Consider the following 72089-nt stretch of genomic DNA (forward strand, 5'->3'; position numbering starts at 1 on the left):
CACAACCCTTTTTTGACAGTGCCCTGAGCGAAAGCCATTTTTTTGCGGCCTCTAGGCTACACCTTGCTGACAAGTGTTGAGGGGTGGCCCTCATGCCTGAACCTGGCTGCAAATGCCATGTCCGCCCTCTGCTGGCCTGTCGCCTGCTCCCTGTGCCCCACCCGTAAGACATCCCAAGGACACGGGTTTGAGCAGCTCCTCTTTGGCTATTCAGCTCTGACTGCTTTCCCTCTGTGCAACTCCGCCCTGCCTGAGCCCTACATCTGCCTATGGCTGCGACGCCCGTATTTCAGGTGTGGGTGGGTGGGTCAACGGCAAATGCACATGTTCTTGGTGGGGGCCCCCGCCGCCCTTAAGACCTGGTGCATCCCCAGAGGGCTCCCTAAACCTCTCACTGCCCCTCCCTAAACTCCTCCCTAATCCTTCCTCTTTATTAATTTATATATTTTATGCATTTTTATATAGCGCTGACTTTACCCGAAGGTGTCAGACCGCTTCTTTAGTAGTAAGTATGCTGTTTTCTCCATCCACTTCCCTGTCCCTTCCAAATTTACAACTAAAAGGTATACTTACTTGTGCGGAGACTTCACTCTCATGATGGAGATCTATGCTCAGAAAAGTTAAGAGCAGTAGAGGTGGAAACTATGCACAGAGGCTTGTGAATACCATTGTCAGTATGCTAGTAGTGCTACTGTAGTACTACGAAATGCAGTTAATGACTAGCCCTCAGGGCAGTGGCTTAACACAGGCTCCCACAGCCCCGTGGGGTCCCCCCCCCCAGCACAGTGCTCAGGCCTGAGAGCTCTGGGTTAAATTCTGAGAGTGGGCCCATCCATGTACCTTGCAGGGGGCCCCCCTCAAATCTTGTTACGCCTCTGCCTCCGGGTGTCTAACATAGCTGAATCTAGATAATTATTTGCAAACCCTCTGAGAGAGCATCACCTCACATACCTATCCTGTTAGATATAATTTTGAAATTAGGATTTTGAGGTTTTTTTTAAGGCATTAAAAGAATGTAATAATTCCCATAGAGGGGTGATTAAGTTTCATACTCTAGCACCACTTTCTGAGAAAGCCTGGGTGAGACTTCTGGTTTCTTGAAGGCTAGAGTTTATTGTAGGAGAGAGTCTGCACTCTGTAGTATACTTGATCGCCAGAGATTACCAAATTGTCAGCTAGATAGCTGGGGGGAGGTGTTGAGTATAGATTTATGGATAATGAGGGCTATTTTGTAAATACTTCTGTTCTCTACGTAAATCTTTTTTAGTGATGTGGTATGATCAGACATCAACCAATCTTCAGTGTTGATGGCTGCTTTTAATAGCGAAAGGTGAATTATCAAAATTCAGAAAGCAAGGAAAGATTATAAGAAACTCTCGAGAGGACAAAGGTTTGCGTCACAGATCTGATGGTATTTTGTTGAATGATGGATTTAATGCCTCCTACGAGTCTGTTTTGGTGGTTAGCGTTTTGAGCTTGGGCATCGATGTGATCCTGTAAGTGCCTTTATTTCAAGGGTCAAGCAATCATTATAATTGTTTGCAGTCCTGCATGTTTAGTTTCATCTAACCATATTTTCACTGGATTGGTGCATGTCAATGTAGAGAAGAAGAAGAGCTAAATCTTTGTAGGGGTTTACCTTTTGCTGTTGGTGACAAAATACCTTAAGTAATTTTAGGGTCTCACCCACTTCAAATAATATCTTCTAGTGAGGAGACTCTCAGACAGAGCTGCAGTTGTTCACATACAAGCAACAGGAGATGTTTGAATGATTCAGAAGTGAGAAGATGTGTTCTGTGTATGCACTAAAGAGTGTCAAGAAAAAAATTGACTATTAGAGTACTCCTTGGTAGTGAGGCCTAGGGGTCGATTATGAGTTTGGCGGTCCAACCGCCGTTAGACGGTGTCTGTGAATGCCAGTACACTGCTGTGCTGGAGCTCTCCCGGCTGCCGTATTACGAGTTACCAGGGTGGCCAGTGGAGTGGCTGCAGTGGAGGGTAGGATATCCCCATACATATCAATGAGTATGTGTAGATTTCGACTGCATATGTGTTAAATGCTTACATATGCACAATATATACATGGTAAGATACCATCTATATATTAAGATACTATATCCCCATACATATCGATGCATATGTGTTCATTTCGACTGCATATGTGTTCAATGCATACATATGCAAGATATATATATGGTAAGATACCATTACCCATTACCGGGCTCCGAGCCATATGTGTGCAGTCCCGGCAATGGGTATATGTTATGATATGCACTTACGTGTATTTTGGTATACTTTTCCTCAGGGTGAAGATCCACCTCGAAATCTCTAAGAAAAAACAGGACAGGTGTAAGTATGCACCCCAAACTCTTCCTCTCTGACTTCCAAACTGCGAAGGTTAACTGGCAGAAGAGCAAACTTATAATACGGTCAGCGGTCTTGCACCGCTTGACTCCCCAATGGGTGCTGCCTTTCCGTGACCATCATGCCGGAAGTTTACCTTGTGCTGGCAGTGCCGACGGTTCAACTAAGGTCCCAGCACAGGCAACACTGTCAACTCGTAATACGGCGGATGGACTGCCGCCCTCAGACTGCCACCACCAGCCCAGCAGTCTATGGACCGCCAAACTCGTAATCAGGCCCTATGTTTTTTGACAGGAAGTTTGCTAGTTTTATTTTCAGGGATCAGTTTTTCTTAGGGTTGGGGCACAGATTCCCAACCACTGTTCAAATGTTTTCAAAAGGATGGCATGATTTACTATATTAAGTAACTCTGACTGTGATAAACTGGGAAGAATGAGTAAACATCATTAGAGTAGGATTTTGACAGCATCATCTACTATTTGTACCATACCAGTTGTTGAGTTACAGCCTGCAAGGAATGTTGATTGAAGATCATAGAGGAGCTTGTTTGTGTTTCATTGCTAAAAAGCATTGATTATTTCATTATGTGGCTTTCCAAAACTTATATAGGAAAGGTAATTTGAAAAATGGTCAGAAATTACCTTGATTTTCGTAATCGGATCACTGTTTTCTGAGCACAAGAATGACTTAGCGGATTTTCAAATTGTCCTGGCACCATGCGCTGCCTTCGGGAGTAATTGGCAAAGATCGTTATGTCTTGAATGGATTATATGCTTTATTCGCCTCGCTGGCATGTAGTGGCAGAAGTGACAGGAGGGTCTTAGATTAGCAACAGTCTTTGTTAATACTGCCTGGTTTATCTTATAAAACAAAGATCAAATCTGTGCGGACTCACAGACTAGTAGGAATGGGAGTTTCTCAGGAGTATCAACTATGAGAGTTCTACTTCTCTTATTTTGTACTGGAAGAATGTAGATACTTTTTCACACTGTCTCTTGTATTGTAGTGGAGGCGGAACTAGAGATATACACATTGCTATGATAGCATAAGCGTCTTAGACATTAAAACGCCATCTTGCCACTTTTGCTGCTCTTGCACACGACACTGTAGATAGATGTTATTATATGAAAACTGCTTGCTTGCTTTTTCTTCACATGAGAAAGGTCTGTTGTTCACATTGCTAGACGTGCACCGCGACCTTGGTCTGAACATTGTGTGCAGAAACAGTCGGGGCTAACAAACAATGTATGCTTTTGAATTCAGGTTGATCGGCCCATGCTCTAGCCATAACACACACACAGCTGCAAATATCTGAAACTCGAGTGCCTTTAATATTGCAGTTTGCATGCATGAGACTCACATTCTGGAGAAGACTTTTTCCAGACACAGAGCAAAGCTGATCCTGTGATGTGATTCACCTAAGCTGTTATTTACGGTATGGGGTTCCCCATTCAAACCTAGAGACCTTCTATTAGTCTAATAATACTAGCTTACTAATGAAGGGAGGGTGGTTGTATTCCACTATCATTTGTAATATGATTTCTCCCTTTATTTTCTATGGTATTGTAACAATGCTGATGGTTTTTATTTTTAATAATTTGTCTGCTTATGTTAGCCAAAGTACTGCATCTTGGGACACGTAGTTTATAAAATAAACATTTTACACTTTACTGTGTCTCAGAATACTCTTGTTGTGGACTGATATGAGAATAATAACGAACAGGTATTTCTAATTCCCACCATTCCTAAGAGTATTCTAAGTCGCATGTTCTGGGTTGTCTAATCATTGGTAGCTTCGAAATGATACGAAGAGCGAATGAGACACTGACCGGATAGGGTTCTGGGTACTCAGGTGAGTTTTTGGTACACCGCAATTCACTGAGGTCCTGGTTTCCTGCGCATAGTTCTGTGCATGAGCAGAATCCCTGCAACAGGATTTTTTGATGGCATGTAACAACAGTTGGGGTTTTCTATTGTTTTTAACAATTTCAAAAAGCTTCTTGCTTTAATTTTTTACAATATAGATCCCTTATTAATAAAGAAGGTGTTGGTCTCCAATATGTGATTATACTATACCTTCCATTTTTATCTTACCTTTTCCCGTTTAAAGTGGAAGTGTATCGCCTTCATATTCTGTCTGTTGTGCTAAGAATTTTCCTTTATTCATATAATTATTAGCAAATTAGTACAAAGAAGAGGGATTATTTTGCCTTTTTTTAAAGTGAAACAATTTCATCTGCCATGTCAATCATGGTTTCATTATAATGTGCTGTTAAACAAGTAATGTTGGGTTCATTTATGTTGTTGGCTAATTTTGTAATGTTCTTCTATTCAAGATAGAGCAGTTTGTGTCCCTGCAATTTTTCGTTCAGATCGTCTGTTTGTTTAATTGACCCATGACATACGTTTTGGTACATAAAAAGGTGAAAGATAGTGGGAGGTGGAGAAAGCGGTCAACCAACTTTTGGTTTTTGCTCTTGATGCAGACGTTTTTGACTATTGGGAAGCTGATTGTCAAATTTTCAAATGAGTTGGTGCTGAGCAAAAAGGAATGAGTTGTATGTTATGTTGCCAAGTATTTCTAATGTGCACGTACACCAAAAAGGTTTCATGGCGTTGGGGCAAAAGAGGCAAGGAACTCGGAACTTATCCATAAGCTTGTCTAAAGAGCCATATTTTTAGCGAGGTCGTAAAGCTTCCATGGGAAGTTGTGACTCTAATGAGTCAGGGAAGAGAATTCCACATGTGTGGAGCAGTCACAGCAAACCTTAGGCACTCAGTCTATTTTTCCTGTACTTGGGAACCACAAGCAGATTTTGATGAGCTGATCTAAGGTTACGTTTGGGGGTATAGTCCTGGATTCTGGAGTTCACAAAAGTAGGATATTCACCATTATGCGATTTAAAAATAATGCACCCAGTTTTAATTAAGGACCTTTGGCCAGTGTAATTTTGACATCAGAGGTTTAGTGTGGAGCCATACGAGCCTGGTTTGGAACCAGCGGCAGCTTCTGTCTCTGTCCCTTAGGAAGTCCCAGATAGAGTGAGTTTGCATAGTTGATGGGGACATAACCAAGGCGATTATAATCTGAGTAATAGCCTTGAGTGATAAGATAAAGTTACTGCACTTACCTGAGGCTTCATAGATAGATTCCCATCTATCATGACCCCAAGGCTCTTGCCTGTTTTTTTCTTCACTGGTCAAATGGAAGGATTTCAGCTATGCATTTTGTTTTCAGGCGTCACAATTTCAGTCTTATCTGAATTCAACTTTAACTCATTACAACTCATTCAGTCACAACTGTATAACATGGTGCTTCAGAAACATTATGCAGATTCTGTTGTGTCATCGATGTTGAAAAGCAACTGCATATCATTAGTGTACTTGTATATGTTCACCATCTGTTCCTGTAGGGTGCGGACTAGGGGGCGGATACCGAGGTTGAAAAGATGGGGGGGACAAAGAGGACCCCTGTAATACTCCTCAGTTAAGTTCTACCTTGGATTAGGAAAAAGGAGTGAGATGTGCTGATTTTGAACATCCAGAATGGAAGGACTTTATCCAGTTTAATGCCGACTCCTTCACATGTGCGACCCTGACATATTTGATTAAGATGTCGTGCGCTCTACTGTGTCAAAGGCTGCAGATATGTCTAACAGTACCAGTGCCTGGGTCACACCTGTGTCTGTTTCTTCTTGCATATCACTAATTACGGAGAGAATAGAGTCTCAGGCATGGGCAGGGCATGTGCATGGGCAGGCCAAAACCCGGACTGGTGGTGATTGAGAAAAGAGAAGTCCTCTAAGAATGTGCTTAAAGGTTTGGTAATGTGTGCCTTTAGTAACTTGGCTAAGTAAGGGAGGAGTGAAATGGGCTGTAGTTTTTCAATATGGAGGGATCGTCCTCAGCTTTTTTTTGAAGTGGGATGACTACCGCCTCCTTCAAGGTATGGGTGACAATGCCTTGACTTAGGGATAAGTTAAGCAGAAAGACCACAGGATCTGGAAAATGTGAGAAGATTTCTTTTAGGATCCGTAGGGGACAGGTGTCTTTTGGAGAGCCAGATTTGACCTTAGTCATCAATTTCCACTTATCAGCTTTAGAGATGGCCGGTAAAACTTGTGTTATATGGAGTGTTATAAAATTCACATCTTCCGAGCCAGTAGTGCTACTTAGGAGGCTGGGAGGAATATTGTCTATAATCAACCGTATTTGGTCAATGAAAAAGAAGACTAAGTAGTCATACTTGAGCGATCAGGGTTAGAAAGTTTGCTGACAGTATCAAGTATTTCTTCAGTTTTGTTGCCAGAATGTAGGATTTTATTTAATAAATAGGCATATTTAGCCCCCCAAATTGATTTCTTGTAGGCTTTTAGTCGCACCATGAAAATGTCCTTATTCTCCGGAGTAGATGTTTTCTGAAATTTTCGCTATAACTGGCATTGCTCAAGTTCAGCTTTTGTTAGTTCCTCTGTGTACCATTTTGAGGGTTCATGGTGGTGAATTGGTTTTGTTTTCTGTTTCAGGGGGGATACGTTCCTGGCTTCCTTGAGCCAGGAGGATATGGGTGAATCTAGTTTAATGGTAATGTTCTCTACCGTTACAATTGGTAGGGGAGTAAGTTTGGTAAAATAAAGTGAGTCATTTAAAATGTTTTATTTGTATCTCTCTACTTGTGACTGAAGCTACCTATAAAGATGTATTTTGTTGTTGAATGGATTCATTCCCCTCTTTTCCGTAAACTTCTTTTTCAACTCTGAGCCTTCCCTGTCTTCAAAATAATTTCTTCCTATTGGAGAAGTTAATTAAATTAAAGGAGAAGGTTTGATTTGATTTCACCTTTACTCATGTAATGTTAATAATCAGCAATCAGTGTTTCCAGTAATTCTTTATGGGCACTAAAACACATAATCATTGATTTTGGTATGGGGATAGTGGCCACAAGAGGAGATCCAACCCTTAGATATGCACCTAAATCCGTTCAATTCATAATGAAGGTCATAGTGTTGTTTTTTTGATTTACACTAATGTATGAAATATTTATTCACCATTTTAAAGTTTGTTTATTTTTTTATTTATCAGGCATATTGACAGTAATCACAAGCTGATACGGTGGAGGTTTGTCTTCCATGGCTGCATCGATGGCTTCAGTAGAGCAATTATATATGTGAAATGTTGCACCAACAATCGAGCAGGCACAGTTCTTAACCTTTTCAGAGATGGAATATCCAGATTTGGACTGCCATTGAGGGTTAGAGGCGACATGGGTGTTGAAAATGTTGATGTTGCACGTTACATGATATGTAGAAGAGGATTAAACAGAGGCAGTTTTATTTGTGGTCGAAGTGTTCACAATCAACGTATTGAGCGATTGTGGGGAGAGTTAAACAGAGTTGTTGTTCGTTACTTCAAGGATTTGTTCTTTTGGATGGAACAAAATGGAATATTAGATATTCAAAATGAAATCCATCTTTTTGCACTGCACTTTATTTACCTAAAAAGACTAAATAAAGCAGTTGCTGAGTTTGTGAACCAATGGAATAATCACCATTTGCGTACAGAAGGGCACTTAACTCCTTTACAGTTATGGACTCGTGGTATGCTCTGTGCCACCTCCATGTTAGACACCTTTTGTGTAGGAGATGATTATGGTGTTGATAACTATGGGTACACTTTTACTGCTGAAGTAAACAATTCTGTACAGGTCCCGGAAAATGTTATAATTTTAGGAGAAGAAGACAGGGTGGCACTAGAGAATTCAATGGACCCAGACACCAATCATTCTAATCATGCAGTAGACATTTTTATAAGCACATGTAATTTTATTGCAAATCTAATTAACAATGTCGACAATGCTTAAATTCTAAGTAGTTCGTTTTGCTCTCCGATATGCTCCAATGTTTTGTTTTCTCCTTGTTTTTATGCATCATTGAGCAAGGTATATAGCAATTTCTTTACTAATGTAAAAATGACATTTTTTGTACAACACTAAGTATTTGTGATGTCAGTGGTTGCATTCCACACTGTGGACTTACAATTAGTGGAGCAAAAAATATATTGTTATTAAACATGGCCTTTGTTGGTCTCATTATTTAAAATAATAAACTGTGGTAACCCTGAGCTGGACAGCAAGTGGAAACTGTTTTAAGCTTGAAAGTGTTGGTGCTAGTTGTAATTGTGTGTTTCAATGACCACTAAACATGCAGTAATTTTAAATATGTTCTGAATGCAAAATCATTTCAGAATATTGTCAGCAGAGGATGTAACTTAAACATATGACTTTTATGATAAAATGAGCGATGACACATTCTACCCCTGCAGAGGTAAAGTTAAATAGATTAAAATTAGTGTCACATAAATCATCAAAACTACTAGGATAATGTTCAGGCACTGTAAATTAAAATAAAATACACAAACATACAAATATCATAGTGAACATTAATAGCTTAATGTATTGGATTAAAAGGACATCACTTGAAATTATTATACCATGGAACATATGGAAAAAAAGCAAATTCTTGGTGAAAAATTAGAGGCACATACAGGATATATGAGCCCATAGACAGTTGGAATTATTTCGCTTTCCCTCATGGTTGATTTTAGAAACTGGTGTTTGGAGGCTCAGTTGCAGAGATTATGTTGTTCGGATACAGATTCATACTTCCAAATTGTCAGCACTGTAGCATAGATTCAGAGCTTTACTTTCGTAATGTTATGTTCGTATTACACTATACTTGAAATGATTTTTTGCTGATTGTTTCCTTGTTAATTGTTGTCAGAAATGCCCCTCTTAAGTGTAGGTGATACCTTGTTTTGGCCTCTCCAAAATGAGAAGACTCTTTGCGCACAATACCCATCAGCCAAGAAGACACTATTTACCGTTACCTATGAAAAAACACATTCCCTTTGCCCATTGTTACACATTTGTAATTTACATGACTGCCTATCTTCATTGGTATCATTTAGGTGATTGCTTATATTTGCTGCCTGATACAGTGAAAGAATGCATTGTTAATACTTTCTACTGGTACTGAACTAGAAAAACCATTAGAAGCTGTAGTCGAGTGATCAACAAATAAGGTGACACTTTCAGAAATGTCCTCATAAAGTGTTTACAATTGCATTAGTGTACCTACAGTGTTCAAATTCTCATTTTGCTGCAAGAAAAAGTCTGATTTAAACTGATGAGTTGGACATGAGGAATTGCTCCTCTTTACATGCTCGACTTCTTTTTTGGCTGAATATATTGCTTTTTTAGACTCTGCACAACATGGTTCTGCTATCAACGCCCAGTGTATGTGTTCTCAACCCTAAAACTTTTAGACATTGACCAATCTTTTATTGGCATACTAAGGCCATAGTGTATGATGTAGAAAATGCACCCAAGGCACGGACTGCCGCACCTATTGTACACTCCACTCAGTAGGACAAAGGAATAAAACATGACGTTGGGGCTACCATTGTTGCCTGACTGCTGCAGTGTAATACTTGCAGAGCAAACTGTTATAATAACCTTTTTTAATAGGTAAAACCCCCCCTTTGAAATATTAGGAAGTCACCACTTTGTGAGTGTTGTAGCCAACACGCGTGGTTGGGTGGTATTGAAAAGTGCCTAAAGGCTATTATCAGTTTACTGCTCTATGTATAAAACCAGAGTGATTTCAAATTTTTAATAAATAGAAATAATAAATAGAAAGTTAGCATTTATCTGCCTGAGCTTTCAGAAAGCTAAATAGCATTAGCCTTTGTCAACTCCCAGCCTCTACTCAAGCCTGGCTATAGGTTTAAAAAAAATGTGAACTGCATCCCAGGAGCAAACAATAGGCTGACCTGAATGGGTAGATGAACCCTCAGAATTCCACAGAATATTTACAGAGGAGGCTGTGGGCATCCTGTTAACACCGTAATGTCAATCCGGCTTAACAGGTCTGTGAGCCACATCTAACACTTGCAAGGGAGAGGACAGGATGCCAAGGCAATTTTGTGAACTTAATGCCTTTCACTGAAAGACCCTGCTTGTGACCTACCAGGCATCTGTCTCTGTGTTTCTTGTGGGTACAGTGAGTGCATCAAACTGAATTTTATTATTAGATGTGGAACGTCACTAGGATTACCAGGGTACACTCCCCATTTACACCCCCAGCCACAGAGCCAGAGTTTATTGTGGCCAGAGACCTTTGCCGTACTGAACTTGCTCTAATACACTTTGCATTTTTGGCCAGTTTACAGTAAGGTAAACATGAACTACTGCAAACGTAAGTTTTTTTACTGCTTGGGAAACTTTACTCCATTGGTCATAGAGGAACTGGGAGTGTCATAGTGTGTACCCATTCCCCTACAAGCTGGTGAACCAAAGAAGTCTGGACCCTCATCCAGCCTTTCTCTGAAAAATGGCAGACTTGCTAAAAGTCTGAAGCTGCTGCACTTGGCTTCTGTGACCTGTTAGAAGGACCTGAAGAGTTTGGACCCCCTCCTTCTTGAAATCCAAGGACTGAAAGGTCTCCAAAGATCAAGAGGCTGATCTCCTGTGCGGGTCCAGGAACCAAAAAAACCAAAAAAACCTGAAAAAAATGTTCCTGTGAAGAATGGCAGTTGACCAGTGGCAACTGGACCTGGACTGAACTTTGCTGTTTCCCTCTGACAGACACCCTGAGGGGCAGATTTATCATTATTTTCTGCAGTGCGGTGCAGCAAGCCACCTTGCTGCACTATGCTACGTGAAAGAGAAAGGTCACGATTGTACCGTATTTAACACGAAACCACGCATTCCTGACCTTTACTTGCACTGGCGCACCATGTGCTGCCTTGCAGACAGGAGTGTTTTTTACAGGACACCTTCCTGCATTAAAAAAATCCCCTGAAGCATTTTTCTCTTTCTATTTGTGCTATGTGTGCTGCAGCACACATAGAAAGTGGAACAAAAGAGGAGAAATAGAGACATTTCTCCTCCTTATGCTTCACCTGGGAGGCTTAGCATTTTTACCCATTCCCAGATCTGACAGTAATGTTATATCTGGAAATGTGCCAAAATGCATGGTAGAATGCGTGGTAACACCTAGGCTACACCCATGAAATACCTCCTTTGGACAGAGTAATGCAACACAGCAATTTGCACTGTGTTTCGTTACTCTAGATTTATCAAGCCACGCTGGGCTACGCAAGGTGGCCTTGCGTTGCTTCATAAATCTGACTTAGTAGTTGTGTCGCAAAGGCAATGCAACTCGTTGGTAAATCTGCCTCTTAGAGTCTAAAACTACTACACCTTATAAGTGTCCTCCTGTGGTGGTTCAGGCACCACAAGACGTTCGGGAACTTTGCTCCAAAGTTTAAAGGGACCAATGGCAAAAAGTATTTGATTGGCAGTTCCCAGAGTCAGATTGAAAATCCTCAGCAATTCAAAAACGTTTGAACTTGGAAATTATTTCAAACTTCTCGTCCCTAGCGGGGCTAATCTACTTGGTATATCCAACGTGCTGGAGCGGCACTGATGTAAAAATGTACAACGTGGCTAAATCCCGCCTCCACTCCTATCTTAGACCTCCTAGTACCTCCTACTCATGACATAATTAGGCTAAACTGAGCTCGGAAGCTGGGTAGTGGCCTAGCTTGTATTCATAGGAACACACTCTCGATTTCTCACATGGAGTCCTCTTCGCCTTCCTCCTGTGAATACCTCTGTCTCAGCTCTCAAGTACTAACCTGCCGGATTGCAAACTTCACCATTTTTATCACCCCCCGGGAGACAATCTCCCCTTCATCGAGCAACTAATGGAAAACATCTCTGGCAATGTCGACTCAGCCGTGTCCCAAATCTTCCTTGGTGATTTCAACCTTCTCCGGTCTAACCCCAATGCACATGCGGTAATGTGCCTTAAATCATTCTTAACTGATCAAGAACTGATTCAGCACTGTGATCAACCTACTCATAACAAAGGAGACACTCTAGACCTCATTATCTTGAAAGGAGAGACCATCACTTTGGAGACCATTACCCCTTGCGACTGGTCCAACTACCACTGCATCCTCTTTTATATTAACAGATAGGCGTCGGAGAGGAAGTGTCAACCAATGAAATCAAAGATTTGGAAAAGGGACCTCAGATCAATAAACTCAGATGAACTAGCAGCCTACTGTAAAGCTGCCCTCTCCTCTCAAGCTGACTTGGTTGAGGTTCAGTGACTCACCGACTCCTACAACTCGACCATCTCCAACCTCATGGCTGACATTGCACCACCCAAACAAAAAAATGCCTCAACAAAAATATCCATCCGGTGTAAAATGATAATCTAAACACGGTACGCCGCAACCTCAGGACTGTTGAACGGTCCTGTAAATCCAAATCCTCCCTACCAACTAAAACTCCTTAGAGATGTTAGGAGCTTCTACAACAAACAAATCAATAGCGCTAAAGCTGACTACTTCAGACACCAACTTGATCAAGCTGCTACCGCCCCAAGAAACTTTTAGTATTGGTCAAACAGCAATCAGTGGAAGGTCCAAACCATTGACTCTGGAAGCAGTACACCATCATGCGACAAACCTGCTGCTTTCTTCACTGAGAAAACAAGACCCATCACCACTGAACTCACCTCCAAGAAGGCTCTCCTGTCATCCTCTGGGTCCACACCATGCCTTGACCTCTTAGAAAACGCCAAACCTGCAAACCTATCAGCCTGAACACTAAGAACAATTCGTAATGGGGCACCGTTACCCCATTCAGTGAAAAAGACATCAACAAGATTCTTCAGAATATCAACCCATCTAACCACTTCAGTGACCCGTTACCCCCGGCCATCTTCAAAGAAATCAAGAATGCACTCATCCTCAGCTGGACAGGGATTGTAAACGCTTTTTTATAACAAGGCACCATCCCAGACTGCATAAAAGCAGCTCAGGTATCACCTACACTAAAAAAAACAAACGCAGATAAAGCTGACCTCAAAAACCTCCGCCCTATCTCCAACATCCCAACCCTAGCCAACATCCTAATAAAATGCGTACAATCCCAACTTTGTGCTCACATAGATAACTTCCAACTCCTAGACCATTATCAATCCGGTTTTCGAAAGAGGCAGGATACGGAATCGGCTCTCACTCATGTTATGGATGACATTTTAAAAATGCTTGACTAAAATGATTCTTGACTCCTAATCCTCCGTTACCTTTCCTCCGCATTCGAAACAGTTAATCATGACAACCTCCTATCCATTCTGAAGAACAGGATGGGTTTCACGGGTCGGGTGCTACAATGGTTCTCGTCCTTCCTCCACCACAGATCACAAAGAATCAAGGCAAACCACTCACTCTCCCAGCCTTCTCTAGTACTCATGGGTGACCTCCAAGGATCAGCCCTTTCTCCTATCCTCTTCAACCTTTTCTTGGAACCACAAGCTAATTCACTAAATTCCACAAACATTCTCTTCCATATGTCTGCGGACGATACGCAACTTTATCTGAAACTCTCATCCCCGGACAACATCATCTCACTCAACACTACCCTAACGTCTAACTGAGAATCATCGCCTGCTCAACACCTCCAAAATTGAATACCTTCTCATCTCTCCTCCGAACCACATCTCCAAGCCAGACCTTTGGCTGATTCACCTCACTGCTTTTAACTGCATCCCTCTCATCATAGACTCAGCCAAATCTCTTGGAATCACCCTGGACAAGCACTTGTATATGACAAATCACATCAGCAATGTGTGTAAGGGAGCTAATCACTTGATGAGGACACTTAAAAATATCAAACCATTCCTTCCACAGTCTGATTTCAAGCAGGTAGTCCAAGCGCTTGTCTTGCCGGGGCTAGACTACAGCAGCGCTACGCTCTGGGATCTTCCCAAATACACCCTGGCTCCACTAAGGGCATCACTGAATGCTGCGGCTAGACTGGTTACAGGTAGCAAACAAAATGAGCACATATCCCCAGTCCTAAAATCCCTTAAATGGTTGCCCTACACAGCTTGAATTCAGTTAAAGATTGCCGTTCAGACGCACAAAGCCTTGCATTTCAAAACTCCCAGGTACCTAGCGCAAAAACTTTAATTATCCTGTGGTGGTAGAGCCTCAAGAAGCGCTAACACTTTCCTCTTGAAACCACTCATCCATAGCAAAAAAAAAACTTGTCACCAAGCCTTCTCCAGAGCTGCCCCAAAGATACGGAACTCTCTTCCCCTGGAAGTATGCAGAATATCCTTAATGACAGCTTTCAAAGTGGAAGTTCAAAGATTCCTAATGAATTAACTCTTACCTAAATTGGGCAATGTTCACCTGCTCTAAGTCATTGATCCTACAACCGTTGTACCATCATTTGATGCTGCTCTTCTTTACCGCAGTGTGCCCCCCTTTGTAGCCCACTACTCATTGTCTTGTAATTATGTGAATATTCCTGTTTTTTTTATTCTTACTTGATGTCGTTATTGCATTTATGTCCTTCCTTCCATCTTTTTGTAAAGCGCTCTGATATCCTTCAGGATCTTGTCTGCGCTATATAAAGCTTTATAAAATAAAAATAAAACTCATTAATCTGATGACATCCCACTCACTTTTCAGGCAATGCCCTCCTGTGAAGGCCTCTGTTTTTCAATAGTTGGTAAATCTTTCCTGCTCTATGTTGGGTTAATGTTTGGTGCATCAGGTCGGATAGGGACAGAAAATACTACTTTATTATTCATACTTCTGAATATTTTACTTTTGTATTTAGACATCAGCACAGTCACAATTAATCATAAGTACTTTCAAACCGAACATATTTCTCGCAAAGCCTATATTACATATGCAGTGAGCCTGTAGCTAGCATGGTTGGGTTCATCAGTCTTCAGATGGTAGTCCCCATCACCACATAGGCTGACTCTGACAGCGATTTCAAAACTGTTGTCCTGAATATGGGGCACTGAAAATCTTGTATGGTCATAAGAGCATGGTTTTTACTGATGCTGGCATCTTAAACAGGGCTAGACTTTTCTTCCACAGGTGATTAGGCCAAAAGAGGACAAAGGAAGATGTCTTTGTCTCGTGCTTCAATGACAATAGAAACAGAACCGAGACCAAATTCTTCCCACATTTTCACATATACAAAAAGAAAAATGCCTCTTTGATGTGTTTTTCTGTAGGATCCTGCACATAACAGTACTGGCTGTAATCCAGGTACTCTTTTAGCATGAAGCAAGGGTGCCTGCATTGTTGCTAAGCAGCAACAAGTGTGCTAGCACCAGAAGAGAGTGCCATATATTTTAAATATGGCTGTTGTGAGCTCTATCCCATTCACGTAATGCACCACAGAAACTTGCCTTGCTGCACTGCGTTCATGTACTTACTAAATTTCTCCCTAGATTTTGGGGTGTGATGCTGTTTCCAAGGTGCACCCTACTACCTACGTCCGTGTTGGGTCCCATGACATTTCTGTTTGCAATCTACTTGCAAGGGCACACAGCCTGCAGCTTAGCCTACGGCAATTTATTTAATAGGGTTTGCAGACAGTTTCGAGGGGTGCCTATGGGAGTATCCTGTTCCTTTAGCCTCCAGCATTCAATTTAAAATGTAGTATCTGTATGATTGGTCTCCATCATCCATTCAGTCCTTTTCCCTACAGAGCCTTGACCCCTTCTATTTGTCTATTTCCCCACCTTCCTGCACACTTCCATGTACCATTTCTCCTTAGATCCCATTCCAACCTGGATCCATTTCCTGAATTTAGGCCTTTAGCTTCCAGAGTGTACTCCATCCTGGTGTTCCCACCTCATCCCACCTCAACAGGGTATGAACTATAGTAGACTTCTCTTCCTAGCCTTCTCTTAATATTTTGTAACTTCTTTCTTCCACTCCCCTGTACATACTCGGAGTATCCCATGCAGTCTTTTTTTCCTTTCCTTTCTTTATTCTTTGCGCCATTTTCTGCCCTATTTCCCTTCATGCTTTGTTCTTACTTTGCTGTGTTTTTGTGACTAGAGTCCTAGACACATTCATGCTTCCTACCTTCCTTGTGCACAATAATGCGATTTTCATCACTTGGTCCCAGTCAGATCTTACCTCCCTATCTATCTCTCCCCTGCCACACCCTTTTACTTGTGCCATTGCCTACCTGGTCCCTCTAACCATTTCAGTCTGTTTCTCACAAGAAGTTTCTTACATTCGGTAATGCTTTATCTAGTAGAGACTCTATCTAGCTGCAGATTCCTAACCATAGAATATTCCCCAGGAGTCAGACTAGATCCAGAAGTTTTCAAGCAGTTCGCTTGAGATGGCCTCGTCCGGCTCTGTGTTGTGGTGTCTACGCTGGCAATGCAATGCAATGCGTGGTGCCTAAATAAATGCCACCCTGAAGCGCTGATGTTAGTTCCTTTTGTGACTTTCCATGTCAAGCACGCAGCCATGATGAGGACTGACAACTGAACTGAAATTCTAAGGCCCTTAGAATGGTGAGCCTTACACTGTGATCAGTTCTGCGAGCATGGACGATGGAATGACCAGAAAGGTCATCTGATAAGAGACTTCTAGCTGCATATTCCTTATCTTAGAATACAAAACCCAAGCAAAGCTTCCCAGGAGGTGGGTATGCGAAGCTGGTTTAAACCAGGAAGTCCTACAAGACTGAGTGGACCAAGTGCCCATCATAACGGACCGAACTGTTCAGGCAATAGTGTTTGGTAGACATCTGCAGAGATGCCCATGTTGCTGCCTAACAGATAACCAGGACAGGGACTCCTTACGCTAGCTAACGCAATGGTCGTAGCCCTGGCTGTGGTGGATGAGCAAGCAAGCCCTCAGGAGGTTGCTTCTTGCCCAATACGTATCAGGTATTTATGCTGAGCAGTATCCGTCTTGAGATGGTCCATTTCTGCACAGCATTCCCTTTCTTGGCCCCTTTGTACACCACAAAGACTTGATCGTACACCTGGAACTCTTTTGTGTGGTCAAGTTAGAAACAACAACTCTTTTTGGGTCCAGACAATGGAGTCTCTCCTCCTCATTTGAAGTGTGAGGTAGAGAAAAAGAGTTAGGCAATGTGATGCACTGGCCTACAAGGAAAGTAGTCACAACCTTCCGGAGTAAGGAGGCATGTGTCCTGAGTACGAGATTGTCCGGATAGAAGATGGTGTAGGGAGGGTTTACATAGAGTGGCTGCAATTTGCTGACCATTCTGGCTGATGTAACGTGCACTAAAAAAGCAGTCTTGATGGTTAATCAGTGGCCGGATCAATTATGCAAAGGCTCAAAGTGTGCACACAATAAAGCATGCTGAATGGCCTGGGAGGAATTGTATGTTGCAAACCGTTGAGGATCCTAGCCACAAAAGGTGCCTTGAACAAAGAAAAATGTCCAAACAGGAGAAACTGAGAATGGGGAGCAGTTAGAGCACTAATGTTCCTAGATAAACACCATGCAACAAATTTATCCTCGCGTGCTGGCGTATACCCACTTGGTGGAGGTACTCCTGGCTGTCAGAATAACATCACATACTTTGTGAGGAAGTTTGAAAACTGTCAGCTGTTAAAGGTTGGTCTTCAAACATAAAGGTGAAGGGTGTGCAGGTTCGAGTGTAGGACCCTCCCGTTGCTGCAAAAGAAGGTTCTCTCAATGAGACAGCCTGATCGGGGGATCGATCATTCAAGTCCAGAAGCGGGTTCATAGAAAGCCGAAGGCCTGTGTCTTCACTGGAGTCCGTACTCCTCCAAGTACAGCGGCGGAGGCCTCGGCTGCTACCTGCTGTGTCCTCAGCCAAAATGTTGGAACCCCTGTCAGCATGTCAGCTCTCGGAAGAGGGAGCAACATGTCATGGGCACTGACGTGTGCGGCAGGGCTTTCTTTTAAGATGACGAATGCATGTTACTCGGTAGAGTGTGTACCTGCTAGGCTTAGGGTCTAGAAAACGAATGCTTTGAATGATGATAATACTTAACAGAGTGTGCAAGATGGTTATAGTATTTTTAAAGCAGTTAGGTTTTACTTACACCAACAAAAATAACAGCAACACAGCATATGAAACTTCCATTCAGCTGTTCAAAGAGCAATGTGTTAGAAGCAGCATTACAAGGTCATTCAAACCATGAAAGAGCAACTTTAGAGGCATTTTTCCACACATTTGCTTACTGTTCATACATGCTTCTAACGGAGGCATGGTTTGTTCTATGATACATATACGTCAGACTTAACAACTTCCACAAACATTTCCAAAGAGAATTATTGATGAGAAAGTTGTAAACAGATCGACAAATTTGGGAGAGGAAGACAAGAGGACTGATTGCTTGTGGGAAATGCTAGTGTCCAACTGCAAGCTTCAAATGTATTCAGTGGCATGATATGAATTGGCGAAAAATAATTAGGGACAACACTACTCGCACACCAATATAATAACTGTAAAGCTGCTAATATTTTCAATATAGGCTGTAGGTATGGTTTAAGCTAATTCATTACCAATATTATGGAAGTGCAATAAAAAATATGTTTTTGGTTTTTCTAATGTTCTTTTTATTTGATAGTATGAGTGCTAGAATTATTATTATATATTTGCCATATTCTGATACACAAGGTTTTTATGTGCAGATTGTCCATATTGCCTATTCTATTATTTAAAAACACCAATAGTTGTGATGTTGACTGCTTTCAGGTTGAGGCTTCACACATCTACAAAGACTCCTTTCAGATAAGACCTTCTCTGGAAGGACTCTCTGACTCATAAAAGTCAGGATCAAGATGAGCATGATTCATTGCAGGGAAGTGTGAGAAAAGCCTGTCTTTTTTCCTATTCTCTGAAGGTAGTGTAGGAACCAAGTTTCCCTTAGAGTTATGTGAATCTTTGTGGATGTGCCCTGCAATTTGGGAGTTCACAACACAGTGCAGTAGGTCCCTGCTGACCACTCGTGGTGCAAAAGACACACAATTGATGGACGGAATGCAGAACAAATCAAAACATTCATCCCCAGTCAGGAGATCTGGGTTAAATCCATCATTCTTTTGCTCACCATGCCACCCCAGTTTAGACCTGGCCATATGCAAATCAGTCATGACCTTGTGCCTCATGGGAACAGTCCAGCCCGAACTGCCAAGCCAGGTCCTCCCTGGACCGGAAATAAGCATCCGAGGACAGGTTTCGGGGTTACATGGGTCCCGAGCTCTCCATGCCACTGGAGTGAAGCTATCCTGGATGATGAGGGTTGAAAGCCTGAAACCGGTCCTAGGATGCTTGTTTCCAGTCCGTGGAGGACCTGACCTGGCAGTTCGAGCTGGATTGTTCCCATTGGGCGCAGGGTCAAGACTGATTTGCATATGGCTGGGTCCAAACTGGAATGGCATGGTGAGCAAAAAAATGATGGGAGTTAGGCCCAGAGCTCTGTACTGGGGTGAATGTATTACATTGTTCAGCATTCTGTCCATCAACTGTTCTTTTTGCATCTGACCACTCGTTGTGGGATGAACCAATTTCACTCTGGTGGGAACTGTCACACGGGTCTGCTTGAGACCATTCAAAATGATAATCAGCCCCTGACCCTTGTTACTGGCACTAGAGAGCTTGAACCCAAAAGGATGGGAACCCCTTGGAGCGGAGGACTAGGACACAAGGCACAGTAGCTCAGTAAAGTAATTGTAGCTATAGCCTGTTCTGTGAATCATTCAGTTAAGCATTTTTCATAAGCAAAGTAAAGGTATGGGTTAGACAATCAGTTGCTGCTTTGCAGGCCAATAGATGACTTCTGAGTTTACATACCCTCACACTACCTCACTGAGAAGCCTGCAACTGCTTGCCATTGCTACAATTGAGAGTGAAGTGTTATAGGGATTGTACATAGCCCAGTTTGCACAGCCAAAGGTTCACTGTACCCCTTTACATCAGAGGTACATTACCACAGGCCTCAGGCCCAATTGCCACTGCTTGCCCAGTGGCCACCAAAACAGGGTCTGACACAAGACACACTAAAAACATGAAACCAAGAACTCCGTCAATCTGAAGAACTTCTATTTATTGACAACCAATGTATATTTATTGGTATAGATCGTTTAGAAAAAAACTTTATTCATCATTGTAACAGCAAACATTGACAAAAGAAATGTGCTATTCTCAAGGCACAGAGACCTGCCCTGTGGCTATCAAGTGATTTTACAGAAGCCTAAAGCCCTTGCATTTCGTAAGCTGCCACAAGACTCACACCTTCCGCGACAACAGCATGATCAATCCTTGTATCCATAACTACTTTGTCATATATATACATTATACCCCTCATTTCAATATGATCATTAGGCTCGTCCAAATCCTGGAGAATTCAGTATCCCAAAGTCCATGTTTGTTTTAAATTCCTCATAGGATATTGAAAGGGGGAGGCGCAACACATTTCCACAGGTGTTTGCCTCTGGAAACATAGACATTTCAACTTGGCCATCGCATGCATGTAGAAACTCTATTGATGGTTGAGGATTAAAGCCCAGTGGTGGAACTGTGTTAGCGCCAGTCACAAAACACAGAATGTCCTTTAATTTGGCTTCACATGCAAGCTCTAAAAGAAAAAATATATATATGAGTCAAACTAGTTAAATTGTGATTACAGCAAAGATTGTGATTGTTTTTTATTTCATCTGCTAAATGAATACTTCAGTAATGGTTGACATGCGAATAATAAAACCAATGATGATTTGTTGTGCTTCATTTCACCAAAAAATCATCAATTCGAGATTATCTGTTGTTAACAACACATAACATTTCAAGATCTGGTGTCAGACTATTTTAGCATTTCCACAATCCTGCTCGCCTTACTCTCCCTTTAATAGAAGTCTTCCCATTGTTCAACATGGAGTAAGCATAGGTATTCCATGTTGGTAGACCTGCATCTGACACTCTCTCTGAGTCTTCACACACACACACCACTGTTTATACAAACAATGCCGATAAGCCAATAACCTTATCTTAAAGGCTTGGGGCTGGAGGTAGCTGCAATCTCCACTGTGCAAAGGCTTTACTCTTTTAGAGACCCACACAGCAGACCCAATCATGCTCTATATCGATTTGTATTACTTTTCCTTGATGCAGTACATGAAGCATCATTCTAATGGGGTAGCTACCATTTTACTCCCAGGACACTACAATTAAGCTTTAACAACATTAATAATATACATATCGTGCAAAATAAAGATTGAAATAAAGCAGGCATAGACTTCACAATTTTGGATGCATTGTCCTTTTGTTCTTATTATAGATTTTACTCTGTGCAAATAAAACGGGTTAGTATGTCCCTCATTAACTCTCTTTCTCTACAGTATAATTCGGAAGTCTTTGACACCATGTTTGTCATAATAGGCTGGTTTAAATTATGTTTTCAACAGATGTGTCTCATCAATAGTTGAGCTATAACATAATGAAACAATTTCACTTGCCTTCACAATCTTGGAGGTAATCTCTCCAGTAAGCAATGATGTGTTCTTCCTGTAACCGATGGTTACTGCCTAATGAACTGAATTTAATGGTAAACATGCCATTAATGATATCAGTGGTGATTTCGTGCTCCATCCAAATGAATGCCTCTTCAAAAAGTTGTTTATGAATTTCCATGGCCTGAAGTACACCCAGAGTTTTTAACCCCTCCTTTAATCTGCAATAAAGAAAAAAGAATACCTAACCATAAATAATCAGACTATTGGTCAAACTATAATGTAAAAGTTATTATAAAATTAATATATGTCTATGATGCATCTAAAGGTCCATCAGTGCCCTATGTTCAAGCTGTTCATAAAAAGTTCTGTCCAAAAACAAAAATCTGAAGCTAGCTGTCGGAAAACACTGACAAAGGCAAATTCTCTTTCTCCTGTGGTCTTGTGATGAATTCCTAGCAGCAAGGTAGCACACGACTTGCAGCTTTTCTTAAAAAAACGTAACCAAACCCAGCAAGTACATTATTAGAGGGCAAACAGTTCATTTTCGGAGCTTTTTGGATGCCAATTTTTGACTTTAAACTGTTGACCCGGTGGAGAGTGTGAATGGGACCTTAGAGACTGTGCTTGGACTTTTAGCAAGGCCTAGACAACCCTGCATAATAACTTGTTATTTTATGCATTGGATTAAAAGAGCACCTGGTCAAGGTGATTTGTAGCTGTTGATGTCTGCAGGCTTCACGCTCACATCAACCGTGGGAGTTCACTGGAAGGTAGGGGGCTAGAGGTGGCAGTAGATGTCAAAGAATAGATTTTGACTCTTAATTCTGGGTGAATCAGTACTCCATAAACCATCTACTTTATGAGGAGTACAAAGGGTTGCCTTTCCAAATATTTTTTTCAACAAACTGTAAAAATATTATATAGAATGATGAAAACTAAAATATAGTCACGGTAACCCTATACAGCCAATTGCAAATTTACTATTCTTAGGTATGCATCGAATTACCTAGACAACATCCAATTATTGATTTTTTGGCAGTTGGATAAAAAAAATTCGTTAGATTGATAGAACACCTTACAGAGTTTGCTAAGCAAATGTTTGAGGCAAACAAGCACTGCGATACCGATAGCAAATTCTGTTTTAAACATTAGAGAATGGCCTCAATAAACACTTATTAGGCCAAATGCACAAATCATTGGCAGCAAAACAATAGTCACAATTTGTGACCATTACATTTATGATTTCAGACCTATATGTTGATTTTTAAAATGTCCTGGTGGATACATTCAAAAACGTTGAGGAAAGGTGTGGCCTGCTGATCAAGTTTTTATTCACCGTGCTGCCATTACTTTTCTATCCCACGCACATGCAAGCCCTGAATCTGTTACATTTTTAGAACTCCTTTTGGGCTGCCAAGACGTGAATATGAGAAGTCCAAATCCTCTGACGTTCTGCTGTTTATGCTGATGCCCATTGTGACTATGAAGGGAAGGTAGTTGTTGCTTAATTTTAGTGCAGTTTCTATTTGGGGAAGTTGGGGAGGTGGGAAGGCCTTCACCGTTTTATTTCTTCCTGTTTGTTTTCTCTATTTTGATTTGTGTTGCATGGGCTGAACCTATGGGAATGTTGGGATTCCTGTAATTTTTGTTAGCCTTCTATTTATGCCCCCTGGAGGAAGGACAGCACAAGTTGTATTGTAAAATGCCAATAAAAAACTGAAACAAACTAAATTTAAAATATATTTGAGCACCATGATGTGCTTGATTTCACATTATGTCATTGGGACATTTCACACAGTGTGAATATATATGATGCCATTAGGGTGAACAGTGATTTACAGTAATTACTTTTTAAAAATGGACATACATGTATTGCAAAGTAAAAAAGATATTGTTTTATAATGCATATGCACATAAATAGCACTGTACCTAACTAGTGAAGGAACAGTCCTCCCCACAATGTACCAATTGATGATATCTTCCAATAGTTCTTTTTTGTCATTCAGAGATTTTAATGGACGCAAGCAACCTGCTACGCTTAGAATTGTGCTGTGTTTTTGAATCAATCCTTGAAGAGTTTCAAGAGACGAAGCATCCTCTATCTATGGAAAAATTAAGATTATGATATTCTGATTAAATAGAAACAAAAAACATTTTAACTTAACAAAAAAAACTGTAATTAAACCATGATGATGCAGAATATTTTGCCTTGGCCATCTGCTAAATAAACATATTTGTTCAGTAAGTTTAATGTTTATAAAAGTTTAACAGTCAATGGACTAAAACAGTATCAACTGCTGCTGTAGTTAACGCCACTGTAGTTTTACACTAGCTACACTCTCTCCCTGAATGGAACACCAACTGTAAAAGAGTGGGAGAGAATTAGACAAAGATGACTAGCAAAATGGCCTAATGTACCTGAAAGTGTTTGGCACTGAGTATATTAATCCAGAATACAGATATTTAGGTCCTCTCCTATATCACATTGTTTGCAGAAACATGGTCAGGAAGGCCCCATCTATTATGTTATTAGTCAGTGTTGAAAAACTGTAGCAATTCCAGGGGAGTCTCATGGGGCAACTACAAGTGGTAGTTGGTATGACTGTAGTTATGTGCCTGAAACTTTGTATTCTTGTAATATGAAGACTCTGACATATCAAGAACATATCACATACTTTTGATTTGGTAGTATCACTAAGAAATATAGATCAAAATTTGGTTAACAGTATGACGTTCTTGATTGATCACTGATGCAAGAATGTGGATTTGTGCATGTCAGTTGAGAGAGTAGCAAATACGTAGAGGTTGCTTTGGAAACTTTAAAAAGGTGTGGAGGCACGGGAATAGACATTCAGGATTGACCCAATTCCATATCAAATAGATGAGTGTAATTTCTTTTCATATTCATTTATAGTACATGTGGCAATTATACATAAATCCAAGATACATAAGTAACTATTAACCACAAAATTAGACCCAAATCATTTGCATGTTTTTGCCTAATAGACCCTCAACTACGTGAAAACCAAATAAGAAAAATTGATAAAGATTCCTCAGCACAGATGTTTAGTATCTATTGCTTACCTCTTGCAACATGTCTCGTGTATCTGGATCTACCACATCTACCAAACTGCAATTCACATTTTTTTCATCAGAAACTAAACATCGATACAAAACAGGAGACACAAAATTTGGAGCAGGCCCCCCGTGAACTAGGGAAACAGCCAGGGCTTGGCCAGCAAGGTAATAGTCATCATTTCGCATACCTTAAACAAGAAAAAAGAAATTAAACGTAAAGTGTTCTGCTTATCTATAAAACATTTATTATACATCTCAAACTAAATTTATTGCATAAAATCTAGAAAACATATTATCCAAGAATCCACGGCCCGATTCACAAAGGTACTTACGTGCAGTAAAGTCAAGTATGCAGAGTCTCGGCATACGTGGAGAAGCCTTCGCACTCGGGGCTTAATCACTGTACTTGGGACACAGTCTCCATACTCAGTGCAGAATCTACACAGTTCACAGTGCGGAAATTCGGCCCGAGTACAAGACTCCGCACTCTTAACAGTACCTTTATAAATCAGGACCACAATATATTTAAGACAGACTAACATATTTAGACAGATGGCCTGATTACGAGTTTACCCATTACTTTACGCACCTGATAAATAATTTTACCACAGGGTACATTAAATATTGGTTGTGAAAAATAACACTTATTGCTAGTTTGTGGCAAATAGCATGCAGATCTTGGTGTTTAAAGCACCAAAATCTGCATGATACAGTAAATTCCCTGTTTTTCTCTACCATTATCTTTTGACAGGTTTCGCATGCCAAAATTTATCGAAGGTTGAGTTTTTTTTAACATCCTATAATGATCAAATGTAAGATCCTGAAGAAAGACCGCTCCACCCGCCCCACTCGCCAGCATCCACAAAAGCTCCCTCCGCATGACAACCACTGACTTGGACGACGCCTCGCCCCCATGTAACACATCCACTTCCAGACCAACCCCAGAATAACGCTCCATGGAACCCTCGCCTACAGACTGCCTGGCTCCATTCACCAATGTCATTGCTGACCTAATCACATTCCATGCACTCGCCTCCACAGACTACATACTACTTAGAGAACTAAACTTCCACCTGAATAACCACCACGACCCTAACACCACCGCCCACCTTGAGAACCTCAGCAACATAGGACTGAAGCAACTTGTCTCTGCTCCCACTCACACAGCAGTACACAAACTTGACCCTGTCTTCGCAGGACGAAATAGCATCTTCCTCTGTCACATCACGGAACTGCTCTGGTCTGACCACCATTGCATCCACTTCTCCTTTAGAAAACCCACAACACACAAGCACACGCATCGCCTCCCATGCAGAATCTGGAGCAAAGTCTCAGAAGAACACATCACCTCCGCTTTCACCTGCACTCCATCCCTAACTATGACAGATGCCAACACTGTGGCAAGCAACCTCCATCAATGGATCGCCAACTGAACAAACACACTCGCTCCCCTCCAGAAGACTACAAGACGACACAACAAGAAAGCAAAGTGGTTCACCGCAGCACTCCAAGAATCTAAGCACGCCTGCCGACGACTGGAAAAGACATGGAGAAACAGCAAAACTCTGGAAAAACACACCACCTACAAAACAGCCACCACGGCATACCGCCAACTCATTAAATCCACACAGAAGAATTTCCTCCAAGGCAGAATCCTCTCCAACACCCACAACTCCAAGGACCTCTTCTCCATCAAACAGGAATTTGCCAACCCCAACAGCGAAACAACAGAAGCCCACCACTCCCAAGACCTCTGCAACAGACTCAGCTCCTTCTTTCACCTCAAGATCAAGACGCTCTATTACAACTTGGACGGCCAAGACCTCTGCACCGCCTCAACCCCCACCCCCAGCAATGCCACCCAACAGATCCTACTTACTTGGACCCCACTCACGACAGAGGACACCATAAACAACATGAAGAACATCCACTCCGGAGCACCTTCAGACCCCTGCCTGCCACACATCTTACACAGGGCTGCCACAGCCATCGCATCCGAGCTACGTTGAACCATCAACTGCTCCATCGTGACTGTCACATTCACCGACAAATCGAAGCGCACCTAAGTCAACCCCCTCCTAATGAAATCCTCCGCAGACCCGTCAGACCGGAAGAACTTCAGGCCCATCTTGGTGCTCCCTTTTGCAGCCAAGGTCATCGGAAAGGCCATCAACACCCAGCTAACATACTTCATTCAAGCCACCAACATCCTAGACATCTCCCAAACTCGATTCCGCAGCAACCACATCACCAAGACCACCCTCTAAACCGCAACAGATGACATCCGTGCACTCCTTGACCAAGACCAAACTGCAGCCCTCATCCGCCTGGACCTATACGCAGCGTTCGACACTGTCTCCCAATGCACACTAACTACCAGACTCCACGACGCCGGCAACCAAGGAAAGGCCTTAGACTGGATACGCTCATTCCTCATGGGCAGAACACAGAGAATAAGACTTCTTTCTTTCCTTTCAGAACCGACCAAGACCAGGTGCGGTGTACCCCAAGGATCCTGCTTCAGCCCCACCATCTTCAAAGTCTACATGGCCCCCCTCGCAAGCATCATCCGAAACCATGAGTTCAACATCGTCTCCTACGCTGATGACACCCAACCCATGCTCTCCCTCACCAAGGAACCCAACATCACCAGGCACAATAAGGGATGAAAGCTGGCAAAGTTATATTCCTTGGAGGATGATTGTTGGGGACATGTCTTAATAACCCAGTTTAATTGTCTCCACCTCGTGCTTATATATGTAGTACCTGATTAAAAGGTACAACTCATTCCTGCCCAAAGAGATTTACAACAGTGTGTTTAACCAGGAATAGAATATTACATGCCATTTTTGGACCTTCCAGATGTTTCTTTCTTTAAGCGGCAGCATAATCCGAACTTAACCATAATTAAGTTGCTGTACCCAAAAAGTTCTGCTTTCTCAACACTCCTACAAGATGTCTTGATGGGCTCCAGTGGAGGAAAAAGTCTATCTTAAGAACTTTTTTTTTTAAGATCTGCATCTACAATGGACTGGAAGACTTTAATTTCTACGTACAAGAACTCCTACCGTTATAACCCAACCAGTGTCTGAAGTCTCATGTATCAAACTAACCCACGCAGTGGTTTATTTCCTTTGATAATCGGGCCTAAGCAGGATGCATCTGTACAGTTTGGGTGATTATTTCATACACACTGCTGCACCAGAGCATCAACTAAGATTACCTAATGCAGAATCTCTAAAGTTAGCCATTATTTGAAGTACTTGTCAGGGGAATTTTCTCTAAATTGATAACAGTAACTACAGCAGGAAAACCTTAGCCCCTCATTTAATGCAAAGCAAACATAAAATATATAATGTAGTACATGCTAGCAAGGTTGTTTTACAGGCTGCAAGGGATATATTCATTGGGTGAAATTGAAACCAGTCTGCTCTTGCTGCATAAATGAATAGTATAGTGCAGTATTCTCTTCACTATTCCACTTTTAGTTAAAATTCTTTGAGAATGTCTGATCAGTGGTATCAAACAAAATTTGAAGGAGTCGGTAAGTAACATAATATAAACATTATTTACACTTCAAATAATTATTCTTTCCCTCCTCTAGAATTTGAGCAGTTTAGGAAGGTTGGAACATAATAAATTTACGGTACCTTGGGCATCACAACTGAGTGTCTTGCTGTTTTCGGGTCCCTCAAAGAGTTTGCTGTGTTGTAAATGATGCATTAACAATCGCAAAAATTCCCGTGTTGGACCACCAAAATCAACAGCTCCTTCAGAGTTACCAGAGGAATCAGTAAACATAACAGATATACGGTTGATTGCTTTATAGGTTTTGCGAAGGAAGCCACGACGTGCTCCATCCCAAATATTTCGCCGATTTATGTTGAACTTGGATGTCTTTTCAGAGTCAATTTGTAATGCAAGGTTTGATAGTAGATCCTTCAAAGTTATGTCATCGCTCTCACTGAAATACAGGAAATAAAGCTAAGCTATCAAATGTATCAGTTCAAAATTAAACGTATATATTCGGAATTAAACCTTATAAAATTACCTTTCGTGTGCCTCATTTTGTTCAGCAATATTGATATTTGAGGTATCAAACTCTTCATCGTCAGGGATGTGCACATTATCAACCAACAGTTCAGTGTAACATCTAAAACAGGAAGAATATTGTCAACTATTACTATGTTAAAAAAACACAACCAATGTATCATCCTATTGCTTCCTGTTACAAGTCAACCTTATACATGACTTATAGGGCTACATGCATGAAAGTTAGAAATAGCCATTTCATAAATGCGATTCGCTGTGAATCACAATTAGGAAATCTCTATTCCTAAATGGACGTCTTTTGAGTTTAATCACTGGTTTGTAGTGGGTTGAGGTAGGTCGCAATTTGCAGCCCATTAGGAATCGTTGCCATCACAGGGATGGTGGCCTGCTGGGGTCAGCAGACAACCATGTCTGTGATTGCATTCAAATAAAGAAACTATTTTTTGTGCCTAAACGCAGCCCATTTTCCTTGAAGGAAAACATGATGAGTTTAAAAAAGAAATAAATGAAACTTGGAAGTTTCAGTTTTTAAGAGCAGGCCAGTGCTAATGTTGCCACCGTATTTCAGTCGCAAAACATTTGTACATACCATTCCAATTTCGTATTAGGAAGGGATGCCCTCCTCATGCCCCTTCCTAATGCAGAAGAACAGAACCCAAATTGCCATTCTATAAAAGCATTTTGGAGGACGCAAATGGCCCGACTCTGTGAATTGGGTTGTTTGTGACTACATATACATGTTCCTAGGTTTGGATTACTAACGTTTTACCAAATTAAGCAACAATCATCACTAGAGAACTCATTATCTAATTTGTTCACACTAGGTATGATCTTGTAACCAACATGAGTATGTTTAATGATTAATTATGCTTAATTGTGTAAGCCAATTACTTTAGACTTGTAGAAATTGCCAGTCTTGTCTTTGCCCTCCACATTTATTTAGCATAGTAGTGCAGATTACAATTTTACCATCAATGCATTTTAATAGACAGAACATGGGTTAGTGGTAGCATATAGTTAAGATCCATACAATATGTAAAACAAGAACAAACTAATAGCGCCATGCCACACACCAAGGGTGTTATACTTCAGAAGTACATACCTGTGGTACTCCATATTGACTACTAGGCACCTAGACATTTGGTTTTACGTCTTTTAAATTGAGAATTTTGTAATTCTGTCTCATGCTAAGATGCCATGGCCACCACACTACATTATGCCGCACAACTACTGCTTGGGATTGTACATTTTACATTGTTGTATTCCTGCATAATTTAAGTGACTGCTGTACATACCATTACCTGCCTTGATATACAGATTTTTTTTTCTTTAAAGTATTTGACCACTTCAGATGCATTGTACATTAACTGCATGATCCAATAGCCTTACATCACGGGAAATAGCAGGGAAAACAGTTCATCATGGTCCTGCATTACTGGGCTGGTCATGACAAAACTTGCAAGAGAATAACTTTTTTTATGAAAGCCAAATACTTTCGAAATTATATGACAATATTTAAAAAACAAGCAAATTTATAATTGAATATCTGGGTTGAGAAAAGCAGTACCGATAATGGTCATCAAATCCTTCGCTAATGACAGTGGGAGAGGGCGAAATCTGAATTGTATGTTCTTCTGTCGTGTTTGCAGAAATTTGATTTGTTGTAATGTTGTCGACTTTCAATGGACATGAACTACTCAGGTATTCTGTTTCAGCAGAATTATTGCTGAAAGGTTCTTCACTTTCCAGCCACATCACCATCTCCGTTTTTTCATCTATGCCTTTATCCTATAAAAACATCAATGGCACATCAAATGAATCTTGATGAAGATATCCAAGAAATGCTAGTAATCAAACAATTTATAAATAGCCAGTGTGTAGTAGCCAGGCAAGAACTACTCCTTGAGGACAGCATCACACAAGCATTTCCAGTGTTCACTGCCAGCTTACCATACACAAATCCTACTGCTATAAGGTGATTTAAACTGCCTACAAGATCATCCATAGCACAACTCCATATTTTTCAAATATAAATTCTGACATTACATGTGTAATACAACTCTCAGCTGAAGGCACTTACCATTTGCAATTTACACCTTGTGCAATAAGCAGCTCCAATAACTTTAATTGGAACATTGAAGTTAAACATATTAGGGAAATAACTATATATATGTGATTCCTGACATCACACGGTAACCTAATCTTGTCACTGTATATTTATTTGCTAATACTGTATAGCTGCATACCTAATCTACCTCATATCACTGTAAATTGTCCTGCTATTCAAATTGTATCGTTAGCCTACCTCATGTAATTGTTAAGTGCTCTGATACCCAAGGGTCACGTTCATGCTATATAAAACTCTTTAAATAAATAAATAAAAATAAATTCACCTCTGCATCTTATACACACATACAGACATTAACTCACTCACAAACTCCGTCTAGGCAATCACTTGTTCACATTTGTTGGCAGTCACTCCATATAGAGTAAGAGAGAACCGCATAGGCTGGTGATACATAGCTATATGAATAGAGTTAAATATTGGACTATACAGTTTAATGCCCAAATTAAAACAAAGTGGATCATATTGAATTATGTTATAAAGTAAAATTGTATATTCCTATCTAAATATTAAGTAATGTTCCTCCTTTTTATTTTCGGTAACAACATAGGGCCAGATGTAGGTGACCAAATACTGAGCGGTAACGCATAAATTCGCAGAATTTCTGCGTTACCGACTGGTATTTGGCTGAGTGCAATGTAGGTAAGTTGAAACCTACTTGCAAAATAAGGAATCGCATAATAGCGATTCCTTATTTTGCTCTTGCATTTAAGGAATCGGAAATATCGATTCCTTAAATGCAATGTACGTAGCACTAAAAATAGTGCACTTCAGCCTTAAGGAATCGCTAATTACCACCAACTTCAAGTTGGTGGTAAGTAGCGATTTCCTTTGAAAAAGCACTTTTTTGCTTTTTAAAATGTGCTATGTGGCACACATCCATGCCCTTGGGGCATGTATGTGCGCCACATGTGCACACATGCAAGTTTAAGGGGTGCAACAGGGTGTCATTTGGACACACTGGCACCCTTGAAATAGCTCCCGCTATTACAGATTCGGTAATACCGAATCGCTAATAGTGAAAATCTTCTTATTCAGTCCTATGGGCCTCCTAGCCCATAGGAATGAATGGGTAGGTATTCCTTAATAACGAATCTCAATTACCGATTCGTTATTGGGGAAAGTTAAGGAATCGCTAATATTTTAGCGATTCCTACCTACATTCCATTTAGTGAGTCCTTAATAGCGATTCGGTAGAAATCGCTATTAAGGACTCGCTAAATTGAAGTTACCTACATCTGCCCCCTAGTACAGTATTTTACTTCCGGCTTTAGATAGATATTGCTACGCTATAAAAAAAATTTTTTATCTAACTGCACTAGAAAGAAGATGCAATATGAAAAATATTATGGGAATATGAAAATGCATGCATATGTATTAATAGACATGTTTCCTATACCTTTCAAAAGAAACCACAGAGCATACTTTATGCAAGTATTACTTACAGTCACCTGTGAATCAGGAAGTTGAAGAATTTGCCTTGATGGTTGTAAATAGACTGATTTCTGTTTGAAGAGTTTTGAGATTATAAGACCTGACAGACTCTGTTTGTCCATTAGCAATGGCTGCACTAATTTGTTATGGCATGGCATCAGAAGTTTTATGCTATAAAAACATAAAGTGGCGTGTTAGTTTAACTACACATGAACTTTAAAATTATACATTTCAACATATCTCAAAATATCACAAATGTTCAATCTGCATCACTCAGAATATCATCCATGAAGGAAAAAGTAAACCTGTTTGTCAATAAGCTGACCAACTTTTATCAATGCTGACAAACTGTTATACCTGTCAGCCTTAGAGTGGTCTTCCGCCAGACTTTTTGCTTATTTACATCCACTTTTTAATTATTGTTTTTGTTGGACTTAGGACTCTGACCACTGCTGACCAGTGCTTAAATGTGCCTGTGCTTCTGCCATAAACCTGGTTTATCCACAATTGGTATTTTTAATGTCTTGTAGGTGCATTGTAAAATGGTATTCCATATACCCAGGGCCTGCAAATTAAATGCTGCTAGTGGGCCTATAGCACCGATTGTGCAACCCACTCAAGTAGCCTATCAGACCTGTCTTAGGCCTGCCACTGCAGGACTTGTGTGTGCTGTTTCCTGCCACTCCGACTTGACATTTAAAATCAAAGCCTTAAATTTCCCTTTTATTACAAATATGTCACCCCTAAGATAGGTCCTAGGTAGCCTATAGACCTGTAACAAAACTCTGTCAGAAGAACTGCTGTGAGGCTTCAAGGACTGTCACTATTCTGGACTACTGATCTTGAAAACCTGCTTTTCTGCTGTGCTGCCCTTCTGCCTGCTGCTCACTGGCCCTGCCGAGTGACAGCTGGACTCTGCCTTGCGACCAAAGTGTTCTCCAAGTGCTTATTTGATTTCCTCCTGTTGCTTGCCACTCAGCGATATCAAAGTCTATAATCTTGCTCCTGTGCCTGGTCCATTGGAAGTGGACCCAGATACTTGCTCCAGAGAAACAATGCATCCATTGCTTGTATGAAGCAGAACCTGATGCATCGTAACTGTGACAGGAGTTGAATCGGCACATTGCTTCAGAACCAATGCAACGCCTGTGCAAACTGATGTTCGGAACATCGCACTCAAAACCAACGCATCTAGTTTTTGGCACTTCGTCTTCGGAACCGACGCATCGCCACCCTTTGGGAATCAACATGCCGCTCCCCTGCGCTCCGCATCTCGCTGTTGCACCTAGGATCAAAGTACTATGTTCACTGGACCTGCTTGGCTCTTGTCCCTGGTCTCTGATCTATCACGTCGGCCTGAACTGTTGACTTTGCCCCAGTCCAGCGTGACCAGATAACCCAAATTAGTGCATATTGCTTGTAAAGACTAGTCCTCTTTTTATTCTTTATAAATTCATAACTCCACTTCTACATTTTATGTTGGTTTGTTCTAGATTAATTTATAATAATATTGCCTGTTTTGCTAAACCTATGTGGAGTATTTCTGTTGTGTTTTCATAGTGTTATTGTGTAGCACAAATACTGTACACGATAACTATTTTGATTTGCCAAGCTACCAGAGGTTGAGCACATGTAATCTTTTAGTGAGTATCCGAGATACCCTTAATAGGATTGTGGTTCCTGCTTAGACATGGTGCATGTCTTTGCCAACTAGAGACACGGGGTCTTATTTATAAGTCCCTTGCGGCACAACTGCGCTGCCGGAGCATCACTTTTGTGACCTTACAGAGGCGCCATGTTCAGATCTAGTTCTATGAGACCATTAGAAGCCACTTTACATGGATTTTCATGGCTTCGTAGATATGGAGTAAAGCAAAGAAGCGCAAGTTGCTGACTTGCCTTACTTTGTGTCAAAGAGGCAGTACATTCTCTAGAGCATGCGTAATGAGGAGAAATGTTTACATTTCTCATTTTTTCCACTTTGCATGTGTGCTGCATTCTGCAGCAAACATAGAACAAGGAAAATGCCTCTAATGATTGTTTTTATCCAGGAAAGTGCCCCTTTCTGCACGAAAAACAATCACGCTAATAACGCAGACACCCTTGCACCATGATGCGAGGGTGCCTGCGTTGGTTTATAGCTGTAAATTGTGTGCCGGCGTGGGCTGAAAGGACATGAAATGCACTGTTTCTTGCAAATACGGGTAATTTACTGCCATTTCGAATTGGGGTAGGGCAGTGCAGCAAAATGACTTGCGGCACTACCCAACTCCTAAACTTTAAAAATATGCCCCACAGATTCAAACACCATCTATATATTGGATGGGAGGTAGCGCTGTGGATAAGAATGGAACAGATGGAACTGCTTATCTTTCAGCATTCTAATTGTCACTATATTGATTGTACAATGTGCTATGCTTTTCATTCACGTCAGTGGTCCCGAGTCCTCCAGATCTGAATGTAGTGAAGATACGCATCTATATTTTAGATCACTAGCACAAGTATTAAATTATTTGTACTCCTACTTTTAAGAATATCATCTCCATTAACTATTGTGATCCGTGTAAAAAAGGAGTAATTATTAATTGACACCTGCAGTGAGTTTCTTCCTCCTGTCTATCTGACCATTGACACTCATTACTTCTTAAATTTCTTTGTATCCATATGTTATTTGCCATACACATAACCAAAAATCTCTTAATACATTGAAAGTATATGGCTTTGATTTACAAAATAGATTAAATGCAAGACTGTTACCTAATTAAGTGGAAATAGATAACAATTCCATATACAACTTGCTGAAATTTTCAAAATAGTATTGCATAAAAATATGCGAAATGAAAATTGTCTTACTCAATATTGTCAATTTTGGGGCTAAAAGCCACACGGAGTTGGTCCTGCACCTCATAGTTAGTCCATAATTTGTTAAACTCAAATGTTGTGATGATATGTCCACTCTCATAAAGAAATTGCTTTGTTCCTTGCTTCACCACACTCTCATCTTGAGGACCAGATAAAAGAATTACTTCCTTTGTGAATGTAGGAGGCCCACGAAAATGCCTGAAATGCAAAGCCATGTCCAGATGTCAATTATATATTTAGAAATTGAATATAATTCTACACTTTGTACTATATCACAATTCAAAAACCAGTTTCTGTGAAGTACCAAGAAAAAACTCTCATTAGATCAGAAAAAAAGAACATTTGATTGGCACAATGGTCCTGAAAGAGCAAAGCGTTCATAAAAGCATAAAATAACAAGTTTAAGATCTTATTTTTAGAACTGTTGCACCACCTCTAGCCTAATCAGGGTGCGTGTTTATTGAGTAAACCATTTTTGGGGAGTTCTTGGGACTGTGCTCATTATCTCTCCCTCTCTCTCTCTCTCTATATATATATATATATATATATATATATATTATCTACTGGCGGTCGCCAGTAGATAGTTATAGTTAGGACCATGTTTCCATAGGAAATCCGCAACATTCTATTTGGAATAACTTTGGCGCCGGTCGACGAATCCTCGCAAAATTTTCAAAACTAATGGGGCGCTACGCTCCGCTCCTACCCTGAAAGTCTCGGGGGGATTCGTCAAGCGGGGGCTGAGAAAAAAGGGGGATCCCAAAACGCGTTTTCCCCATGCATTTTTCCATAGGACCTTTAGACACAGCTACAGCCCGAACGGCTGAACAGAGTTACTTGAAATTTGGCAGAGAGGTAGTCTACAGGTCAAGGAAGTGCCTTTTGTAGGTCTGGTGTAAATCTGTTCAGTAGTTCCTGAGAAAATAGCATTTAAATCAATATATATATCTGTGGCAGCGCTCCGTGCGCTTACCGTGCGCTTACGGTAAGCTTACCGTACGCGTACGGTGCCGTGCGCGAGCGCGATTCTGATTGGCTGTTAGATCTTAGTAAACATTCGAATTGGTCGAAACCAGGAAGTGGCGGCCGCCATTTTCTCTCTCGCACTCTGAGGGGGGGAGGAAAAACAAAGTTGGATAACATGAAAAGGGGCAGGCTAGACAGCTCCTAACCACCTAGCCTTGGTTAGGGTGTCCCAAAAGAACCCCCAAGGGCAAAAATTCTATTTTTTTTTTTTTAAAAACGCCGAATGCGTTTACCGTACGCGTACGGTCAAAAAAAAATAAAAAAATAAAAATATCCACATTTCCCCCCCCCCGTGTGTAAAAGGTGCCTGTAGGGCACCTTGTGTGCATGGCATATTTAATAATTGAACATATAATAGATAGCCTTTCACAACGAAGCGCATAATATGTCCTCCGTGTGCGGACGGTGCGCGAAGCGCATCGTGCGTACATGGCCCATCCAGCGTAACGTGGGCACGCGGTGCGCGTAGTGCACCGCGTGCCCACCGTGCGTGCACGGCACTAACAGCGTAAAGTGGGCGCGCGGAACGAATTGCGTGAAGTGGGCGCGCACGCCACGAACGGCGTAAAGTAACTTAGCATTTAAAAAACCGTACAAATTCACTGAAAAAACCATAGGTTTCACACACGTTATAGTTAGGAATTAGCATTTAAAAAACCTTGCAAATTCACTGAAAAAACCATAGGTTTCACACATGTTATAGTTAGCTGGACATTTCACTCGTGAAAAACCATTGAAATTCCCCCGTTATAGTTAGTGCAGGCAACTATAACTCACGCGACGGCAATCCTCTGCTGATGACATATGTGTCTTTATGAAAAAAAAATATTTGTAATATATGTATAGCTAAAATTTAATGGAAGAAGACATGGGCAAATAAGTGTCTAAATACAGTATTAGCATCAGCAGAGGATTGCGGTCGCGTGAGTTATAGTTGCCTGCACTAACTATAACGGGGGAATTTCAATGGTTTTTCACGAGTGAAATGTCCAGCTAACTATAACATGTGTGAAACCTATGGTTTTTTCAGTGAATATATATATATATAGATCTTCGCCATGCATGGACGCACCGCTCAAAGACCAAAGAAGGGCCCGCGAGGGAGGTAAAGAATCCTCTCTGGATGGGAACATCAGGACTGTAGTTTTAAACATGCAGGGGTGTGTGCTGGGGCTCACCGGAGGGCTGTAAAACAATGTGTCCTGGAACAAACAGCAGAAATCAAGCCACCAAAGGGCGAAAAAGTGCATAAGTTAACTACACCTCCCAGCATGCATGGAGAAGATCAATACAGGCACACCGGAGGACAATTGAAGAATGAAGACATGCGGAATGGAGAAGTAGCTGCAGGAAAATGATTCTCTGCTACGGGCCTCTTACGAGAAGTGCAAATGCTTCGAAACGTACGTAAGGGCAAGGACTCGATAACCGGGATGAAAAACTGTGTGTTTTTAAAATAAATAGTCTGTGACTAACCTGATGTGGAGTGCGGCCTCAAATCGGAGAAATCTGTGGGGATATATATATAGACATATATATATAAATATCACAACACAGGAAGAGATATCGAGGATTCAAGTCCGTAAAACAGCAGCTTTATTCAAGTACACAGAGGCAGCATTTCCTTTGAAAGGTTATCTCTTCCTGTGTTGTGGTTTTAAAGGACAGGAGACTCCTTGCCTGTTCAAACGAGGCCGCCCTGCAGGGACGGGGGCTCCTACCAAAGTGGAGAACTGTGCTTGGATATATATCTTGGTCATGTGATCAAGGCCTTTCTGAGGCCGATACGCGTCATGGCGGTGCACGACACACTTTTTGATTAAATATATATGCACTGATTCGACTGGGTCCGCTTCGTCCTTTCTGCAAGCTTGAATGGTGTGACGAAGTACCTGTATATATATAGTGCAGCCACTGAGGAAGAGCAGCAATTCTGCTCGAAACGCGTATGGCACGCCACATGGGGAGCTTGTGCTAGGCTGGGAACTGAACTGCCAGCGGTGTTTTGTGCTGTAACCCCTTCGTAAGAGGCAACTCCTTGAGGACAACCTGTGTGTGAATAATAAAGCGGCTCGTCCGTCCGCGGAGAAGCCCTACCGCTTCTTTAGCGGGTCTTGCGTGCTTGGATTCACGGGCACGTTTATGAACGGAGGGGGCCTCAGCCGCTGGAATATATTGGCGAGGGTTCCAGCACAGATTTCAAGACTTCTCACCCAAACGGGTTTGACATTTTAAACGAACTGAGGCAGTGAGTCCACATGGTGACAAACTACTAGTCCTTTTGAACTACTAAGACCAGAATGCTGTGGTTGACGCCCATTTGGGCGGGACTTATCTACTTTGAATAAATTTAGTTAGAAATCAATCTGCTTCACTTGTCGTGCAACCACTGAGGAAGAGCAGCAACTCTGCTCGAAACGCGTATGGCACGCCACACGGGGAGCTTGTGCTAGGCTGGGAAATGAACTGCCAGCGGTGTTTTGTGCTGTAACCCCTTCATAAGAGGCAACTCCTTGAGGACAACCTGTGTGTGAATATATATATATATATATATATATATATATATATATATATATAGAGAGAGAGAGATATGTCGAGTGATATATATATATATATATAGAGAGATATTACCTACTGGCGGTCGCCAGTAGGTAGTTATAGTTAGGACCCCTTTTCCATAGGAAATCCGCAACATTCTATTTTGAATAACTTTGGCGCCGGTCGATGAATCCTCGCGAATTTCTCAAAATAGGTGGGGCGCTACGCTCCGCTCCTACCCTGAAAGTCTCGGGGGGATTCGTCAAGCGGGGGCTGAGATAAAAGGGGGGTCCCAAAACGCGTTTTTCCCATGCATTTTTCCATAGGACCTTTAGAACGAGCTACAGCCCGAACGGCTGAACAGAATTACTAGAAATTTGGCAGAGAGGTAGTCCCTAGGTCAAGGAAGTGCCTTTTGTAGGTTTGGTGTAAATCTGTTCAGTAGATTCTGAGAAAATAGCCTTTAAATCAATATATATATCTGAGCCCGCTTACGGTACGCTTACCGTACGCTTACCGTAAGCGTACGGTGGCGTGCGCGAGCGCGATTCTGATTGGCTCTTAGATCTTAGTAAACATTCGAATCGGCCGAAACCAGGAAGCGGCGTCCGCCATTTTGTCTCTCGCACTGAGTGTTGTTTATCAAACATGATGGCCAAAAACATGTTACGGGGCTGTTTTGACAACTCCCTCCCACATAGTAATGTTGAGGGAGTCCCCAAACATCCCCCAAGAGCAAAAACGGTTTTATTTTTTTTTCGGCAATTTCGCCGAGTACGCTTACCGTACGCTTACCGTAAGCGTACGGTAAAAAAATAAAAATAAAAAAAACACTATCCACACTCACCCTACCCCCTGTGCTTTTGGTGGCCGAAGGCCACCAAATGTGCAGGGCTTATTAATAGGTAAAAAAAAACTAAATTTTGCCAACATGAAATTATAAAATCGAAATAAAAAAAACACTATCCACATTGACCCCACCCCCTGTGCTTTTGGTGGCCGAAGGCCACCAAATGTACAGGGCTTATTAAAGTTGATAAAAACCGTGCACGGAACGAACTGCGTTAAGTGGGCGCGCACGCCTCGAATGGCGTAAAGTAACTTAGCATTTAAAAAAACGTACAAATTCACTGAAAAAACCATAGGTTTCACACACGTTATAGTTAGGAATTAGCATTTAAAAAACCTTGCAAATTCACTGAAAAAACCATAGGTTTCACACATGTTATAGTTAGCGGAAATTTTACTGATAAAAAACCAATGAAATTCCCCCGTTATAGTTAGTGCAGGAAACTATAACTCACGCGACCGCAATCTTCTGCTGATGACATATGTGTCTTTATGAAAAAAAAATATTTGTAATATATGTATAGCTAAAAATGTATGGAAGAAGACATGGGCAAATAAGTGTCTAAATACAGTATTAGCATCAGCAGAGGATTGCGGTCGCGTGAGTTATAGTTTCCTGCACTAACTATAACGGGGGAATTTCATTGGTTTTTTATCAGTAAAATTTCCGCTAACTATAACATGTGTGAAACCTATGGTTTTTTCAGTGAATATATATATATATATATAGAGATATATATATATATATATATATATAGATATATACACTAATATATATAATATATATACACTATTTGTGTGTGTGTGTGTGTACATATGAGTATATATATTTAAAACAAATTAATAAGAATCCACAAATTCAAGTGTTTATTTCAAATAAAACAAAAACATGCTGTACGGTAACTATTGCATAGCACCCCATTGCATTTTTGCCAAATGTGCTCCTCTCAAGTAAGCTCTTTTGGTAAATTATCACTGACACAACAAGAAACTCTACATTTGGCAAGTGAGAGATTCTGGGTCTGAGGAAGGAGAGCATCCACCACCCCGGTGGTTTGTAGGCCACACACCCAATTTAAAGTGAAACTCATAGTGAAATTTATTTGAACAAAATTATTTGGGAGACAATGAAGGCAATGAAATAGTATATCATATGTAATCTAACCTCCGAGTATATTTTGGCTGTTGCATCCTTTCACCATTCTGTCTTCCAAAGTTGCGTGTAAAGTGAAATATTGGCGATTGCGTCACAGAACTTTGCACACGTGTTTCTGACTGTTCTTGGGCTGACTTAGCAGATTCCATTGGGTTTGAAGAACACCTTCCTCTCGAAAAAACGTGTCTTACTTCTTCGTCCACGTCTTGTCCTCTGTTTCTGTATCGTGTATTGTAGTTTGATCTAGATATGCTTAGACTGTTAGTATTGGCATTACTACTTCCTGAAAAGGTTTGATTGGACCTAACATGGGTCTGAGGATTCCTTGGTACATCTAGAGTTTGGCTTATTGCCTCCAAAATTGATGGCTGAGCTAAAAGGCTATCGACAAGGTCACACACTACCTTTGACTCTGCAGCCATCTTTTTAGTGAGATCTGGAAAAAAGAACATATCAGTATGTAATAACACTGTAAAAAACTCATATCATCTGACAAATAACAAGCTAGATAAGGTATGGAAATTACCCCACCCACAAGGATTTTCCCTGCACGATTTTTGCCAAGTATAATAACCTGGCAAAATTTGAGCAAGAGATAAGTACACATATTTCGAGGTTTGAACATGTAATGTGGTAAAACAAATGGTATTTCCCTCCTTGATTCACCATTCAGAGGCGTGTGACTTAGAAAGATGCAGTTAAACTTCACCCTTCATAAAATAAACACTGCATTCTCAGAATTCCATGTGTAGTTGAAATGTATACATTTAATACAAGAATGAAAATGCAGCCCTCCATCTGTCAAAAAATATGGTAGGGACACCTTTAAGGAATCCACTTTGTTCACATCTTGTTTCCTAGCAAAGCAATTCAGAATGGCTGTAAATAAACCTGAAATAAATATTGAACCTCTGATGTCTGCTAACAATACTCTGTGGAGAACTGTGCTGTACTGCACATTTTCAATTGTCAAACAACTTTTGATGTTATTTGAAAAAGTCTAAGTAAGCAGTTGCTTCCATTTATTTTTTTCTTTTATATTATTGTGACTTAGGTACGCTGCATATTACTGGAAATGTAGGTAGTAGACAATCACTTGCTTTGAAAAATAAGAAAGAGGAATTACAATGTGAAGAATTGTAACTACTGGCTTTTCAATTGGCTGTATCATAAGTGTCATGGTTGCAAAATAAAGGCTATTTACCCTCTCCACCATATTGTTTAACTGTCATCAGGTTTTTTCATTAGTTTGGCCCTGGCAGAAAGCAAGCATTGCCTTTGTCAATGTGTTGTTTTACGTTTGGCATTTGATCTAATATGTAATATACACACATTTAAATGAGCTTACATAATGACAAAGTAACATATCAAGTTAGCATCTATATTAAAAAAAGCGTGTAGTGGGGTTGCTTGGGAACTACCCAGAGTTCCTTGCTTCCTTTTTTGGCATAAATTATCTGGCACTCTAAGCCTGAAAGGCTATTTTTTGGCCTTATAATGGGTGTTCCCTTGAATCTGGACAAAGCTATACCTTTCTGAGGAGCTCATAGTAAGAGATAAACACGTTTTCAGGGTTTGCTTTTATTAATTCCAGGTTGGCTTGGGAAGTATTTTAGCAATCCAAATCTGTAGTACTGTACCTGGAGTGGTAAAAGATTTTGGATCTCAGATCTCAGACTACCGATGTCAAGGCTAGTCTCCCGCCTCCCGATTCCTGTAAGCAAAACCCGATTCCTCGGGGGTTTCAGCTGACACAGCTTGGTTTTGTGTAACGTGCTAATTCTTCCAGCAATAGTTTGAGTGGTGATGCAGGGGCTCTAGAAGGGGTGAAAAAGCAAAACAAAGCCTCATTAACATACGAATGGTATTTAAAAGACCTGTGAAGTACTCTGGGGCGGCTGTGTGTGTGCCTGGGGAAGGGCACAGGTGGGGGGGGGGGGGGGTGTATGCACTGCCAGCAACCTGCCAGGCCAGTACACAACTCTTGCATCGATCACCCTCTCTCTACCTGCCATTGCGCTCCATGCTTCTGAAAGATAAGAAAAAAAACGTGCATTTTGCGTTTCAAATGTCCGATGCTGCTGCAGGACACTTCCAAAGCCCATACACGACAGTAACCCGGTTAAGGCCCCATTCTCCTGATTTTTTTTTTAAATCTCCCACTTAGGTCTTCTGAAATGTTGGCATGTATGATATAGGCCAAAAAGAAGTCGCCGACTTTTTTTTCCAAGCGCTGAGAAAAGCATGCTGTGTTGCGGTGGCATCCGAGTACAGACCTGCAGGACGCCACGTATGCCAGAACTCCATCATTCATTCGTCACTTCCTGCTCCAAGCATGTCTCCGTCTGCACACTTTCAAAATATATTTTTTCTTTTCAGGTACTTTAATGATAATGATATCTATGCTATCCGACGCACATGCCAGAAAAGGCTAACGAAGGGTGTCCTTCATCACAAAGGGAATGTTCTCATCCCTTACGACTAAAAACACTGAAAGAGGTCCCTAATCGAAATCCAGTCGTAAGCGTTAGTGTACAACTGAATTTGCCGTTTGTGTTTACACCTGTCAGCATGCGCACAACACCCATTGGAGTCAAAGGGCTTCAGCCCCCGTGTGTGTGGCAGAGGTGGGTCTGTGCGTCTGTAAGTGATGTATGCGTTTCATGCATTATTAAGCAACTGAGAAGGCAATTAACATTCACTCACAGCGTGTTGTGGCAACTGCCTTCCACGGATCATAGAAATTAAATTACTGTTTTTCATAAATGTCTGTTTAAAACATGATAGATGTTATCATGCCACGCCAATCACATTTAACTACCTATTCATACGATTTGCAGTGTAAATAATTATCATCTTGAAATAGGCAAAATCGCCTTTCCCCGAGGCCTTCCATCAACGTGCTGTGCAGGCCTGGACAACTGAACACCTATGCACGTGTTTACAGCCACACTCCCTAAAATGGCACGCTCTAGCCGCCAGATCTGAAAGTGAAAGTACACAGATGCTGGAGGGCCAATGTCACGTTGAGTTCGTTATTCGCATTTGACTAGCGCCCAGCGGCGTAAGGGAGCTTAGGTGTCCCCCCCCACCAAACATGGAGGAGGGACACCCACCCTCCGGACCAAGTCAGAAGCTCTCAATCCAGGGGCACACCAACCATGTACAGTGCCAGAAGGGAGACGGGAGCTCGGGCCCCTCGCACCGCAGGCGCTGCTTGGACTATTGTTACGCCTGTGCTAGCGCCATCCTCCGTTTTTCAGGGAGTCGTAGCGCCCTTTCTATCTTGCGAAAGTTCCTTGAGTGAAACGTGAAAAACATCAGTGGTTTGCGCCTGTCGGTTTTTGGTGTTTGATCCCGTGATTTTAGCAGAGAGCATCTTGAATGTTTAGAATGGAACTGTTTTCTGGGCAATAATGCAAAGCGCGAACACGTTTTGTCCTGGGAGATCTTTGTAGTGTGTAATGGGGATGGGTGGGTGGTCCGAGAGACTCTTATGTTCTTTTTTTTTCCTCGAGTGGTTGGTTTTCCTTTACTTGTCCGAAGTAAATGTTCTCTATCTCTCCATCACAATCCAGGTAGGTCATTATGACGCAGCATTGCCCTCTTGAGAGAACGGTGTGTTGCTGTTATATTTATCAGAGGGTTTCCATGGTGCGTGTTTCTGTGGTAAATTACAGTGCTATTACTTTGCCGACTGCAGTGTTTATGCCAAATAGATGGCATTGTGCACCTGCTGATAGAAGGGTTCTGTCACGCAGGTGCTGCTGCCCGAGGATCAAGTACTGTGCGCCTTTCTCTGAAATGATGACTCACAACTACATTAGTGCGTGGAAATTGCTGTTGGGAGTCTGTCGAAAGTGCAGTTGTTGAATGTTGACGATATTCTGAGTTTGTGCTATGAGGACCAGGCGCGCAACACCCATTGGACTCAGGGCTTCAGCCCCCCCCCGTCCAGTGGCGTAACGAAACTTGAGGGGGCCCCCCTGCAAGGCACTGGGAGGGGGCCCCTGCTCCGTATTTAATCAGCAGCTCTCGGCCAGAGTACTGTGCTGAGGGGGCCCCCTAGAGCTCAGGCCCCCCACGCACCGCAGGGGTTGCGGGGGCCTGTGTTACGCCACTGTTCAACTGCATCAGAGTGGCCCAACCGGACTAGCTGTCACTCTGCCACTTTTACAAAATGACAGCAAATTAACTAGAAAGTTTCAATCCACTGCCTCGGCGCTGTTTGCTGGAGAATCATCAGAAGCAACCATTGTACAACGTTACTCTCTTCTTTGCCCCTCAATGGTGTCTAGTGCTGCCACTCTCGCTGCCAAACCCTGCCTGTGTCCCATGTCTCCCCCAATGTCCTGTTCTGCCTCTGACTGTTAAGCTCCTTGCTCTAAGCTTCTTGCTCTTGCCTCTCACCCCTGCCTGTCTCCTGTTCTGCCCCTGCTTGTCAGAGTCCAGCCTTCCTCTGATGTAGCTCAATTTTGTCTGTTCCCCCTAATTTTGCCTCGCAAATGTCTACAGTTGTGGAGTTGTATGACCTCAACATGATCAAAATGTGGGAAAGCAGTTATTAATCTCAAGATACAACTGTCAAATTCACAGCAAGAGATAGCAGTTGAAATGCAGTCTGGCTTCCTCTCTTTGAACCATTCATCTATAAGTACTGCCAGTGCATTCCTGTCTTCCCCACCCTCAGAGGTTCCTGTTCAAGCATCCTCAGAACCGTTCACTGCAAAGTGCCCGCAAAACTGCTGTGGGAGCAATGCATGGGGAGCACTAGTACATTTAATCTACACATACTGTTCAAGCAGCTGGCACTCATAATCCACCTAAGAGAATACCTACGCCCACTGGTGTTAGGAAACTGGCACCCCTGTGGACCTCTCAAAAAATCCGTAGTGTCACAAGCAATTACAAGACTTTTTGGTGGCCCATCTCCTTCTGGAATCTGAAGATCTAACACTCAAATTGTCCTTGATCCAGTGCAGAACATCGTCCTTACCTAGAGCAACACCAGTTTGGTTACAGTGATCAGGCTCTTAAAGGGTCATCGCGTGTACAGAAAAAAACAGTTCTCTTTATCCAGTCCCGCATGTCTAAAAATAACCAACAATAGGCATTTCAGAATGTACTTTTGTTTGATGATGTCTGTTTGGGTATTTAGACCTATCATGCCATCATTTACAGAATGGCCTCTAACATTCTGCCTCTTCAGCCACATTCTATTACCAAAACTTCAAGGACTGGGCCACTCAAACTACTGCGCCAACTCTCCAATATATAAGATCGTTTGGAAGTGATTGAGAACAGCCAGTAAATCATGCCTAGATAAAGGTATAATTGTTCCAACCTTTACTGAAACATTTGCTTGGACAATCAAGTTGTTCTGAAATCCTGTGGGTCACAACATCTGAAACCCGAAAGTGAGACAGGGTCAGCAATCTCATGTTTGCAACCATTAACAAATATCGCAGAAAAACAAATATTGTGCCATAACCACTTTAAAACAAATACCATCAATAGCTTTGGGGTGTACAGACATTTTACTCACTATTTACTTAATACTTGGACTATAAACAGCTGACTGACTACAAGTGAAATGTAAAAGTAGTTCTATTCATGTAGTTTGCAAAGTCTGTGGATCAGAATGGGTGGAGGTTGTCACCTCTATAGCAGTTGTGAAGATGACTTCTTGTGATTTCTTGGGATGGCTGGTCCAAGTGGACATGAAGGTGCCACCTCTATATTATTTTTTTAACAGGCACTTAGAGGGTCAGGTGTAGGGCTGACTCTACAGCGCACCCCCAGACATTCAGAATGACAGCGAAAAATATGTGTAGTGGTGTCTCCTCTTGGATCTGAGGGCACTAAACAAGTTCTAAAGAAGCAAGGCTTCGGGGTGAGCTCTTGCCTGGACATTCTTCTGTCAATCGTTCGTCTGGAATAATTATATCACCAGATCTACAGGATGCTTATTTTCTCCTGGCCATACACGAATGGCATCAAAAGTACCTGCGATTTATGGTGGTTGGTCGGCACTACCAATTCAAAGTAGTTGCATTTGGCTGTGAACAGGAGCAGATACATGAGTTGGGACTGCACTGTAAAATTCTCTAACAAGTTGTGAACGTTTAACTAACCCTATACGAGGTCTGTGAGTCAAGTATATAGAGACAGACACTTGCATAAATGTGGTGAGCAGCATACAGAGAAGAGACCTTCATGGACCAGTGTAAGAAGCATATTGTTACAAAACATTCATGAACAGGATTTGGGAGAGGGTTTTTCATGCACCAATCATGGACTGTTGATTTCATGAAAATGTGTCTGCCTGTGAATATAATAATATATTTGACAGTTTATTAGGGAAAGGTTTTGGATGATGTAGGCAAAAGGAGGACAGGAGAGTGCAGTGTTCCTTGTGGTCCTGCACACCCTACATTCAAGGTAACAAGCTATGGTCAGTGCTTTAAATGCGCTGGTACTCACCAGTACTGAGTACTGGCCCTTTTCAATTTCCTCCCTTATTGTACAGGAACTTCTCCTTGGCCAAAGAGAGTACCCGTACCAATGATGTTTAAACAAGGGCCGGGCCAGGTTCAAGTCACATTGCGATGCAATTCTGATGATGTGGCTGTCACAGCCTGAGTGTCAGTGAGCTAGGCCCCGGCTGAATTATCTACCAATGGCTCATTTCATATGGTGAAAGGATGGGCCTTGCATCACACTGTGGTTAACAGCCCAGGGACCAATCAAACCCCATGGTGTTAATCAACCTATACAAGTGATGTAGGGTGTGCCATCTTCTTTGCTCCTGGGCACACAGGATATACTACAAAGGAATGTTAGTTGGCCGAGAGCTTTTGTGCCTCTGTGCTGAATGCTGTGAGCATGTGGGAGTGTGCGTCTGTCTGTGCGCATGTGGGAGTGCCAGTGTTGGTGTACAAGTATTCAAGTGTATTGTGCCTGCTTTCCACCCCTGGTAATATTCTGAGAAAGTTTGAGAACATCGCAGCACTCAGTACCAGCCTCAGAATACAGAAGCACAGCATGTCAGAGTGCATACACTCACCAAGGTCTGCTGTTAGCATAAGGCCTTCATCTGCGGGATCTTGCCATTAATAGCCATCCATAGTGTTAAGGAGCAGGTTAAATATTCCAGGGCCTCCTCCACTCCATACCACCATATCAAGGGGGCAGTGGAGGGAAGGGAGAGGGGATGAACGTAGGTAACAAAATTGCAGGGGTTTGAGAGCAGAACAGTCATTCCAAACCATCGGGCAGTGCACTCCCTGGGCAGAGCAAGAAAAACAACTGCTCAGGGGCCCATCCGCATCCACGCAGGCTTCATACACTGGACACATCAGCAGGAGCATCGAGCCAGGGGAGGGTAAAATCTACCACTGACTCTGAGTGATCTAACAAAAGCTTCACAACCCCATGTGTCCACCTCCTGACCATAGCTCTCCTACTCCTTGTGTGTGCCTGCCTCAGTCACTGCCTCTGGGGGTGACCTGAGCAGTGCACATTCACTGCTGTGATTTAACTCCTAAGTGAGTCACTTACTCTGGGTGACCTGAGGAAAGACAGCTCACTATCCTGTGTCCAGCTCTTGGCTCTGACACTGAGACTGTGTTTACCTGTCGAAGATCATTCACCATCCTGAGTATCCAACTCTCGACTCAAACACTGACTCCTTGTGTGACCCTACGATTACTTACTTACCACCAACATGCGCCTGACTCAGCCACTGACTCCTAACAGGTATTACACCCTACCACTTTCAAAGATCACCAGGCGCTGTGGATGCACACCTCGAAAATCTCAATCCCACTCAATGCCATCATCTTGGCCATGCTCTAAGCCCTGCCCCCAAACCTTACCCGTACGCTCCCCCCACATTCTCCTCTGTGATGCCCTTGTGTGCTCATACTACTCCACATTGCCATTTCACCCATATGCTGCTCGCCTTACCACCCCGTTGTGTTCTCTCTCATCCATGTGCTCCCACATGTTCCTCTTTTGCTCCATTTGCTTCCCCTGCCATTGGTGCTCCTTCTCTACGCCCTCTGTGTTGCTTCACGCAACGAAGTTGCTTTGCACACCCCTTCCTGTTGCTCCCCCTCAGTGTTGCTCTGTCCTTGTTCCTCCCTGCACCCAATTAATTCCCTTTCCCCTGTGTAGCTTACCCTACCCATGCTACTTTTTTTTGGTTTACAGATCCAACTCGGTCCGGCAAACTAAAAAAAGCGAAAGCAACATTTTCTAGGTGTGTGCCTACAAAAAAACATGGCTGGGCTGGGTGTTGCTTTTTTCTCTTTTTAAAAAGACATGCTATATAGCTTCAGGTATTATGTACATCATGGCTAGAACCATTGATTAAGGTTCTCATAGGCAATACCTATTGGATTTGCCAATATTTGTTTAGATATTGCCTTTACTGTGCTTCTTGCTGATCACTCACTAATTTCTGCTCTAGGCAAACAAGTCCCGAATGGTCCAGGATGGCAAGGTAGCCCTGGCAGGCTGGCTGAAGACGCGGTTGGAGTGATGAGCAGGGAATAGTGACAATGATGGCAGGGGAGTGGTTCTGCTCTCCTAAGGCAACTTTCTTCGTAGTATACCCAGTGTGAGACCCACTCATCAACATTCATCTGCACATCTGGGTGGGAATCTCTATACCTATGCCTGCTCAGTACCACAAAGTTTAAACAACATACCTCAGAATTGACAATCAAGTAAAGTAACCAGCTAAGCAGACGATGATCATCAAAATATACAATAAAGGGACCTATAGAGCTACCAGATTACTGAAAACCATAAACTGTGCGCCTCTGTCTCACAATTCTTCATCCATCACACTGTTAAGGGCTGCGTTCCATACACGATAACAGTACCTCATGCACGACACTGAAACACTTCCTACATAGGATCAAAGCAAAGACAACATATTTCCAGCCACACACCCCACATGGTGTATCATGCTACTCTTCTAGACAAGTGCTTTAGCACCCGACATAAGGGTAGTAAGCGCTATATAAACATTGCAAATCTATACTAAACTCTTCTGGGTGCACTAATGCAAGTTTCTTCCCAAGTATGACTGAATTCAGGTTGCCTGCTGTCATTGGGCCGCTCAGGAATCACCAACCACCTGCACCATAAGCAAACATTGAGATAAGAAAATTCTGCTTTCATGGAACAAGGTTTCTTTTTCTCAAGTCGGAAGACAAATCAGTAAAAGAGGTGAGAGCAGAGTGGCGAAGAGACTTGTATGCGCCACTGAGGCTATGACGTACCTAGCCTTACCTACTAGGACCGGTAGATCTGCCGGGGATACAGCATTACTGCGCAGTAATATCCAGAGTGGTTTTATCGACTGCCTCCGTTTTCTTTGTAAGAATGGGAAATAATATGCCGTTTCTGCATTCCTGGCTGATAGAAGCACACAGTATGCCACTGTATGCTTTGCTTTTCTCAAACAAATTCCTCAGAGTGTTACCTGAGGAGAATTTTTGCAGGAACGCAAGCACAATATCGCCTAACCTCAGAAAACAGAATCAAGCGCCACAAACACCGATTCTGCTCACCTTCAGCTTTGTTGCTGTACTTAGAATGAGACGGCTGGAGTGGGATGATTTTTAGTGGAAGACTTTAGAACTAGCTGTTATGATACATGTTGGAGTGAGTAAAAATTTAAAGTAAAATCCGTATTTTTTTTTTTTATTAAAAAGGGTAGTGAATTCACGACGCACGTGCCGATGACAAATCGAGACATGGGCGGGAAAAGACCAAGACAAAAAAGTGCAGTTGCGGAAATAAACCTGTGGAATTTTAAACGATAATTTTATTGATTTTAAGCCTTCAAATATGTGCAAGTGTGTACTATATCAGGCGCCGCTTCATCTATCTGCCGCCTTTGACATGTGCCTCATTCTAATAATCTCTCCACACTTTAAACTTGGAGTTTGCAATTGTGTGCGCACATGTCTCCGCTCTTGTCTTACATCTAGAACTTAATTGGCCTCTTTCCCCTCCTTTTCACTTGGACTCTTCTACAATTGCTTGCTAGGCCTGGCCTGCTGCGCTCCTTCCAGAGCCCCAATTTATTCAATCTCTGTCTGTCTTCACTCTAAATGCTGCAGTTGCCCACAATGTATATGCATTTCAGTCAAACAGATATTGCAGATTTAAAAAGTCCACGTTCAGCGCAGTGCTCCCACGGAGCCCAATCCACACTTTATTGTAAGTCATGAACAGTGCTTCAATAATGAACTCTGAACTGACTTAATGTTTCTTAGAATAAACTTTCAACAAACTACACTATTCGACAATAAACGCCTACACACCCTGATAAGTTGTCCTATTGCTTGTAACTTTCCCCTTCAGGAAGATTAGTTTTTTCTACAAGTTAAGGCGAGCTTTCTATTGTTTCTGCGGGGATAGTTGCTGATGGGCCCGGGGCCTAAGCTAAATGGCCTCCTTCTCTTTCCAAGACGGAACGTCACAAAGTCAAAGGTGATAAAAAAAAGCACTTGCATAACTGAGAGGTGAAGGGGGCAACCGTCACAAAGTCAGAGGTGACGAAAATCCGTTGCATGACAGAGAGGTGAAGGGGGCAACAGTCACAAAGTCAGAGGTGACGAAAATCCGTTGCATGACAGAGAGGTGAAGGGGGCAACCGTCACAAAGTCAGAGGTGACGAAAATCCGTTGCATGACAGAGAGGTGAAGGGGGCAACCGTCACAAAGTCAGAGGTGACGAAAATCCGTTGCATGACAGAGAGGTGGATGTTTTACTTGTATTGCCGGCAGGGCCCCACCATGAAGCCCTACCTGATTCCAAAATATCCGATTACCACCCCGGCACCCACTGTGATTCCCACCGACAGTCCTCACCACCATCCACGGACCACTCCTGTCTACTAGGCTCTGACGCAGACTCACCTGACCGGAGGAGAGGGCTGGGCGGGCCTCGCCTGCAGCTTCGGAGGTAGGTGCGAGCGGCTGGGCAGGCAGCAGAAGGCAGGGCAAGGTTAGGCAGGCAGGGGGGGGGCTAGTAATACATTAATTTGAATAATGGTAGGTCGTAATAAATTAATTTAAATAATGGCAGGTCGGACAGTCCTTCTCAGTCTGTAGCATAGGAGCTAGAATGGGTCCTGGGATGCCACGCTCCTACGCACTTTGAAATTGCGCATGCTCAATGCGCAAGACAACTTCAATCAGGGCATTTGTCACCAGCCCTGCCCCACCCACGTGGCCGCACGCACCCACCCTGACCCACCATTTAATAGAAAGAGCCTCAGAGGCCCGGCCGGGCCCACGCACCATTTAATTAATTAAGAGGCTCAGAGGCCCGTCCGGGGCCCAGGCGTGTGTCCCGTCACCGTGCGCACCATTCAATTTAACAAGAGTCCGGGCATGCGTGCGCACTGCGCACCATTTTATTCATGATGAAGTGAGGGGGCCCCTGGAGCGCGGGGGCCCCCCGCAACGCGGGGGCTGCGGGGGCCTGTGTTACGCCCCTGCCCCCGTCGTGTGTGGCAGCCCGGGATATGAGAGCTTCCCGGCACACACACAGCCGCGCCCGAGCACTTCACAGGTCTTTAAAAAGACCATTTGCATGTTAATGAGGCCTCGCTGTTGTTTCAGCCCTTCCAAGAGCCCCAGCAGCTCCACTCTGCCTATTGCTTAAATATTCAGCTCCGCCCTCCCCCGTAAATCAGCTCCACTGTGCCTATTGCTTAAAGTTTCAGCCCCCCTCGAAAAATTTTCTTAGCTTTCCCACCCTAAAATTTGGCTCTAGTTGCGCCTCTGCTCTGTGTCTACATACCCGTTGCTTGCAGTCCGAATTTCTGTTCTTGCTGCTGTGACGGAGCACCGGGGCTGCAGGGCTCTGAAGTCTGGGAGGGGCTGGGTTTGTTGAGTGGAGTGGCTGTTGGGCACTGGCACGCAGTTGATCAGTGCCAATTTCGAGCAAAAGCCTCTGCACAATTAGGGAGGCCTACCAAAGGAAACACGTGCTGCGTGCACAAAGAAGTACTGCAAAGAATTATGGGAAGGAGTGCAAGGGTGGGGGCAGGACCACAAGTGAGCTCTGCAACTTGCATTGAAGTCCACTGTGATTGGCTGTCAGTGTCATGTGCTTTTCAGTACATGTTATACACACAGCTCACCATATCCAATTCATTCACGTCCTTATCCAGTTCATTCAGTACTCTATGCAACTCAATGTGATTCATATCCAATTTCAGTGATGCCCATATTAATTTTAACAACAGTATTATTTGCTTCATTGATAGTTATATAAATTTCAAGATTTGACATATTTAAACCATTTGTAACGAAAATGTTTCAATTCATTTTTAAATTAGCTTTTGTGTTATATCAACTGTATGCAAAACAGCACACTTTCCTGCAGTAAATGACAGCACCTTAACACATGGGGCAGCATGTCATTTAATACATTAACAGTCCAGCAGGATCCTTCTTTTCCCAGAACATCTTTTTCACACATAAGGATGGCACCTCCAAAGCACAAAGGCATTAATCAAAGCTGTAATGGGGCCAAGATGGCGCTTCGGGTACTATTACATTTAGAGCTTTTGTCCAGGAATCAATGTGTATGTACATTCCCATCACGCAATCATCCCTCCCACATTCTGCATGTTGGGCCACATTTTTAATGGATTTCGATGACATTGATTTCATGATTTAACAAGTAAGCTTGCAATGGGCCCCACATGTTGTTGGGTTGGACACAATGGAGAATAGTGGAAGAGTAGAGTTCCAGTTGGTCATTGTAGTGTATCATATCATGCTACCAGGTCCTCAAAGTAGGTATGTGATCCCTACCCATCATACATGACACACGCCTCTTTGCCAACAGTAGTGCCATCAATGTGAACCGTCACACGGCGTGACCTTAGTATAGCTCCGAGAACATGAAATACTTTGCCCCAGTAGCTAGCAAGCAGTGGGCATTCTCAGTTCAGGTGCAGGAAGCCCACTTATAGTGCGTTACACCTTACACACCTGGAGTGGCCTGTAATTTGTGAGTGATCAGTTTGAGGAGAGTATGGTATGTCCGGTGTAAATATGCCGACGGAGATAGCTCCTCAATTTTGCTACAACATTAAGGCCACTCCTTATCCGTAATTAGATCTGCCAGGTCCACATCCCACAGCACCTTGGTACTAGGCCTTAGTGTTGAGAGCTCGGCCTGTATGGAGGAGTAGAGCTTGGTTACCAGTTGTCTAGCCGTCTGTGCATTTAAGACAGGGGCGCAACTAGACCCAAACTGTGGGGGAGCTAAGACTCCCAGCCAGGGCCAGCTCGAGAACTGGTGGCACCAGTTACCACAGGCTTTTTTGGTGATCTCCGCTCTTATAACATCCTTCTCAAAGTATTCCCTCACTACCACTCTCCAATACTGCACTACATCTTTCATTAGCCTTTCTCTGATGTACATTTCATTTTTTTATAGTGTAACTCACAGTTCACTCACACTCAGTTGTGTGACCTGCATGGTACGCATTCTTTGCAACAGGCACATTAACCCTCTGCGCTACTTTGCAGTGAGTCAAAACAGCCACTAGACAAAAAATTCAGCGCCCCCACCAGAGTCAACGCCAGGTGCAGCTGCATTAGTCCCTTCACCCTAACAGCAGTCCTGACCCCAGCAATTGGGCAGGACAAGCATTTCCAGAAATGGGGTCAGAGCTAACCTCTTAGCCATTATATGAGGGAAAAGATCTATGTTACTGGTGAGGTGTGATACTTCCCCCAAATTCCAGCAAGCAAAAACAAGTTAACAGATTTCTTGTAGATGATTTAAGGGAGAGTAGATTTCTGGTCTGAGAATGTTTTTGAAAGGTTTGGGATAAAATTTGCTAAAACACCACAGACCCTTATAGGGCATCCATGAAATATTCCAGTACTTTCATGGTGCAACAGGGAAACCTGGCCTTTCCTCATAGCAGACCACATTTTTTTCAAATGTCTTAAGTCAGAAATGACTTCCACTATACCAAGGTCATCATTATTTCATGGGTGAACCCCTTATGCCAAGGAGTACTTTCAATATGACAGTGACAGAATTTCATGTCATGTCAGGGGTACCCAATATGCTAAGAATCACATGCATCATGTGTGGCGGCGTGTTTTCTGTGTCCCAGCCGTTGGGTATGACTGGGCAATTGGCTTTCTCAGTTAGACAGTTCAAGTCCCCTCAGCCAATGATGGTGTCTTCATAGAAGCATATCAGGGCCTGCAGTTTGCCATAGGTAACACATCCCATCCATATGCTGTTAGTGCCCTTGTCAATAAGGCAAGAATAATCTCCGGAAGCACACTTGCACACATAAGACATATACACTCACAGACTCTCTCACACACACATTCTCATTATATGTCTTGCACTCTCTCCTACATAAGTACTCTGTCACACTCACACACAGACACACTGCCACTCACACTTCCATTAGTCAATCTGCTTTTATTGTGTTAGATTAGCTTGCTCGGCTGCTTCTGCTATACCTGCCTTTCCTTTAAGTGAAGCTTAATAAAAACATATTCTGTACACGCTATCCAAAAATGATAATATATTGCCTTGTCAATTTTTGGTACAAGTATGATGTGAATAAAAAGTGCACTTCCTTAAAATAGCTGTACAGGACTTATATTTGGTTTCACGTGTGGATCAAACAGTTACAGTATTGGAAAATAACTAATCTACATACAACATGTAATATCACAGCATCCAACTGATCTAATAAAATGCTTGAATTCTTCAGCAACCATGGATTTTATAATGTAACACTTTGCATTTTGGGTTTTTGAGACCCAACTTACAATGTAAAGAAACACCACATGTCCCAGAATGAAGCATTGTGGTGAATGGAAAACTAGGAATGGCTGAAGATGTCTCACAATCCTTAATCACACCTCAAAGCCTCCCATTGTAGGGCTGAGGCTTTGGATATGGTGCTGGATTGAGGATTGTGTGCCAAACCTTGTACCTCCCACATTCTCAGTCCGCTCTCCCCTCTTGCACCAGCCCCGTTGTTGCGGATGGAATTTAGTAGGCATTTACTACTTTGGAAAGAGCAGGTATTCTGTGGGTGCCTTTATAGAAATATGTTTATATTCTTGAGAGTTGTGTCATTTTCATATGTGCAGGATAAGAGGTATGATCATTTAAGTGCTTGGTGATGGTGAATAGTATGAAGGAGTGCAGCGTGAGTGGTGCGAGTGTAGGGTAAGAAATGTGCCAATGCGAGGGTTGGGTGAGCTAAATGCAATGTTAGAGGAGGGCCCATGTGAGTGTCGGGTGAGAGGAGTGCGTGCAGAGTGAGAGAAGTGAATGCAGGGTGGTATGAGCAGTTTAAATGCAGGGTGAGTGGTGTACCTGTGTGTGGTTCAGGGTGAGCGGTGAAAATGAAGGGTGGTCTGTGAGAGTGACGGGTAAGTGCATGGTGAGAGGAGTTACTGCAGAGTGAGTGGTGTGTGCAGGCAGGATGAACAGATTGCCTATATGGAATGCAGGCTGAGAGGTTTGTCTGTGTGAGTGCAGGATGCGAAGAGGAAGTGCAGGTGAGTGGTGTGAGTGCAGAGTGAGTGCTGTGCTTATTTGCATGGTGTGAGTGTAGGGTGACGGCTGTGCCCATGTGAGTGAATGGTGAGCTGCCTGAATGAAAGGAGTACCTATCAGTGCACAGTGAGCGATGTGAATCAATCAATCAATCATGGAATTTATATCGCGCACTACTCACCCGGAAGGGTCTCAAGGTGCTTGGGGGAGGGGGTCTGCTACTGCTCGAACAGCCAGGTCTTGAGCTGTTTCCTGAAGGCGAGGTGGTCCTGGGTCAGCCGCAGGTGGACGGGCAGGGAGTTCCATGTCTTAGCCGCCAGGTAGGAGAAGGATCTTCCTCCGGCGGTGGCTCTCTGGATGCGAGGGACGACGGCGAGGGCGAGGTTCGCGGATCGTAGCTGTCGGGTGGGCGTGTAGAAGGTCAGGCGGTCGTTGAGGTACCTTGGGCCCAGGTCGTGGAGGGATTTGTGTGCGTGGGTGAGGAGTCTGAACGTGATCCTCTTGTTGACAGGGAGCCAGTGCAGGTCTCTCAGGTGGCTCGAGATGTGGCTGCGTCGGGGGGCGTCCAGGATGAGACGGGCGGAGGCGTTCTGGATACGCTGAAGTCTTTTCTGAAGCTTGGCTGTTGTACCGGCGTAGAGGGTGTTTCCGTAGTCTAGTCTGCTGGTGACGAGGGCCTGGGTGACAGTCTTCCTGGTCTCGGTCGGGATCCATCGGAAGATCTTGCGGAGCATGCGGAGGTTGTGGAAGCAAGATGAGGAGACGGCGTTGACTTGTCTGGTCATCGATAGGGAGGAGTCCAGGCTGACGCCCAAGTTGCGTGCGTGGTCCGTTGGCTTGGGTGCGGTGCCCAGGGCCGGGGGCCACCAGGAGTCGTCCCATGCGGAGGGCGACGGTCCCAGGATGAGGACTTCTGTCTTGTCCGTGTATAACTTCAGGCGGCTGATGTTCATCCATTCGGCGACATCTTTCATCCCTTCGTGTAGGCCGGCTTTGGCGGTGTCGGGGTCTCTGGTGAGGGAGAGAATCAGCTGGGTGTCATCGGCATAGGAAATGATGTTGAGGTTGTGTTGGCGTGCGATGGCAGCGAGGGGTTTCATGTAGATGTTGAAGAGAGTAGGGCTGAGCGACGATCCTTGCGGGACGCCGCAGATGACTTCGGTGGCCTCAGAGCGGAACGGAGGGAGGCGTACTCTCTGTGTTCTGCCGGAGAGGTATGAGATGATCCATTCCAGAGCATTCCCCTGGATGCCGGTGTCGTTGAGGCGTTGGACTAGGGTGCGGTGGCAGACAGTGTCAAATGCTGCGGAGAGGTCAAGGAGGATGAGTGCCGCAGTTTCACCTTTGTCGAGCAGGGCTCGGATGTCGTCGGTGGCTGCGATGAGGGCGGTCTCGGTGCTGTGGTTGGCTCTGAATCCGGATTGCGATGGGTCGAGGGATCCGTTCGTCTCGAGGAAGGCGGCCAGCTGCTTGTTGACGACCTTCTCGATGACTTTGGCAGGGAAGGGAAGGAGCGAGATGGGGCGGAAGTTCTTGAGGTCGGTCGGGTCCGCTGTTGGTTTCTTCAGTAGTGCGCTGAGCTCGGCGTGCTTCCAGCTCTCCGGGAAGGTGGCTGTGTCGAAGGAGGCGTTGATGATGTCTCGGAGGTGGGGTGCGATGGTAGAGGCGGCCTTGTTGAAGTCATGGTGGGGGCATGGGTCGGTCGGAGATCCGGAGTGGATGGTGTTCATCATGCGTGTCGTGTCTTCGGGGGTCACTTCGGTCCATGTCTGGAGGATAGTGGCGGGGTGCGTAGGTTCGGTCGATGGGTGCGGGGGTGGAACGCCGAAGCTGTCGTGGATGACGGCGATCTTGCGGTGGAAGTACGAGGCAAGGGAGTCGCAGAGGTCCTGCAAGGGAGTGATGTCGTTGTTGCCGGTGCTGGGGTTGGAGAACTCCTTGACGATGTTGAAGAGCTCCTTGCTGTCATGGGCGTTCTTGTACAGTCGTTCCTTCAAAGATTTCTTCTTGGTGGTGCGGGTGAGCTGGTGATGTCTGCGGGTGGCGAGTTTGAGGGCGGTCATGTTGTCGGTGGTCTTGTAGAGGAGCCAGGCCTTCTCGAGGGTGCGGCAGGCCTTCTTGGAATCCTTGAGTTCGTCGGTGAACCAGGGGGCCTTCTTGCTTCTGGGCCTGGTGAGTGGGTTCTTCAGTGGGGCGAGGTCGTTGGCACAGGAGGTCAGCCACTGCGTGAGGTCGAGGGCTGCTGTGTTAGGGTCCGTTGTCCTGACCGGTGGGTTCTGGCTGAGGGAGGTGGTGAGCTGGTCGACGGTGATCTTGCTCCAGTTTCTGTGGGGAACCTGCTTCGGGTGGTGGTGGACCGTGTTCTTCTTGAAGCTGAAGTGGACGCAGCTGTGGTCAGTCCAGTGGAGTCCGGTGCAGTGGCTGAAGGTGACGTGCTTGCTGGATGAGAAGAGGGGGTCGAGCGTGTGGCCGGCGTAGTGGGTGGGGGTGTTGACCAGTTGCTGGAGTCCGAGGTTGGCGAGGTTGTCCAGCAGGGTGGTCGTGTTGCGGTCGTTGTTGTTCTCCAGGTGGAAGTTGAGGTCCCCGAGGAGGATGTAGTCGGCGGAGGGGAGGGCGTGAGGGCTGATGAAGTGTGTGATGTCTTCGCAGAACTGTGCGCGTGGTCCCGGGGGTCTGTAGATGAGGGTGCCTCTGAGGGTCGTCTTGGGGTCGGTGTGGATCTGGAAGTGCAGGTATTCGGCGGTGTTGAATGCGTCGGTGGAGTCAGTCGAGATGCGAATGGTGCTTTTGTGAGCGATGGCGATGCCCCCTCCGGTCTGGTTGTTGCGATCCCTCCTGATGATCTTGTAGCCGTCCGGGATGGCTATGGCGATGTCGGGGGCTGAGGAGGCGTTCATCCAGGTTTCCGTGAGGAAGGCGACGTCTGGAGATGCGGTGTCGAGGAGGTTCCAGAGTTCCACGGCGTGTCTGTGGACAGAGCGGGTGTTGATCAGGATGCACTTGAGGTGGTTGCTGTTGTCCGTCTTGGTGGGCGTGGTGCCTGTTTGGAGGCAGGAGAAGTTGCAGGATCGGCAGACGAAGGGTCCATGGGTGCGTCGCGGGGACGCTCGGTAGCATCCGGGGGCTCGGGCGGTTTTGAGTGCGATGAGCGTAGCGAAGTCGTAGGTCCTGCGGGGGGTTGGCGGGCGCGGGGGCCAGGGGGTCTGGCGCTGGGCGCGGTCCAGGCGTAGACGGGCGCAGACGGGCTTACCTTTGGCCACCTTCGGCGCTCATTCGGCGCTCCCGCTGCGCGCGGTCGCTCAGGGGGCGTCATAAATAAGGAGCCGGGAGGGAGGGTCAGCTGGGAGGCGGGAGCGGGTTGGCCAATGGGCAGTGAGGGGAAGCGGGACTGCAGGCGGAGGCGGGAGCAGGAAGGAGGAGAGCGGGGCAGCGGCGGCGGAAACGGCGGGAAAACGGAGCTGAAGTGACCGGGGCAGCGGCGGCGGTCAGCGGGCGAGGAGGGGCAGCAGCGGCAGGAAAGCGACAGGCGGTACCTGAGAAGCAGCAGGCAGCAGGCAGGAGGCGGCGGCGGCGTGAAACCAGGTGAGTGGCGTCAGGCGGTAGTCACAGGGTGGGCAGGTGCCAGGCAGCGACAGGCAGGCAGAGCAGTGGAGAGGAGCGACCGGCTGTGGGGGCACAGTGACAGTGTGAGAAGAGGGTGAGAGGAGTGACTGCAGGGTGAGTGATGTGACAGATGAGTTTAGGTGCAGGTGAAAGAACAGAGTGAGAGGAATTAATGCATAGTGATTGATGTGTTTGTTTGAGTAAGATTGCAGAGTGAGCCATGAGAGTGACAGGTGAGTGAAGCATCAAATGAGTGCAAGGTGAGTAGTGTGATCGTGTAAGTGCAGGCTGAAAAGCGTGAGTAATTGGTGAGTGGCATGAGTGCAGTGTATTCACTGTGAGTGCAGGGTGAGCAGTGTGCTCATGTGACCGCAGGGTAAGGTGAGGGAGGACGGCTTGAGTTCAAAGCAAGGAGAATGAGTGCAGTGTGGTCGCTGTGAGTGCAGGGTGAGCAGTGTGCTTGTGTGATTGAAGGGTAAGTGAAGGATGAACAGTATGAGTGCAGGGTAACATCGTGAGTGCAGTGTGATTGCTATGAGTGTAGGGTGAGCAGTGAAAGTTACAGGTGAGTGGAGTGTTATATGCGTGCAGGGTGAGCGGTGTGCAAGTATGAGTGCAGGTTAGGAGCAGGGTGAATGGTATGAGTGCAGGGTAACAGCATGAGTGCAGTGTGATCACTGTGAGTGTAGGGTGAGCAGTGAAAGTTACAAGTGAGTGGAGTGTCATGTACGTGCAGGGTGAGCGGTGTGCAAGTGTGAGTGCAGGGTAGGAGGAGGGTGAAGGAATTTGAGTGCCTGGTGAGCAGTGTGAGTGCTGTGGGACTGCTGTGAGTGCAGGGTGATCGTAAAAGTGAAGGGTGAGAATGAGGAGTGAGTTGTCTGAATGCAGGATGTAATCCCAGGCACCTGGAGTAACTCACCTTTGAATTGACGGCTGCCCTAGGGTTTCAGATATAAGCTAAACTATTGCTATTATGGCATCAATCAGGGATTGAGAATGGAGTAAATAAATGAAGTGCTGATCCTGCAACAAACTTTCAGTCTCCTGATTCGGATTGCCAGCTGACAGGATGTCTACCGGCAGCACCAGTATTTTGATGTCCCAACCAGTACAGAAATAAGTGGAATCACCTAAAGCCAGTACTTTTAGCACTTATCTGCCCCAGCAGCTGGAGCTGCAGCAGCCCGGGCTGAGACACACGAAAGAAGGGACCTAAAGCCCTTTTAGCCCTACAGACATTGCACGCCTGATTTAAGAACATGGTTAATATCTTGGATTCAGCAGCTCCTCAGGAAACAGATGATAGTGCTCTCCACTCAATGCACGAAAGCAAAAGTAGGTGATTGTGCCCATCAGGGGCAAATCAGCTTTTGGGAAACCTAAAAATTGGATGGTATGGAATAGCTTACTTAGTCAGTGGATCCCCCATTTAGTCAACCTCTACAGGACAACTTTGTCTTTAGTCAGCAGTATTAAAGTGAAGTGATGCAAGGATTGTTCAGTGGAATAGAGTATTGGGCAACCCAGCCTTCTACGGATCTCCTCCCATGCCAACTGTGTGCATGCCACAGACTCTCTCCCTCCTTGGCTGCATCGTGGGGCCTGCCGAGCAAGGCCAGCAATGGATTGGGGTGTGCGATTGTTGGATGGTGGTTTGGTAGTAGGTGAAAGTAGGTATCTACTGCTAGTATTAACACCACAATAACAATATAAGGCCCAGTCAAGGTCTTGATAAGTTATTCCCCTGCTCAACCCTTGATAGCTGGCTACGAGCAGGCAAAGTTATCTTAGGAGACAGGTGTGTAAAGCACCAATACACTAAATAAGAAAGACACTACAGACAATAAAAGTCCAACACCAATTTATTAAAATAGGAAATATTTTTATGATTAAAATGACACCAAAATGACAAAGATCCAATGTAGGGAACTGGAGACATACATTTTCAAAGATTAAATGTAAAACTGTGCTTTCTAGCGGCAAAAAGTTAAAAGTGCTAATTGCAGCTATGTGGATGCACCAGACCAGGACCAAGTCAAAATTCAGGCCCACCATGATGAAGAGCGGATCAGATGCACTTGGGGGTTTGGGCCGGTCAAAACTTTACCTTTGGACGTAGTCACTTTTTTGGTTCTTTTTCTCTCAATGTCATGCGGGTTTCGTCAGCAGGCAATGTTTGGTGTCAATGACGGTGGCTTTGTCCAGCGGGTCCCCTCAGTAAACTCCTGGAGGTCTCGTTAACGATGCAGAGCTCCGGAGTATCTGCAATAATAATTTTAACATGTGTCATATTTCAAAATAAGCCATATTAATTTCAATAGAGGCAATATTAATTTTGATGTGTATCATATTCATTTTAAAGCATACCATATTCATTTTGCAAGTTTCATTATAATTTCAGCATGGGTCATATTCATTTTAAGGCATGCTGAATTAATTTCAAAGGGGCTCATATTAATTTCAATTTGTGTCATATTCATCTTAGCATGTGTCATATTCCTTTCAATTGATGTTTCATTGATATTAACATATCTTAGATTGATTTTAACATGAATTATAACCATTTCAACACATATTATGATCGTGTCAATGCGTATCATATTACTTTCAATGCAAGCCGTATTCATTTTGATAAATGTCATGTTTATTTTAACTTTACTTATATTCATTTTAAAACATGTCAAATTCATTTCAATAAAGTTTATATTCATTTCAACATATATTATGTTCATTTTAATATGTGTTACATTACTTTTAAATCATGTCATATTCAATTCAGTGGATGTAATATTAATAATACAATGTGTCATATTAATTTTAACATGAGTCATATCCATTTCAAAATATGTGATATTCATTTCAATGCTTATCATAAACATTTCAAAGCATGTCATATTTATTTTGCCAGAGGCCAGTTTATTTCAGCATTGGTCATATTCATTTTCAAGCAAGTAACATTTATTCAAATGAGACTCATATTCATTTCAACACATGTCACATTCATCTTAGCATGTGACATATTCCTTTCACTGAATATCACATTCATATGAATACTTCTTTTTTTAATGTTAACATGAGTCATATCCATTTCAACACATATCATATTCAATTTAATGTGAATCATACTTTTTTTAGTGCAAGCCATATTCATTGTGATAAATGTCATGTTAATTGCAACATTACTCATATTCATTTTAAATCATGGCAAATTTGTTTTAATAAAGCTTATATTTATATCAACACATGCCATATTCATTGTAATGTGTCCTATTTCTTTCAATCAATGTTATATTTATTTCAATGGATGTCATATTCATATTAACATTTGTCATGTTCATTTTAAGATGCAACTGACCCTTTTTAATATATATTATATTTATTTGAATATATATCATATTATTTTCAAGGCATGCCATATTAATTTTGATGGATGTCATGAGAATTTTAGCTTTGGTCATACTCATTTTAAAGCTTACCAATTTCGATTCAATAGGGCTTATATTAATTACAACACAAGCCATATTTATTTTAAATCATCTCCTATTAATTTCTGTATCTCTCATATTCATTGCAATCTGAGTAACATTAATTTCAAAGCAATTCATATTCATTGCAACATGTGTAATGTTCATCTCAGTGTATGTTATATTATTTTCAATGTGCATAATATTATTTTCATAATATAACATATTCATTTCAGTAACTTATACCCATTTCAATCTGTAATATACATTTCAATGTACGTCATATTCATCTTGGCATATGTACGTCAATTCAAGAAATGTCCAATTCTTCTTGATGCTTATTGCATTCGCTTCAGTGATAGCTATATTATTTACAGTGAGGGCCATATTCATTTTAGTTTGACTGATATATATTTCATTATATCTCTTATTCAATTCTGAGTGTGTATTATTCATATTAATCACTAAGTAGCACATTCACTCTGCCAGGTTTCATATTTGTTTTGACACAGTTTACATTCATCCTGGTGTGTGTGAAATTTATTTTGGAGCGCTCTATGCATTTCAGGAGGTGCCTTATATGGAAATCTGTAATTTTGACATGAACGGCTTCCCATAGGGCCTCCTAACACGTCGCGTGTGCATGCCTGTTTACGTGCGAGTAGCTTTACGGTACTTTTGGCAAAGTAATATATGTGCAATAACGTAGTGTTTTACTAAAGCAGCATAACATACAAATAAATAGTATTGTAAAAGGAACGTTAACAGGAAAGTTCCAATAGGCCACACATGTAATTAGCAAAAAAGAATGCGCAATTGGCAAGCATTATAAGAATGCACAATAATGACGAACAGTAAAATAAATACATAAAATAAAACTCCGCTAAAACTCACCACAAAAACAGCAGTAGGTAGTCGAATATATAGCTCGTACAATGTCTACCACAGCTCCGGCGTCCTGAAGAATGTTTGATGCATCGCGTTTAAATAGAGCATTGAAAGCACGATAGCCATGAGGAAGAGCCATAAAATGGGGAAACACACAGTAAAGGAAATGCATGGCGATGGTGTGAAGATAGGCAGGTGCTACAAACAGCATGTGGTCATTGTAAATCTGGAGACCGAGTTCCTGAATACGGTGTAACACCAAAGCACGTATTTCAGCCAAATGTATATAGTATTAAGGAAAATATATAAGGTATGCAGGAATGGTGAAAAACATGACGAACGCGAACACCAGCCGAACTACGTGTTTGTGTGTAGTACCACTAATATGGACGGACTCCTTTCAACTAAAAATTTGGTGTATTTTATAGAAAAGGCCAATACCATGTGCACAGTGTGTAAAGGCCGCCAAGTCCCAATAAGCAGCAAAGGTGTATAGTAGTGTCCCCCCTTTCGTACCACGAAGGAGCAGGCAACAATATCAGACATCAAACAGAATACTATGGAGCATATTGTCAAGGTCTGCCGGGAAAATTATCATCGCTTTATCGGCAGAAAACTGCTGCTAAAGCGGCAATAATGGCCTTGATAATATGACGCAGAGAATCCCCATAGAAGCCCATGTTTTGGTGGGAACATGAGCTTCTATGCTGATTCTCTACGGCATATTATCAAGGCCATTATCGCTGCTTTAGCAGCAGTTTCCTGCCGATAAAGCCGCAATAATTTTAACTGCACACCTTTATAATATGCCCCTATAGATATTCATATTTAAACGCAATCCCTTTGCAGGTGTTTTTTACTTGTGTACACGGTAGCTAAGTAACTGTATTAGTAATAGCTTTAGTGAATTTACACAGGAGGGTACATTTCAAGGGAGGACACATGTATAACATTGTTTGCAGGAGCTCCTAATAAAAGCAAGGCACATTAACACGTAACATCAGAAAAACAGGCAGGCCGCTTGCAGTAGTGATGTTTAATGCTTTACAATAGAAGCATAGTACCCAGTAGATACTGTGCCAAGGGCGCAAGCTAAACACAATAGAGTTCTGTAACGCTGCACAGCACTGTTATGCTGCAATAGCGATAAACCCCAAATCCGAACATGACGAACAACAGTGGATGGCCGCTAAATTCATATTTAAAAAGCAGAGTATATTGTAGCCTTAACACATATCACATAAGCAGTTTCTGTAAGCAAGGAAAAAAATATCAAATATAGTAGACACATGAGCCCAACTAAACACTAAAGCAAGATTCATTTTCCCTGCACTTTTCAAGTAAAGCTATTGGCAAACACTGGATGCTGCCGCGTTATAAAGAAGTTATCCAAAAGCCAACAACTGCCTCACACACCGCAAAAGCAACAGTTTTAACGCAGGCTGAGCTACTATTCCGCAGGATCTCACATAGCAGATCAGCTGTTTGCTGGAAACTGATATGAAGGCGTACAGTATATCGGAATAGACACAAAGAACATAACTGAAGAAAAAAACGGCTAAATGCAAAAAAGCAGCTTTAATTGTGAAAGCCACCGCAAGACATCAGCGCTGCTATGAAGGGTGCAGAGGAATCCATAGACCTTTGCAGTCCACCGCTAACATAACACATAGCTAATACAGAGGCTTTATACTAGACTGCTAAGTAGTGCGGGAAAATAATTAAGCAGTGTACTGTACTAAGGTAACACAGAGGTAACATAGAGGCCCTATAGTAGACGAATAAGTAGTGCGGATAAGTAATTAAGCAATGTACTCTAGCAGAATTAGGAAAAAACACAGTGTAACAATATTGATAGTTCACATTGCCACGAAAGCACGGCTCAGTGCGAAAGGCATCAAAAAGCTAACACCCAAACAATAAAGACCTTATCAAGGGAGATCACCCAAAACTAGTAGCACACGATACTTGCCATAAGCCCTTTATGAAGAGTAATTCAACCGCACTTCATGCAGATAAATTTGCTAAACCACAAACCCGAACATGACGAACAAAACTAGATGCCCAATTAATGTATATTAAAAGCAAAGTACATTGGACATTCAACGCATATCACAAAAGCAGTTCCTATAAGACTGAAAGGGAAAAAAAAGACAAATTTAGCAGTGACATAAAAACAACTAATCCAACATTCATCCCCCTTGCGCTTCCTAAGAAAAGAACCACACATGGCGCCGGTTAGACGGCTGCCAAAGATCTTGTTAGGAGTTGGAAGCACACTAATTGTCGAGCAAAGCAGGAAGCCAATTAACGCGGTGTGGCGCCACGAGCCAGCTAAGCAGATGCTGTTGTGAGACACTGGATGCTGGCGCGTCTTTATGAGCGTTAACGGAGACTGAGCGCACCATTCCCCAGAATGTTCAACATAATACAGAGGCAATAATAAAAATGTGCGCACACAGACTGACAACAATCGTAAAAGCACGAGAGAGCGCCCCGAAATAGGCAATGTTGCCTTGCCTTATATGAAAAGGCTCTTATAACAATGTGCCTCGCTCCCACCATAAAGCATGTTACTAATGTAACAGCGGTATGAAATACAGCGCGATATATGTAACGCAAAAGTGCTAAAATTAAGAATGTAGATCGCAACTTTGGAAAAGCCTTCTAAATACAAATTTTCCAACGTTTATAATATGACGTAGAGAATCCCCATACAAGCCCATGTTTTGGTGTGAACATGAGCTTCTATGGTGATTCTCTACGGCATATTATCAAGGCTTTCCTGCTGATAAAGCGGACATAATTTTAACTGCAGACGTTTATAATATGCACCTATGTATATTAATATGTAAACGCAATCCCTTTGCAGGTATTTTTACTTGTGCACGCTGTTGCTAAGTAGCTCTATTAGTAATAGCTTTAGTGAATTTACACAGGAGGGTACATTTCAAGGGAAGGCACATGCAAAACGTTGTTTGCAGGAGCTTATTTTAAAAGCAAGGTACTTTGACACGTAGCATCACAAAAACAGGGAGGCCGCTTGCAGTACTGACCTTTATTACTTTATAATAGAAGCCTAGTACCCAGTGGATACTGTGCCAAGGCCGCAAACTAAACACAGCAGGTTTCTGTAACGCTGCACAGCACTGTTATACTGCAATAGTGGTAAACCACAAATCCGAACGTGACGAACAAAACTAGATGCCCACTAATTTCATATTCAAAAAGCAGACTATAACGTAGCCTTAACACATATCACAAAAGCAGTTTCCAAAAGTGAAGAAAAAAATATAGAAGACACATGAGTCCAACTAAACACTGGCGAGATTCATTCCCACTGCACTTCTTAAGTAAAGAAACACACACGGCGCCAGTGAGACGTCTGCCAAAGACCTTGCTATAGAATTGTAGGTACATTAATTGTTCAGCAAAGCAGGAAGCCAATTAACGCGGCGTGGTGCCAATCGCCAGCTATACACATGCTATTGTCAAACACTGGATGCTGGCGCGTCTTTATGAGCGCATCCACCAGTTAACAACTCCCTGAGACACCGCAAAGGCAACAGCCTTAACGGAGACTGAGCGCAGCATTCCCCAGAATGTTCATGCTGGCAGCAACATAATACAGAGGCAATAATAAAAATGTGCCCACACAGACTGACAACAATCCTAAAAGCACGAGACAGTGCCCCGCAATAGGCAATGTTGCCTTGCCTTATAAGAAAAGGCTCTTATAACAATGTGCCTCGCTCCATTCCCCAGAATGTTCATGCTGGCAGCAACATAATACAGAGGCAATAATAAAAATGTGCGCACACAGACTGACAACAATCGTAAAAGCACGAGACAGCGCCCCGCAAAAGGCAATGTTGCCTTGCCTTATAAGAAAAGGCTCTTATAACAATGTGCCTCACTCCATTCCCCAGAATGTTCATGCTGGCAGCAACATAATACAGAGGCAATAATAAAAATGTGCGCACACAGACTGACAACAATCGTAAAAGCACGAGCCAGCGCCCCGCAATAGGCAATGTTGCCTTGCCTTATAAGAAAAGGCTCTTATAACAATGTTCCTCGCTCCATTCCCCAGAATGTTCATGCTGGCAGCAACATAATACAGAGGCAATAATAAAAATGTGCGCACACAGACTGACAACAATCGTAAAAGCACTAGACAGCGCCCCGCAATAGGCAATGTTGCCTTTGTGAGAAAGTGGCTCTGTATATACTGTTCCCTAATAGGTACAGGGTGTACAGAGTCCACAGTCCCCCAGAGGCTGATAGAGGTCAAAGTTAGGTATGACCTTACTCTCAAAAGTGGTAGCTTGGTCGAGCAGTAAGGCAGTACCAGAGGACAGTGTAAAGCATTTATTGTACACACTCAGTCAGCAAATGGTTTCACACACTCAATAACTGAACTCTAGGCCAATGGTTTATATATATAAAATATATGCTTGTTTTATTTTTAGAACCACAAAGGGGATAAAAATATACTTTCTCAGAATGAGAGGTTGAATATAAATACTTTTGCCTTAAGCAATAAATTTTTGTAAACAGTCACAGTTGGTTGCAATAAACAATCCTATTTCTTAAACATAACAATGCATTGAGCTCAATGGTAAATTCAGGTTATTTGTAATAAATTACTTTTCAGATTACTTTTGGAATTCCAGGTCTGGCTCCTAGATCCAGCCCTGGGTTAGTATTCAGAATCAAGTGATGAAAGTCGACTTAACTGTAATGATTTTTAAATAATATTTAGCTATTTCAAAAGTTAGCACTTAGAAAATATTTCAAAGAAAACATTCAATGGATCTCTATGGCAAGAAATTCAAATTGCAGGTAGAGTACTTTATCGTTACTTTAGTAATCCAGGACTGGGTACCTAGACCCAGGACTGGGGTCCTTATCAAAAACAGGTAAGTAATTTCGTTTGCAGAAATGGTACGATTTTAGAAGAATATTTCAAATTTGCAAAAGTAGACACTTAGAAGAAATTTCACAGAAAAGCAGACAATGGTTTCCTACGGGAGAAAAATGGGTTAGAGGTAAGTATAGTTGTGGACACTTTTCAGAGTCAGGGCTGGGCACCAAGATCCAGCACTGGGAGCCCACCTAGGAGCAGGTGAGTAAATTCGTTTTTGTCACTTGGCTGATTTTTAGTGAATATTTGCAGTTTTGAAAAGTTCACACTTAGAAGATTTTTCAAGAAAAAGCCAGTCAATGTTACCCTATGAGGAAAATGAAGTTAGCGGTTTAAGGGTAAGTACTCGACTGGCAGAGTTGAAATTCCGGGCATAGACTCAGGGGTCCCCCAGTGTCAGGTAGGCACAGTTGGTTCACCCTCAGCGGTTTCAGGACGGCCGGGTGCAGAGAGAGTTAGGCCCAATGTTATCCTATGAGGGATAGGGGGGCCTTGGTTGGTGGCTGCTGTCTGGCAAGCCACGCGGCTGTGGGAGCTGGGCTCCTGGTCACTTACTCAGGGCAAGTGGGGACGTAGGTTAGTGTAGAGAGTGCACTGCCAGGGCCACTCGGGCGGCTGGGTGCAGGGTGCTTTTGAGCCTTCGGGCGCTCAATGGAAGTCAATGGGAATGTTCCGGTTTGGAAAAAGGCTGCAAGCTCGGGGACGAGGATGCTTCAGATGCCACCACCACTTCGAGAGGTAAGTTGGGTAGTTGTAGGTTAGGTGGGTACCCCGGGATTGGGCACAGGGCGCCGGGTGCAGGGGTGCCTTTTGATGTCGGAATCTTACCCTCTTGTTGATCGCGGTTGGGGTGGCACTCTGTTCTGAGGCTGCAGGCTTCTTCCGGAATGTCGAGGGGGGTCCTTGGGTGCCGGACTCGGGGTCACAGTCGCCGTGGGGTCGTCCTCAGGGTCTTTGTTCACTCCGGCACTGGCCAGGCTTGGCTGGTGCAGAGTGTGCTGGGTTCGCGGTTCCGGGCTGCTGCCAGGGGTTAGAGATAGGTTTCTGAGTAGAGCCTCTACTCATGGGAGTCCCAGGGGCTTAGAGCCAAAAGGTAGCCAGGTCCTCCGGGGTTGGTGAGGTTGCTGGCCACGAGAGATGCCGTGCTGGTGCAGGTTCGAGAGTCGACAGGCCGGTAGGGCTGGGGCCAAAGCAGTTGGTGTCTTCTTCTCTTTTTAGCAGCTGCAGGGCAGGTCCTTGTTCTTCTTGCTCTTCTTGTAGTTTTCTGTCTGGAATCTAAGGGAGGAAGGTTCAGGGTGCCCCTAAGTACTAAATTTAGGGGCGTTACAGGTAGGTGAAGGCCAGGGACCAATGGGTCCCTGTCCTGGGGTGGGTACACCCCCTATCCTGCCTCTCTCCTGTGGGAGGGGGGCAGTAGCCTAATCCTGATAGGGTAGGGCCTCCCATCTTCAAGATGGCGAGAGCCCGGAGATGTGTTTCACCTCGCCTCCCCCACCTGAGGGGTGGGGTGGGCAGGCTGGCACATCCCCTGTCCTTGTATGGGGTTTCCGGCCAAGCTTCCCGCCAGAGTGGGGGGTTGCAGTGGCCTGGGGAAACTCCAAATGGCGGTATGCCTTTGAAGCTTCCCTTTGCTCATCCTGGGGGAGGAGATTTCTCACCTCACCCAGGATGTGCATTGTTGCAGGCCCGGGAGAGCAGGGGCTCTCCCACCCAGGGGTCCAGCAACGTGTCTGCTGTGTGGCAGCCTGGGCATCCTCAGAGCAGACGTGGATTGTAGGTTAGCTGTGAGGGGGCATCTCTAAGATGCCCTCTGGGGTGCTTAGTACATTAAATCCCACACTGGCATCAGTGTGGGTTTAATGTGCTGAGAAGTTTGATACCAAACTTCCCAGTCTTCAATGTTGCCATTATGGTGCTGTGGAGCTCGTGTTTGACGAGCTCTCAGCACCATGTACTCTTAAATGGCAGCACTGCACTTACAGTGCCCAGGAATGGACCCGGGTACTGTAGGGGCACAGGGCTCCTGCTCCTGTGCCCACACCATAGGCTTAAGGCACCCAGCCAGAGGGGTGACTGACATATGCCTTGGCAGTGTAGGTGATGGGCATGGCACACAGAGATGTGTGCCATGTCGACTCTTTGTTTTGTCCTGCACCCAGACACTCAGCCGGCAAGGCAGTGTGTGTGTGTAAGGGTACAGGGCCTCTGAGGGTGGCACAATGAGTGCTGCAGCCCTTAGAGGCCTTCCCTGGCCACAAGGCCCTGGGTACCTAGGATACCATTTACCAGGGGCTGACATGTGGCTAGGGTTTGCCAATTTGGAGTTTGTGTGGTTTAAGGAAGGAACATAGGCCCTGGGCACCTGATTGGCAGGAACCCAGGGTACACTCAATCAAAGTACATTCAGCAATTTAGCAAAAAGTGGGGGCATACCATGCAAGAAAGATGGCACTTTCTCACACAACCCCCCCCCCCCCAAACGAAAGGTGATGAGACTAACCTTGTCCTATGGAGTCTTCATTGTCTAAGTGGAAGAACCTGGAAAGTCCATCTGCATTGGCATGGGCAGTCCCTGGTCTGTGTTCCACTTCAAAGTCCATTCCCTATAGGGAGATGGACCACCTCAGTAGTTTTGGATTTTCCCCCTTCATCTGCATTAGCCATCTGAGAGGTCTGTGGTCAGTTTGAACTAGGAAGTGAGTGCCAAACAAGTATGGCCTCAGCTTCTTCAGGGACCAAACCACAGCAAAGGCCTCCCTCTCAATGGCACTC

At 43.4% G+C, this 72089-nt stretch overlaps 1 protein-coding gene across 3 annotated transcripts; it reads right to left on the bottom strand.

Moving 5' to 3' along the window:
- Nucleotides 1–20307: 20307 nt before the first annotated feature.
- On the bottom strand, nt 20308–52889 carry LOC146871146 (uncharacterized). 3 transcript variants are annotated; one of them, XM_085650303.1, is made up of 12 exons: nt 52677–52889; nt 42488–42664; nt 40857–41283; nt 35270–35476; nt 32428–32587; nt 30425–30645; nt 28856–28957; nt 28455–28768; nt 24811–24992; nt 23656–23828; nt 21730–21944; nt 20308–20855 (listed from the first exon to the last, which is right to left on the bottom strand). In XM_085650303.1, the coding sequence occupies exons 3-12, from the start codon at nt 41267–41269 to the stop codon at nt 20599–20601; spliced, it is 2244 nt and encodes a 747-aa protein (XP_085506429.1). In that variant the 5' UTR covers nt 41270–41283; nt 42488–42664; nt 52677–52889; the 3' UTR covers nt 20308–20598. The 3 variants fall into 3 exon arrangements, with proteins under 3 accessions (XP_085506429.1, XP_085506434.1, XP_085506431.1); XM_085650308.1 differs by lacking the exon at nt 21730–21944 and having other exon boundaries at nt 20708–20855; nt 52677–52813; XM_085650305.1 differs by lacking the exon at nt 20308–20855 and having other exon boundaries at nt 21722–21944; nt 52677–52813.
- Between the last annotated feature and the right edge of the window lie 19200 nt (nt 52890–72089).

The sequence above is a fragment of the Triturus cristatus genome, chromosome 1_1, assembly GCF_964204655.1.
Source record: "Triturus cristatus chromosome 1_1, aTriCri1.1, whole genome shotgun sequence".
In the NCBI taxonomy this organism is placed as follows: Eukaryota; Metazoa; Chordata; class Amphibia; order Caudata; family Salamandridae; genus Triturus; species Triturus cristatus.

What these genes read in the sequence shown, in the direction of transcription:
- LOC146871146 (XM_085650303.1), bottom strand. Translation starts at nt 41,269, where the DNA reads ATGGCTGCAGAGTCAAAGGTAGTGTGTGACCTTGTCGATAGCCTTTTA. An exon ending in ACTCAGTTGTGATGCCCAAG is followed by an intron (nt 24,993 to 28,454) that starts GTACCGTAAATT and finishes TTCTTGTTTAAG; the next exon opens with GTATGCGAAATGATGACTAT. An exon ending in ACTGTTCCTTCACTAGTTAG is followed by an intron (nt 21,945 to 23,655) that starts GTACAGTGCTAT and finishes TCTTTATTGCAG; the next exon opens with ATTAAAGGAGGGGTTAAAAA.